The following is a 61,000-nucleotide window of genomic DNA, read 5'->3' as shown; positions in this document are numbered from 1 at the left end:
GCCTTCAACTTTCTGAAGGAAGTTTACAAAGAGGATGGAGAGAGGCTGTTCTCAGTAATGACAGAACAAGTCAGAGTGGGGGAGATCTAGGTTGGATATTAGGAAATGTATTTCACTAGGAGGGTCGTATAGAAGTACTGGAACAGGTTACCAAGGGAGGAGGTGGAAATCTCCATCTCTAGAGGTGTTTAAGTCTCAGCTTGACAAAGGCCTAGCTGGGTTTATTTAATTGGAATTGGTCCTGCCTTGGGCAGGGGGCTAGACTTGATGGCCTTGTGAGGTCTCTTCCAGCGCTATGATTCTAAGTCAGTTCAAACTGATTCTAACGGGCTCATTGTGTAGATACATGCTCTTATTGCAACATGCTCTTATTGCAAAAGAGCACAAGTTATTTTGAAACAAGTGTGCAGTGTAGCCATAACCTCCAGGTTTATCCTCCCTAGCTGGCCTGTACCAGCTGACAGGTTAGGAGTAAGGGATGTTTAGGCTTGGGCTACCTGGGCTCCAGGCCAATGCAAGTTGAAAGCTGCCAAGGTTCAGGCCTCAGCAGCCTGATTGCTAGGTAGACATCACTCCAAGGCATCCAGCATCACCACCACCCAAACACTTTAGGTCATTAGTTTGGAAATATTTTATTCACTGCCACAGTTCAAACAAGTTGCAAGTAAGGTGAAGTATGGTACATTATGGGCACAAAACCGTTCATAGCTTTAACAAAAGACAATAAGTGACCTTTATCTTGTGGAACTGAGCTAGTTCCCAGCAGCAAGTTGTAGTCAACTGCAGAAAGTTTCTTCATGCTCTCTCGTAGACTCTAGTGCAGACGACATACTTCATCGTACATTCCTAGAAGGTTCAAGAGAAGTCCACTGAAATTACAAGAGATTTCTATTGTCTTGCTCTAAAGGAAGTGGTTCTGCAAGTGCAATATGAAGGCAAGTGCAAAATGGACTGCAGTCTAATATAATTCCATGCCAAGTGTGGTAGTTTAGTTATCCACTGGTCTCATACCTTTTAGTTTACTGGTCTGAGCAGTGCTTAGAAGTGGCTACAACAGTTTCCATTGCTGTTCAAAGATACTAGTGAATACCCCTCATTTTATTATCAAAGCACTGAAACTCATATTTTGGATCATATGGACAAGCATGGGGATTTGGCTATCTGTAAAGATCAGTGTTCACTGATCAGACAGCAAGAATAGTCTCACTTACCACAATCATCTTCCCATCTACCACCTCTCTTTTTATTGTGGTCTCTTTGTTATCCCATTTCTGCACATGAATCATTGAGCCATTGTCCAAGGTTACAACACTCTGGAAAGACACAGGACAGCAAGCTGAAAGATTTACTCTTCCAGAGGAAGAGCAAGAGGGCAACTTAACTCCCAAGCACCATATCATGTTCAGCTGTGTCCTAATGAAAATTCCAGAGACATGGTACAGCCCTATCTGAAAACCATCAGATGGTCGTGCTTTCAAGTAGATTATCCTATCCCCTCCTTCAGCCCAAAGAGAAAGAAAAGCCACACATCACAAGCAGATCAGAAACACCAAGCATTGCCCCACTCTACTTACCTTAGTTTTCCTATTATCTGTTGTGGTTTCCTCAAACTCTTGGGCCAGCTTGAAGGAGATCTCTGCATTTTTAATGGGGCTCTCTGTTTTGATGGTTATTAAATCCTCCTCGGCACTTATGGTCACAGAAGTCTTTGCCAGGCTTCCCAGTTTCCTCATGGCAAAACCGACCCCTGAAGACAACATACAAGATACTATCTAAGCTTTTACTCTGATCAAAAAACAGAACTTCTGACTTTCCTTCTATCTGGCAAGAAGGAGAACACATAGAAGATGGCTTGGGAATAGACATTGCAATGATTAGGACAACATGCACAGAAATGCACCCTGTTTCTCCCTCCCCCATACACAAATATAGGTGTGCATTCTTCTCTCCCCTCCCCCCACACCCCTCATGTAGTCAGCAGGCTTAAAGACGCTTTAGCTGATCCTCTGAGATAAATTTTCATTTTGATAAAACATTTCCAGGCACCTTTATTAAAGATTGAGGATATTTTGGGGATTCAGAGGTTCCCTATCACCCATGTCAAATCAGACATGGAAGGAAAAGGCAGAGACAGAATCAGGGAGGCACACGTGATGTAGTGCTGGTAGCTATGCTGGGTAGTGGGCTGTGGGCGACTTCCACTGGCAGCTGTTTGTAGCACAGCTCAGCAGGACAGGGGATGAGTCACTAGGCAAAGGTCTCAACCTGTCTGACCAGTTGCCTCCCAGGGGCAGAGACAAAGAGAGGAGGGCAGGGTCTGGTCCCTAGCTGGGGGGCAGGGCTGGAGGAGAGTTTTGAGTTTGTCTGGAATCATGGAGGAAGTAGTCTAAGCAAGGGGGCCTGGGATTTAGGGGCCCAGTCCCCCCCATCTCAAGGGGGGCTGAGGCATCCTAGGCTTGCCCTGTAACCAGATTAAATCTATGCTGTTTTGTATCCTGGAGAAGAAATAAAACCCTTCTATTCTACCAGCTGGTGGAGTCTGTTCGTGCCACTATGGGGGTGCAGGAGGCAGGGGATCCCCAAGGTGATGTCACAACACAGTTATGGGATGCAGTGTTCCCTAGTAGGTCTAGCTCTAGGTCAGGACTCGAGACCTCAGTTCTTTTCTCAGCTTTTCCACTGGCCTGCTGAGTGACCTTCAGCAAGTCACTTAGCCCCATTTTAAAGATAGTGAAAGAGGTTAATGGCCCTGCTGTCCTTCGTAAAGGATTTAAAGACATGCCAGTGAATGTTACTATACAAGATCTCAGTGTTCGTTATAATAAAACAATAATTGGGCTACAAGTCTGATTTAATAGCAGGATTATGCAAGCCAGTTTGGGTTTTTGCCTCTTCTCACCTCACATTTAGAAGTGTATGCTTTATTTGGGACTCCCCAAATAAACCACTATATAAGTTAGCTCAGACACCTGTGTAATTGATCACCTGTTTAGCTTTGACATACCAGGTAATAGCTTTTACTCTAGAGTAACTCAGATCCTTCAAGAAGCCTTCCTAATTTGAAGGGTGGCTATATGAAATCAGTACCTTTTTACTTGATAGAAAGGCCACCACAGTATTTAGCCATAGCTGCATCCATTAGGGACAAAAAGAAGCTGTTACTTCTTTTGACTCCTGTTCACCCAATAGAAGCATAACAGACACTAGACAGGGAACTAGATTTCATGCAGGCCTCTTTACACAGTCCAACCAATTACACTACTACAAGCCCACTCAATGCAATAGGCTTACACAGCAGCTAGAAAAAGCATAATATGATCCATTACACTGCTGTGGTTGTAAAAAATAAAATAGTCTATTTGCTCTGAGAGCCTAAATTTGTGTTTAATATAAAGGAATTCTCTTAAATGTGGAGATATTGAAATACAGTGAGGAAACTCCTACGATACCTATTTTTCCCCTCTCCCCCACCCCCAGCAGGGCATTTTAAGGCTATAAATAACATCATTATTTTCAAGCTATTGATGGGAGTTAAATAACTATGTTATATACCTCAGTACTCTATCAGATCCCTAAATGGAATTTAAAAAAACCCAGTTGATTATGTTCCTTAAATATACTCATGAGATGCCTTGCATATAATATGTTCCAGGAAATGCATGTCAAGAATTAGTAATTCTACTGACAACAGTTAACTAGTCCCTCACGAACATTGTTATAAGGTTGTTGTAGTTTTTTTTTTAAAGTTGCAAAGGTAAACCCCAGGCCCATTACAGTTTACATGAAGAGGGGAAAAAAAGAAAAAAAATTATAAGATTCTTCATTTTAAAAAAAATGTATTGCTCACCTAGTTCTTTCATGTAGTCTTCAAATTTTTCACTAGAGACAAGTTTCCAAGTTCCTAAGAATTGATCACACATTCTGTAAGGATCCTCAGGAGACACCCAAACTTTCAGTAAGAAACCAACAAGCAATACAACATAAAGCCACCAACAGCTTGTTTTTAAAGATTTCCTGGACAGGTGATACTTGGGAATGGCCAATGGGAGAAAATTAAGGCAGACCCTAGTAATTACCAGTACTTCATGTGTATTGTTTCTTATAATAAAGTTAAATTCAAGATGCTTACAATAAAAACCACAAGGGAACAAAAGTTGCACAAACTTGGGCCCTACTTATGTAGATACATCTGTATGTGCTTAAGTATTCCCTTTGGCTTCAGTGTTTCTAAAGTTAAACACATATTTGAAGGATAATGATCATGGCTTTCACCTGACACTATAGGACATGGGTTCCCAAACTGGGGTGTGTGTGTGAAGAAATTCGGGGGGGGGGGGGATGACCCACCATCCCCCCCTCCATCAAGTTTTGCTGCCCTAGTCAGTTCCCCCCCTTTTTTTCCTCAACAAGTTTTGTTGCTATTTTTGGGGGGGGGGGGCATGAGGGTTTTTCAAAAATCAGAAAGGGGGCATGATGCCAAAAAGTTTGGGAACAACTGCTATAGGGGATAATTTGAAAATAAAAGAAATTGTCCTTCCATAACAAGAGTTACATCTATCTTAAAGGGACAGGGCCAACTATTTATCCTCTCATAAAGTACGTGGAATTTAAAACTGTGGATTATATTCCTTAATATCATATGGCATTTTAAAGAAACCAACAATCCCTCAGTTCTGAGTTGCCCGCCTCCCTTCTCTCCCAGCAACAGCTGAGCCAATGGACCTAGAAGATCAATCAGGACTGTCAGGAGCTCTGGGACATAGGAATGGGGGTTAGGACTTGCAGGTGGAATGATGAATTGGGAGGATTCTTAACTGATGCTAATATGGAGGGATGTGTGTGGTAATGGCAGAGCAGTCCCCTTCACTGAAGCTGGGAGTGGGGAGGAGGAGTTGATAAAAAGTTGAAGTAAATCACCTTTCCCATCCCCCATTTGATCACTGAACTGGTATGTGTGTGTGGAGGGGGTGAGTAAGATATTGGGGGAGCCAGGTTTGAGAGCAATCAGAACGTGCTCAGTTTAACGGGAAATAGTTGTTAGAAGATTGGAAGCTCCACCACAGGCACTAATCAAGCATAGTTCAGGCCTCACAGGCAAATCAGGAAGGGACTTCTTGAGTCTAACAAACTGACAGGTCTCTCTACAGCTGACTCCTCTCTAATTGGGGAAAGCTGATTCTTCTGTTTTTACTATGTTCCATTACTGGGGGGAGGAAACCCCTCAGTTGTAGTTAGACACTACCTTTGGAACTAGCATCCTTTACTGAGCAACTTTCCTTGTGTACTCTACCAGCTGTAATGATTTTAGATTTACCTTAAAAGAAATAAAAGGAAAATGATTGGTGTCTTTGCATTGCCTCTCTTGATTGGATGTTGCTGAGTATCACATGTTCAGGACTTCTTTAAAAGGAAGCTATTGCATGTTGTACCTCATAATAGCTTCTGGTTTTCTAGTGAGAATAGTTGCTTTGTAATATTAATTACACTCTTTATCATGTGTGAGCTATTTTTAGGAACCTGGAAACTTATTTCTAGTGAAAACTTTGACAACTATATGAAAGAATTAGGTAAGCAATATACTATGATGCAAGTAGGAAATATCTTTGTAGATAATACTAAGAATATTTTTAATTCTATTTATTTACTTTAATGTAGTGTCCTTGTTGATTCACTTTAGATTGCTGATACTTGTTTGGGGCTAATAAAACATAGCTCTTATTTACACTTTACAAATACTACTCTTCTAGCTAATGTTTAAGGTGTCTTTTGTCCCTATCTACTATATATGGGTGTTCTCAAGAACTTCTAAATGGTAAGAGCTAGGATCACCAAACTTTAGTGTGCAGCTTCCTCTTAACCTCATTTAAAGCAAGTCTGGGTTTGGATGTGCCTGGAATGGCATTGCTTCTTAGAACCCCATATAGGAAAAAAAAGTCAGTCACAAGGTAGGTGAAAGGGGTTGTGTGAGGGCATATGCTTGCCCCCTCTCACTTGGTCTAAGACTACTGCAGCCCCAAGCCTTCCACTCCCTATTCCTCGTTTAGGGAGGGGAGGACTGCAGTTTCCTACCCCCATTTATAAGGAAACATTGCTGATTATTCCCCCTTTGTCAGGGTGCAGGGGGAATATACATAGTTTGCTGTATTCCTTACACCCCATGGGGACCGCAGGTGACTGACAAACTTGGACATGCACCCCTTCCCTGGCTGTGCCCATGAGGTTCAGCAGCCATAGAGATGTGCTTCTCACCTGGCCCCTAGCTGCTGCAGTGGAAGAAGGCTGGGGCCATCCTCTCTCCCCAGTGCAGCCTGCATGCTTTGTCCCTTATCTCCAGCCCCACTCCAGAGCAATGATTTAAATGAAGCATGTAAACTTGTATTGTGTCTTTCAAAAAATTAAAACTGAGTTAAGGACTCAAGCAAATGCTGGGTAAATCTTCTAGTTTCTTAAGGGGAAAGACAGCTTAAATCTGCCTGGGGCTCTTATTTACTGATAATGCTTTGGTTATCAATACTTGGAACGAGTTGTTTATGGAACCAGTAGGGTAATGCTCATAATACTCAAGAGTTGAGGGCACTAATGTAAATATGCTAATGATTGATATCATGTATCTTTCTCTGTACAAATATCCCTGATAATTTTGGTTGGATTAGGATGTAATTTCAGAAGCTGGGGTTTGGCTCTATCAATGACTAGCACACTACAATCTAGTGACTATTTGCTCAATGTCCATTTTCAAAGCAACCATAAAAAAAAATTGGTCTTTCACCATATAGATTTGCTTGCTTTTTTTTCTGTGTTTCTGCTACTGTTAGCTGCCTCTCTAACCCTCCAGCTAGAGGGCACTCACCTTTTGGTGTGGTAGTTTCTAGTACATCAACAGACCTATTAACAAAGATCCAGCAACATCTCCTTCAGTTTTACATGTGCATCCAGAAGGTTGTTCACATTTGCTTTTCTTTTCAAGGAGTTGGTCTTGCGACTAGAAAACTTGGCAACCTGGCCAAGCCCAGTGTGATCTTCAGCATCAAGGATGATGTAATAACCATCAAAACAGAAAGCACCTTTAAAAACACTGAGATCTCTTTCAAGTTGGGGGAAGAGTTTCAGGAAACCACAGCAGATGGCAGGGAAACCAAGGTGATGTCCTGCAAAGGACACCTGGGTGCCCTTTCCTGCTTAATGACTGTCTTGATATGACGTTCTTCCCCTTCCTCATAAGTATTGGCTACCAAGGCTGGCTCTTCTGGCTCACTGTAGAGTTCAATGGGTACATGATTGCCCATTGAACTCTCAAACTAAATCCCACTCACCTTCTAAGGTATAAGCAGGCATTGCAACATCAAAAGCCTCCTTAACTTTTGCTGACAGAACTTAGTATTATGTGGATTTAATTAAAGCCACATAATAAGCAGCTGTTGTATGTCCATGTGACACCTGCTGACACAAGGAGTATCTACACTAGCAATTTCTGCATCATAGAGCAGTGCACTGTGAGCAGCTAGTCTACTGTGCAACTGGTCACAAGGTGCTTTTTGGGAAGGGTTTGTAATGCCTCATGGGGCAGGTATAGCATTACATGATTTGCCATCTGCTTGTCAACTAAAGGGGTGGTAGGGTGGGGTGACAGGTGGGGGTGGAGCCACAAGCCATGTGAACCCATCCCCGATCTGCTGAGGACAATCTCTACCCACACCCCAGGCTCTGCTTCTTCCCTCCCCACCCAACATGGCCTGGGGGACTAATGGGGTTGGGAGTCAGTGGTAGCAGTGGGGATCCAGCTCTGCTGTGTCCTACAGTGGCAGAGGGGGAAGCAGAGCAACATGGCCCTAGCTCAGTTATTTCCCAAGCCACATTTCTTTGTTTCTGCTGCAGCTTGGGTGGGGGGAGTGGTGCCCCCCACAGAGCAAGGTGGGAAAACACCAGGGTCCATTTGCTTCTCTTCTCTTGGCAGAGCACTGTAACCTTGGCCAATGGCTCTCTGAGTCAGGTGCAGCAGTGGGATGACAAACAGACCACCATAAAGAGAGAGCTGGTAGATGGAAAGATGGTTGTGGTGAGTTCAGTTCTTTTTATCCCCCTCACCACAGTACTTTTCCCCTCTTGAAATAAAGCACAAACAAAATGCCACTGACCAGTGATTTATAATGAACAGGTGAGGCATATACAATGTAGGGAAGCTTCACTTGAAATAAAACCATGATGGAAGAAACCCTGGAGACCAAAAATCAAGGTCTGTATCGTGGGTGCTGAGGTTCATTGAACCAAACTGTAACCTGTATTTAACAGGAAACCACTTCAAGCCAAGGGTGTATTCTCAGCACCCCTAGGCTGCATCAGACAGCTGGCGGAAGATGTGGCGCCTGCTATTCAAGTGCACTGGGCAGAGAAGTAGACCTATTTAGTGATCAGTAAGGAGTTGTTGGAGGCAAGAAATACTTGGATTCTTTTTCTGCTTACAGAAATATTATAGTGATGAACTCAAACTTTTGGACTCAGACCAATGACAAACCACCTACTTGAACAAAAACTTCTGGTGTGATAGTTCAAGAGTTTCAATTGCTTCTTTTTACTCTAGGAATGCACGATGAACAATATCACTTGCACTAGAGTCTATGAAAGAGCTTGAGGAATTCTCGTTGCCACACCGAGTCAGAGTTTGCTGCTGAGATCCTGTCCAGAGACAATAGCTGCCCTACACTACTGACTGCCTGTGCAAGAATCTTGGTTCATCTTGAGAAATGTATTAAAGCAGTTGTGTAACTTCAGCTATCGATAACTGGCTAGTAAATCACTTCTGAACACATAGTGGAATTGTGTACTCTTAGTTGACTGTTATTGGAACAAATTACCGTTTTCTAACAGTGATGGTGAGATTGGTTTGGGTGTGGCTTTTGTTTTAATGTATAACATTGCTAGAGGTGTGGGTGGAAATCAACAGCCTTAAGCTCTGCTTTAGTTTCCTGAATTATCTGCTACAGGGGTCAAAAGGAATTTTCTTCCCTCATGATGCACAACTCCCCCTGTGTAGTCTGGAGAGGGTTTTGTATTTCTTCTGACACATCTGTCCCCAGTAGTCTGAGCCATCCTGGAATAATGGATGGGGAGAACCTGGGCTCTTTCTGCTTAGCTAGCCCATTCTGGGGGTTCTAGCTGAACACTCTGAGCTTATAAAGGAATTTCCCCTGACCAAACAGGGAATAGCCTTGGGAGGAGAGAAGGTCACACCTGTAGGCAGCAGATGAAGGCAAGTCACCCACTTACTTGGGTCTATCTCACTTAACAATTTCTGGAGTGTGGGGGTCTTGATCTCTGGTTAGTATTTTACATTTTTTCTCAGTCTGTGGCACATCACAGCCCCATGGTGACTAGACTGTTATAGTTTCAGCTGACTTAGGTGGAATGTATATATGATAGATCCACTACATCATCTGGTCTGTCTAGCCTTAAACTTTGATTCCAGTGTAATTCTCCTCCTTTCTCTCCCCCCCCCCCCTTCTTCCCTGGGTTACTTAAGAGCAGGTCATACTCACCTGTATAGCTGAGAGCCTCATGGCTTTTTTACACACAAGGAGATCCGGAGTAACCCGGTGGTGGGGATTAGTTGGGGATTCACTATCCTGCAGTCCCTTGCTCCTAAAAAAATATGCAGTAGTGATGCCTCCACTGGCTGTCCCTGTACACACTTATTCCTGAAGGCTCCCAAGGCACACCATAACTTTTCCAGAACTAACTCCAAGACAACAGTTTTATAAAAAAATAAGCTATATAACTGCTTAAATAACACCTTTACTTAACAATTTTTTAAAAAGCAGGTTTAATAGATACATTTTCTTTCTGTGTACTTCTCATTTGGCATTTGTACTGCCACCATTTATCCCACCCCAGTGTGTGCACTCCTCTAGAGTGAGTTGGACACTTGCTGGCAGGAGCATGCTGGAAGGCCTGTAGCTGGAGTGGAGACAGCACAGTGCAGGTTCTGTGTGTTAGTCCAAGCTGAGCCGCCAGCTGCAAAATCCCTCTGCCACTGGAACAAGCCCCATCAAATGCAAGCAGATCTGGTTCCCTGGGTAGATCATACTGGCTCTCATTGCGCACACAGTCAGTTTCTTTTGTACCCCATCTGTAGGGGTCAATTGCAGAACTCCAGATATGTGAAGTACGGGGTGGTGAGGCCTGCTTCTCCCCACTTTCCCTACTACTAATGAGCCAGAAGCAGGCCTGTGGGAACATATGCCACTGTAGGAAGAACAAATTGTAGATAAAGGTGGGAACATACCAGTCTTGTTTATCTAAATGTACAGATCATGTAAACAAAGTCAAAGGACAAGCAGTACAACTGATCCATACTGTAACAAGCAATGAGTAACCCCCAGATACTTCCAAGCTGCAGAATAAGGCAGACACATTGTATTTAAAGCTGCACCAGACCACAACAATTTGGACCTCTCCGATGGGCTTTCGGTACTGGCTCCTTGGAAGCTGAGAATCTTCCACTTCATCCACAGCCAAAACTGGGTTCCCTAGCTAGCAGGAAAAGCAGCAATTCTTACATCCCCTTCTATCATGTTGTTGTTTTAGTTAAGGGGCACAGCTGATAGCTGTCAGGAAATAAACAGCTTGTGTTTGACAGATACGTGTGTAGCATGTTTTTGTACTTTGATAACCCAGTGTTGGACCTGAGCCTTACTCTTGCTGGCAACCCCATCCCAGGCAACACTTTTCCAAACAGCCCAGTTATCTCCTGTGCAGGTTTATGTAAGCTCTTCACGGGCACAGTCAGGATCTCTCCCCTCCAAGGACAATCAACAGCAGCTCCCAAAGCAGCCTGCTAGATTAACCCTCAGCAGTAACAGGTTCTAGCTGCAACACAACAGCTCCTGGCCTAGAGAAGGCTCCACACTAGGGCTATGTCTACACTCGCGGCTTCTTGCACAAGTAATATGCAAATGAGGCTAAGCGTGGAATATCGCCAAACCTCATTTGCATACCTAACGAGCCACCATTTTTTTTCAGAAGAGGCTCTTGCGCAAGAAGGAGCATCTACACTGCCCCTTCTTGCGCAAGAAAAACCCTCTTGCTCAATGCCGTTACACCTAATACTTTTCAGGAAGAACAGCATTGTGCAAGAGGGTTTTTCGTGTGCAAGAGGGGGCAGTGTAGACGCGCCTTCTTGAGCAAGAGCCTCTTCTGAAAAAAATGGTGGCTCATTAGGTATGCAAATGAGGCTTGGCGATATTCCACGCTTAGCCTCATTTGCATATTATTCATGCAAGAAGCCGTGAACGTAGACATAGCCCAACAGTCTGGCTCCTCTCTCCAAAAATAGAACCAAGCCTAACTCTCTGTCTGCATAATCTGGAAGAGGCACTGTTCCCCTCTTTTCCCAAGGGCTCAAGGGCGTTGTAGTCTCTAGGGCTAGATTGCAGCACAAAGGATCCTCCCAGTAAAAATCAGAGGCCCCTTTAATAAGGGGACTACACTAGTAATGGGATATACTCTAGCTAAAGCAATGACACTTGCTTCCTCAGTAATTGCCATCGTTATCAAAAAACTGTCTGGTAGCTCTTAAATAGATCGCTTTCCCACCCTAGAAGTGGAGAAGCCCCTCCAAATTAAGTTTCACAGTATGTTTACTGTGCAAACAGCCACCTGTTTTACTCCAAACAGTATTGGACCACTGACATTTAATGTTGTAATTGTGCAAATCGTTCACCAGAGTTGCATCTAAAGTGCTAGCCAGAAAGCAAATATAACTCTGCTTCAGTAAGCAAGTACATGTACAAATTCCAACTGTTCACAGCTCTGCTTTGGTCTAACCGAAAGTGAACTAGAGCAGCAAGGGAAAAGTTTCCAAAATGCTAGGGAAAATAGAACTGTACATGAGCATTTACATCTGAACTGGCTATGATTGTTTCTCTTGTTCTTTTGTCTTGAGTTAATCATATTGATGGCCTGACCTTAAGTTTTAAGGTCCTGAGCCATTACACTTAACAGCAAAATACATGGATCATAGGAGTTTGTTAGGGGTGTTCCTCTGGTGTTCATCTCTCCCCTGCCAGCAGAGCATTCCACGATGGTGATCAGACAAGTTGCAGGTTATGGCTTACTTTCCCAGCTTTCAGAAGAGTGGCCAGAAATACAATCCTCAAGTGAATACAGAACACAAACTCTAGGCTTCAGTTCCCTGCTTCTCCAGTTTTCTTTACATCTCAGCCATTTGGAATCACCCTAACACATTAATGCTTATACTTTTTTTTTTCAAGACCTGTATCTAGTAGCTTTCTGACAGCAAGTGGCGGCCTTCCTCCTTTCTTAAATGATTTTTTCTGGGTGCCTTTTGTATGTAAAAATGGTTGTATGATTTCATTTACACCAACTTGGTTTCTGAGCCTGACATATCCCTTACCAGTATATGAGTACTACATTTCTTAAAATCACAGAATGAAACAGAAAATCACATCCTGCTGTCCCACCCCATAATGTCGTGTAGTTTGTGATCGGTTAGGTTAAATTTCTCAAGTGTGCATATGGAAATCAGGAAACATTGCAGGGGAGTGGTCAGCTTGTGTGTTCTAGAACAGCGAGCGTACAACTCACGATGCACTAGGACTGCTGGATTATCTCAGCCACATGGTAGGATCTTTATGGGAATCCCCACCTTGATTTCCTGCCCAGAGGCTGCAGGTCTGTAACTCTCCCAAAAGACAGATTTCCTCCCAGCTGTGGGGGAGGGATGCGGCTGCCAATGAAGTTCAAGTCTGGGTGAGAGCTCTATGGGCTGGATCATCCAAATCAGCAGATTTATCTTGGGAGGGAGATAGCTGGAATCCTGTAAGCCTTCAGACAGAACAGCTGATCTTCTCCCAGTAGCCTCATTAGCCCAGCTCAGTCTCGTGCTGGATTTTACCTGTTGCAGGTACAGCCACCAATCCTGCACTAAGTCAGCCATAAAAACTGAAAACAGTTTTTTTTTTTAAATAAAATAAGAACCAAAAGCTTCTTCATACCCACTAGCTCTCTCTACCAGGGCCAAAAATACAGGCAGCAAGCATGATACCAGCATGAAATCCCGGCCCCATTGAAGTCAATGCATTTTTCTACTGATGTTGCTCCAGGTCTCAGAAGCAACACCATAATTCAGCCCTACATACTATCTGCCTCCTCCATTGGACCTTCTGGGTTAAGAACTTCAAAGACACTAGCTCCCTTTTAACATGGCTACAATAGCAGCAGCAGCTTTCTGTCTCCAGTTCCAAAGACATCCATGCCGGTGTGCTTTTTGTCTCCATTTGTAGCAGTCAAGGGGTTTGTCTGATCCTATCATTCTGCCCTGCCTGGCGTGCCTCCTGCTGTAGATATTGTCACCAGTTGGAAGAGCAATGTGTACTTGCAAATAAATTAAATGTTGTTTCAGGTACAATATATCCCCAGGTTGCCCAGCTTCATTTGTACTTTTAAAGCCACATGTCCTGGGTTTTTTTCCTCTCCCATTACTGTGTGAGAGAGGACTGCAAACAACAAATGGGACTGACAGTGCATAAAGTATTGTCCAATAAACAACAAATAGAGAAAAATATTTGTTTAACCTCTTCCATTTATAAGAATCTTAGTGGCATTTGTCACTGTAGTTAGTAAAATAATCTCAGACACAGTGTAGTTTTTAAGTTAATGCCCTGTTTTTTCAAATGCCTTTTTTGTTATGTTAATACAAGAAAGACACTCTGACATCCATTTTTATGCTTGTAGGTGTGCTGTAGTCTTCTGTGTTAACTTTGGTGTCCATTTAAAACTACTGTTGCTCTCAGGTAAGAAGTTCTTCCGTTGGTGAAAAGAACTGAAGCTATGAAAAATGCTGGTATGGTTGAACTTTAAGATGCATTAAAATGGCAAGATCCTGTGAGGACAATTCATTCAAGTTTAAAGTGTTGCTACCACCTTTGAGTAGGTTTTATGTTGAAAGAATTAGACATGAAATGGATCCTCTGATATAATTTGTTCTTGAAATAAATTCCCCAAAAACACTTGAGTTCCCATTGGTCTTCTACAGCGAATCACATGTTCAGGTCAGCTTCATAAAGAAGCTAATCTAAACTAAGCTCTCCATTTTATTTTCCTCCCTCTTATTGAGAGTTGCTGATTTTTCCCTGCAGCACATTGTCTAACAAGCTCTACAGCATGTGTGAGCTGTTTGTGGGAATCTGGAAACTTGTCTCCAGTGAAAAATTTGAGGACTATATGAAGGAGCTGGGTGAGGGGAAAAAAATATTATGTGGGATTTGAGGATGTCCCACTCCTCAGCAGGGAAAATATAGCTAACTGCATATTATGTCCTTCCTAAACTTTCTTTTGTTGTTTTTATGGACTCTTGATTGTACAGTTCCTTAGTACTCAATAAGGGGAAAATGAGGGGGTATCCAAGTTTAAATTTACCTTAAAAATAGGAACTGTGGCTCTGGATAACTAGAAATGTATGTTCTGAGCTCTTTATATGACATTCTGGCATTATGTCTTTTTAGACAGGTGATTAGGCTTGAAAGGGAAGGAGTTGCTGCTATAACATTGTAGGTGTTTGTTTGTTTGTTCCATGGTGTGTGGGGGAGGAGAGTCTTATTTAATATTGGATGGCTATTTTTTGTCTCAATAATAGGCATGTGGCAGGGCAGGTTTTGGCAGCTAGAATATACCTTATAAAACAATGTAAGCCAAAAAGACTGAAGCTAAATCTCTTCTAGTGTACATCCAGGGGGCAATCACTGGTGGTGTCTCAGATTCTCTGGTGTAAGAGTCCAAAATCTGGGTGTTGGTATTGGAGAGAGAAATTCTACCAATAGCTTAATATTCCTGGCATTAGAGTGAGTGTGTGTGTGTGAGAGAGAGAGCAATGGGCAGGTAACAGCTGAGCTACAATTTACACTCCTTTAGGGCTCTAGTCTAGTCTAAAACTTGTATGGCTTTAGGGTTTAGTGATTGGGTTAAATGTCTATTTTGTGACTACTGCTTTGCTGAGAGAATTGTAGTATCAGAATGTGCCTTTAATCTGAAAATGCAATGCTCTGACCTTCTTACACAAGCTCATTCTAGATTCCATGTGGGACTGGATTTGTTGGCTATTTAGGGAACTATGTTACCACTAAAATTATTAACATTTGGTGTGCATATGTAATTTCTACAATCCTGCCAGCTGTATAAGTAAAAGGTCTAAGTAGCCTGGTTGTCAGGAGGCTAGAAAGATTCAGACTTGGAGAAGCATTGAACCTGAATTCTCAACAGGTCTCAAATGTTGGCCCTCTCTGGGTGGGACACTTCCTAGGAATGTGTTGCTTTCTGACAATGAATATAAGTGTCTTGTGTCTCTGTAGGTGTGGGTTTAGCTACCAGGAAACTGGGCAGCCTGGCCAAACCCACTGTGACAATTAGCATTGATGGTGATGTGATAACCATTGCAACCAAGAGTACTTTCAAAAGTACTGAGGTGTCCTTCAAGCTGGGGGAGGAGTTTGAGGAAACCACAGCAGATGACAGGAAAACCAAAGTGAGTACTAAAGCAGCATTCATCCTCCATTCCCATTATTCCCGTGAGGAGAAACAAATAGATGTATCCTATTGAAACAAAGGATTGAAGGAATGTGATACTTGGTTTTGGATTCATTCATTTTTAACTATCAGTGCCTGCTGCTGGATAACGTGATGGAGCTGTCAACTTCACTAGTATGTGTTTTACATTAACATAAACACAAACAGCTGAGCTGAAAAATTTGCAGGATTTCTCTAGTGTTAAACTTCAAGCAGACTGTTCCCCTAGCTCTTGGATTCTGGTCAATTACTCTCTTTGCAGAGCATTGTCACCTTGGAAGAAGGCTCACTAAGTCAGGTGCAGAAGTGGGATGGTAAACAGACCACAATAAGGAGAAAACTAGCAGATGGGAAAATGATTGTGGTAAGTGAGATCACATGGCTCCTAGCTAGTGGTATTAACCATGTCTTAATGGAATTGCATCAAACATGATTCAAGCAAACTCAGGACTTCTACCATGCCACTTTTGTATTCCTTCTGACCGCAAGGACTATGATTTCAGTGTGCAACTGCTTTCTACCTGCTTCTAATCTGTGCCAGTTGGTAGTGAGAAGGGAGGCTCAGTGCCATAATCAGAAGAACTAGCTGGTGACTGGTTGGTTGCACACACGGCAGCGCTGTCCAAACTGCTGCTGTAACCAGAAAAACTGTTTTGAATTGCATAGTCAAAATGCACCTATGCTCAAGTGGAGGTGGGGGTAAGATGGAAGCAAATGAGAACTACCTAATGTTGAGACTTTGGTTGAATGAGGTATTTTTTTTGGGGGGGGAGCAAGGAGGGGAAGAAACAAGCCTGAGATGAGGCAGTGATAAGCTCCATTGTCCACTTACAATAATGGACAAACTGTCCTTCCCTCTTCTACTTAAATTGAAGGGAAGGCCAAGAACCTGGATCCATATTTTGGGAATTACTGAAGTACTATTACTACAGTCCTGAGGGGGGAGATAAGACTGACTCTTCATCAGTCTGAATCCTGCTGTAACAGCTTGTGAGTGTCAAAAAATTATTTTTTTTTTAACAGGAATACACCATGAACAACATCACTTGCACTAGAGTCTATGAGAGAGCATGAGGAAATTCTGTGACCAGGAGTGCCTCTAACTTGGGCTGAGAATGAGTTCAGCAGATTAAGGAAAGAACTAAACTTCCCCTTGCTGCTTTTTTTTTTTTTCTTTGAGAAAAGGCTTAATGGATGCAGAATCCTGATTCAAAACACTAAAGTAACCTGAAATGTGGTTGCTAAATAAAACCTTCTAAAATAATTAAGTGTCTCTGACTAAATGTTAGTATGCAGAGTATCCTCAAGTGACTGCAATCTGTGACATTTGTTACTATGCAATAGAATTCTATATTCTCTTCCCCCCCCCCCCTTTTTTTTGTGGCTAGCGAATCTGCACTTAAGCCACATGGCTTATAATTCATATTTCTTTGAGGTGTAGCACTCAGACTGATAGGAGACACAAGCCACTTGTTGGGCAAAGACAGCCAGAGCCTCAAGCCCTTCACAGCAGCCATGATGTCACCATCTCCTTTCCAAGCTGTAAAGCCCCAGTCTTACGAATCTGTGCTTATACTGCAGCTGTTCCACTGTTTCCATGATACCTAGTCAATCCAGCTGCCAGCCCTGGGCAGGGGGACGGGGAGGGAAGTATACTAAGCCTGTATCAGCCACCCTGCCACTGTCACAGGGAGTGACATTGCCTTCCCCTCCCCCAACCTTGAGAGAGAGGCTGCAGCTGCCCCGCCCCCCAGGTACTCCTCCCACTATACACCTCCAATCCACACATGTACTCCTCTTAATACCCCTCTGCCATGCATGCACCCCTCAAATACTTCCTTCCAATATACACATCCCTCCAGTTGCTCCCCTAAACCCCTTCTCTGTCAGTGTCTCTTTTTTGGGAGCCTGAAATATGGTAACTCTATTCAAATATGAAATGGCAGAAATACTAACTGGGGTATGTAACCTATAAATTTAAATCAGCCTCTGGATAGTTAATGCAATGCTCATTTTTTAGGTTGACTTGACAATTACAGTCCCTTAAAGTTTGTTTAGATCCACTAATCCTAGCTCTCAGTGTTCTGTGTTAGCTTATTTACCCCCAAATGTAAGCAGTGGAAGTGTTAGTAACACTGCCAGACAATATTGACTTCCCAGGGTCTGGAAAATTCTCTCATTCAGAAATGGTCAGGTCCCAAGGATGCCAGATTAGAAAGGTTCAACCTGTACATCTTCACACAATGTACAGTCAACATGTGGAACTCACTGCTACTGCATGTTATGATGATTGAACGTATAACTGGGTTCAAAAAAGAATAAGCTAAGTTCATCTATTAGTCAAGTGGTCAGGAATGTAACCACATACTGAAGGTGTTCCTAAATCTCTGACTGCCAGCAACTAGGACTAGATCAGAGGGGATGGATCACTTGATACTTTGACCCTGTTATTTTCATTCTACCTGAAGCACCTGGCCATTGCCTTTCAGAAGATAAGCTACTTAGTTGGACCATCAGTCTAGTCTAATATGTCTCTTCTTATATTGTTCCCTCAGCTGCTCTAGTTGTAATGATAGTGTCTAAGGTACCATACATCTTCCATAAACTCTGAAATGAGTCTGCATTACCCTGTAATTAGAACACTTTTCCAAGGCTCAAATACAATTATTTTCAAATGATGGAAATATTTTAAAGAAGAGGCAATTGGCAAGTACATAATTGCTGTTAGGCTCAGTGGTTCTGGCATTAGATTCTTCTAGTGAGGCAAATGTAGCATCATGAGCTATCAACCTTTTTGAGAAAATGCAATAACTCAAGAGCATCTGGAGTCCAGCAAATAGACAGTAACAACTTACTGCATGTTTTTTATTAAGTACCTGCAACAGTTAAATTTATAGTACTGCAATTTCTAATAAAGCAGGGTACTGAGAGTGTTTCTTCAGGCTTTCTCATAGATCCTAGTGCAGGTGATATCATTCATGGTGCACTCCTAGAAAACAAAAGAGGAGATCACCGAAACAGTCGTACTTTCTCACAGCAAAATTGTAAAAAGACCATCCCATTTTAAAAACAAATAGGGAGAAGAAAAATCATCTCACCTATTTTGTTTTTGCAAAGAAAAATGTGCCACTAAAGTACATTATAAGATTATTGGTATTAGTGTTTCCCCCATTCACATTTTCTTTCAATTTACAGAAAAAAAAATCAAAATATATATTGAAGACTGATATTAGTGTGAATGCAACCATCTTTTGAAGTTTATTTCTGTCTTACTTATATGACCCCATCACCACAGTATCTGAACACCTCATAATTGTAAATGAATTTATCCTTGCAACATCCATCTAAGTAAGGCCAGATTCACTCTTCTGGGGACTCTGAGCTATTAGATATTGTGAGGCCCCTTGGGTTCTAGGATGGGACAAAAAAGGAGGAGTTCAGAGTGTGTGGGTGTGGGGGGGCTGTAAGTTGAGACGGGGGCTGGATGTGGGAGGAGATGAGGGCTCTGACTGGGGGGCTGGAGGCTCTGCAAGGGAGCTGGGATGAGGTGTTAGGGATGCAGGAGGGGGCTCCAGATTGGAGCCAAGAAGTATGGAGTGCAGAAGGAGGTTCAGAGTAGGAGCTGGGAGTGCAAGGTGTGGGAAGCAGTTAGGGTGCAGGAGGGGGACGAGGTGGGGGTGTATGGTCTGAGCAGGAGTTGGGGCTTAGAATTGGGGCAGGGAGTTGGGGGGGCAGGGTGCTTACCTGGGGCAGCTTCCCTTTTGTGGTGCAGGCCCCAGGGAGAGGAAGGGGCAGGTGGCTCTGTGTGCTGTCCTGTGCTCACTCACAGGCATCACCTTCCACAGCTCCAATTGGCTGTGATACCCAGCCAACGGGAGCTGCGGTAGTAGAGCCTGCGATCAAAGGAAGCACACAGACAAAGCTTTCCAGCACTTACAACTCCAGCCCAGGCAGGGGAAACAGCAGTGTTCAGAGGTGTGTACTGCTTCCCCTCCCCCTGCTAGGCAGGGCTGAAACACAGGGGATTTAATGGCTGTAGTCTGGGCCCCACAAAAAGATGTGCACTTTTGGCAGCCTGGAGATCTTTTTTGTGGGGTCCTGCTTAGCCCAGGGCCCTGGTCTGCAGCCTCTGAGGCCCCTTTCTTATGCTGGCCCTGCTTCTAAGATATGGAGGTATTATTATCAATCTCAGTTTTACAGACAGGGAACTGAAGCACAGAGGCTACGTCTACACTGGCCCCTTTTCCGGAAGGGGCATGTAAATTTCACTAGTCGTCGTAGGGAAATCCGCGGGGGATTTCTACTTCGAAGTAGGAATAAGAGCCTCCGGAAAAGGGCACTTTTTCCGGAGGATAGGGGCCAGTCTAGACGCTCTTTTCCGGCTTTTTTAAAAGCCGGAAAAAAGCGGCGGACATTTTTATTTAAATGCCGTGGGGGATATTTAAATCCCCCGCGGATTTCCCTACGACGACTAGTGAAATTTACATGCCCCTTCCGGAAAAGGGGCCAGTGTAGACATAGCCAGAGAGTCTAAGTCTCAAAGATACTTAGATCCCTAATTCTCATTGAAATCAACAGATATTAGGTCTCTAAGTAGCTTTTAGGATCTGGATCTAAAAGTAACTTGCCAAAAATTATAAAGGAGGTGTGTGCTGGAGTAGAGATTTGAATACACATCTTCTGGGCTCTACACTAAGCACCTGGTCAACTTTCCTCTTCTCTCATATTCCATAATATTAACTTAATTCAAGCTTTTTTCTAATATTCTCTTTCTGCCCCAGGCCACTAAGCACATTTCTAACATACGCCACATTTATTTCAGAACAAAATTGAATGTATAATTAAACGATAACTGCTTAGATGGTCTTTATATTTGCATTACTGGGTGATCACATAACTAGAATGAATTCACTCACCACCACCATCTTCCCATCCACCAATTGTCTCTTTATTACGGTCTCTTTGCCATCCCAGTTCTGGACCTGATTTAATGTCCCATTTTCTAAGGTCACAATGCTCTGAAGAAATGAAAGGAGGTAAAAGATGAGTATCCTGCCCAGATTATTATTTTTTTCAGAGCAGAGGCATACAGCTCCCAGTCAGTAGGAGGTCTCAGTTTTGCTAGTTGCTGTACAAACATATATTAAAAGACAGCTCCTGTCCAGAAGAGTTGATGGTCCTGATGACTAAACAAGTGATTCACTCAGCACACAGAGGTGGTTTCTGTTTTACACAGCTGTTCATCATGTAGGTGTCTGGAGATCTTTTGTGTAAAATACATGGGCAATGATAAGTATTAGCCCTATTTAACATTGTTATTCATATTTTTGGAAATACATATATAAAATCACTTCTGATAACATTTGTGGATGAAACAGATTGCTGGAATGGTAATTAATGAGGACAAAACAATATGGATTGGTTAGTAAACTGGGCCCATTCAAACAAAAGGCATTTTATTACAGCCAAATAGAAAGTGGTAGACCTAGAAGAAGAAATGCAGATGTTAGCTACAGAATAGAGGCTAGTGTACTGCATGTGAAGCCACTACTTTATGTGTACTTCATGGAATCTGGCTCCCCCCGTTTTATATAAAAGCTCTATCTAAGTTGCACTGAGTTTCCCACGTGTATTATTTAATTATCCACTCTGGTAATTAGAAGATGTGTTTTCACCATGTGGAAAAGAACTGTTATGCCCGTTGCAGCAGATTGGGAGCACTGTGAAGGAAAGCTTTAATCCGCACCTTTGTTTTCCGGTCATCTGGTGTGGTTTCATCAAACGCCTCCCCAAGCTTGAAGGAGATCTCATTATTTTTAAAGGCACTCTTGGTTTTGATGGTTACCATATCACCGTCAGCACTGATGGTCATGCTGGGTTTTGCTAGCCTGCCCAGTTTCCTGGTGGCTAAGCCCACTCCTGTAAACAAGAGAATTCAGATCTCTTAATTGCTACCAGGAAAAAGAAATATTATGGATTTCAGCGTCTCAGGAAGGAGAACAGTGATAGCGGTGGGAATGGCCAAACATCCTCAGATGCTTACATAGATCTTAATATTTCCAGTTATTAGCAATTTCCTACTGAGGAATGGGCTCAATTTATTGCTCACTGAAGTCAATGGGCTTTAAATCAGGACAATAGACATTAAGCAAGAAAAACTGCCATGATCACAATGAAGAACTTTAATGCATGCAGGAGGTCAGGCTAGATCATCACAATCTCCCTTCTGGCCTTAGCATCTATGAGTCTCTGAATCTGTGATTTAACTCTGTGTAGTCAGTCAGAAAAAATACCCACCTAGTAAACTGAGGCATGCATATTCATACAAAATAGACAAAATAATATAGACATCTTCCTCATTCCCCACACCATACTTTTAATTAGATATTATGTAACTGAATAGTCGTGTAACTGCATGAAATCTTAGCACTCCTGGCCCCACTCTCAGGGAGTCCCATGCCACCCAATGCTGCTGCCCTCTCCTTGCTGTGGACAGGGCCAGCTGCTGCAGACAGCTTCTGTCTGCGGCACGCGCAGAACTCCGTAGACAGGGGCTGCTGCCGTGGTCCAGCCTCTGTCTGCGGTGAACCTGGACCACTGTGAACAGAGGTTGCTTTGCATCAGCCTTTCCTGCCCCTCCTCCCTCTGCACTGCTGCCTCTGATAGAGGTAGCAGCTCAGGGAAGAGGGCAGGTGGCACTGTGGAGCTGTGGGAAATGGCTTTTAAGCCAGCTCATCCTAGCACCAGCTACTGCCTGCTCCCACTCGCTGCCTCAGTAGGAGGCAGAAAGGGGTGGGGCAGGAAGGTCCACAGAGCTGGCACACAAGGGGGGAGCCTGCTTGAAAGCAGGCTCCCTGTGTGTATTGTCTCCAGCCTGACCCCTCACCCTCTGTGCTGCTTCCTCTATCAGAAGCAGCAGTGCGGGGCAGAGAGAGGCAGATCTGGTGCTCGTGGGGAGCCTGCTTAAAGCCAGCTCCTCATGGGCACTGGCTCCTGCGCTCCCCCGCCCATTGCCTCTGATACCGAGGCAGCGTGTGTGTGTGGGGGGGGGAGAGTGTGTGTAATTGACAAGATTAACTAATAAATCCAGGTTTATCTGTTAATCATGTAGTCAACTTCACGTTGACATTCCTACTTTTAATATCTACCTCATAAAGTTTGCTATAAGGTTCCCAGAAAAAGTTTGAAATATACCTGGGTACCTTGCACTTCAGAATGCACTTCATGAGGCAAGATTAAAGGTATGGCTTACATACTCAATCTCCTCTGTGTGACCTGATCATGGTAAGGACTTGTTTATTCATTGCTTGCAGTCTTACCTTTGTTGGATAAAGCACTACAGTGACTGACCAATGAATGGAAAGTTGAACACAAAAGAGGCTTTGTGTTTTGGGGGAATAATTATTAGTTAAACCCTTTGTTCCCACAAAGCACAAAGACAAACTGATCCCTTCAGAGTTTATGCCTCAAAAAGCCTGCATCAAAGAAGGATTCCGCACCAAAACAAGGTGAAATAATTTATTAGGGAAGATCTGGTGAGCTTTTGAGACATCCCTAGAAAAAATGTTAATGGATAGACAGGAGTGGTGTTTATAGGATTGTTCAAATCTGGGTTATATTGTGCCTAAACCACTACATTTTGGGGGAGGGCTTGCCTTACAATTGCAAGTTTTATGAAGTTAGATGCAGAGAAAGAGCCGTGTCTCAGAATGGTGTAAGCAGCGTGAGAGGCAGACTGTAGAAACAAGTCAGCAATTGTCAGTTGGTACTAGTGAATCAGTGATGTCATTGTCATGGTACTGTCATATCTGCGGTTTGAGATTTGTTTGGTAGTTCTATTAAGGAAAACCCAATATTAAGTCATTGCAAAAATGATGCTAATTTAAATTGATTGGCTCTATTCAGCAACTTAAGAACATGTATCGTCATTTCTCCTCTTATTTGCAGTGGCTTCTTCCAATTCTTGGCTTAGTTGAAGGGGGTCTTAGTGTTTTAACAGAGTTTTACACGTATTGCATTTGGCTCCATTGCTCAGTATCCTGAACTAAATTTTATACCATGAAAGCATACATTTAGTCATTAAACTGCGATAACTGCCAAAAAATGCCCCCCACTTCTTTTTACGTTATTTCAGGAAAGGAATCGGGGAGTGGGAATTGTCTTTAACACAACAACCTCACCCTAGCATATTTTCAAACAATATACTAATTAAGTTAGTTTATAAATACCATGGGCTTTTTTCAAGTATAGAAAATTATCTGGGCAATTCCCAGGCATTGAAGGATCAATACTTGCAGTGTCATTTGGAGTCCACTACAATGGTGAATATCTTAAACAAAAAGCAGTTCTACCACTTACCATAGCTTATTCTACGGTTTCATAGTGGTCACTTCATTGTCCTTGTAAGTGACAAGAAAGCAAGAGAGCCCCAGATTATTTCTACTTAAAAACAATGTACATTGAAGAGAGAACGGACATTTCAAATTAAAAGAAAAAGTATTCAAACCCTATACTATTTCTCACCTAATTCTTTCATGTATGCATCAAAGTTTTCACATGAGGTTGATTTCCAGGTACCCAGGAGATGATCAACCATTTTGTCCAATTTAATGGAGCACTGCCTCTGAAAGGAGAAAAAAACAACTGCTTTAATGGCCTGATCCAAAGCCCAGTGAAGTCAATGGGAATCTTTCCAATAGCCTCTGTGAGTTTTGGATTAGCCCCTAAGCATGTGGTGTGTAATGCACAGCCACAGGGAGTAATATCTTGTTTCCATATGCCCTGAATATCTGCTGTCCAGGGCAGAACAGTGTCTTCAGAAACCTCCATTACTAACCCTTCACATTTATCCCAGCATTTCCTTGCAAAGACAATCAACACCATATAATGAACTATTAAAACCTAATAGGGAAAAGCAGCCTGGCTGAGAACTAATAAACGCAGCAGCCAGAACAAAAGGGAACAACGATTCTGCAGTAGGAATGGATCTCCTTCCTTCTTCCCCACTTCCCTCCAAAGGACATAAAATTTCACAATGAAATACAGATATGTTTTGTTTGATTGGTTACTAGAAGATTTACTTGATGTTGCTCGGGTCCTTCAGGACAGGGGGCTAGGAGTGTGTGTGTGGGAGTTCAGGAATCAGGGCAGGGAGCTCAGGGCAGGGGATGGCAGTGCAGGAGTCAGGAAGGAGGTTGGGAGGTGTGTGTGGGGGGGGTCAGGGCAGGGAGAGGAAGGCGCAGCAGCCAGGGCAGGGGGTAGGAGGCTCAGGGTAGGGAGTTTGGAGGGGTGGGGAGGCTCAGGGGCAGGGATGGAGGTATAAGAGTCAGGGCAAGGGCTGGAGGGCTCAGGGAAGGAGGTGGGGACCAGCCCAAGGTGGCACGGACCGCACAGCCTGGCTAGTGATGTTGCTCCCTGGGGCTGGCCTGGGGTGGCAGGGGCCATGCTGTCTGGCTGGTAGCTGCTCTCCAGGGCACACCAGGCCAGCAGGTATCGCACTGACCGGCTGGTGGCTACTCTGTAGCTGTGTGGGGCTGTGCTTGCTTGCAGCCCCCTGTGGTCATTCTGGAGTATAGCTGTCCTTGCTATCACAGCCCTCCCTTTCCAGTTCATGACAAAAAAAAAATCATATTCCACCCACTTACCATTGTCCTGATGTACCCGCCACCAGGCGGATTTGAACCTGGGAGCTCAGGATAGGAGCCTCTACCCTTTGAGCTAAAAGCCAGCTGGCTCTCAGCATATGCTATAGCAGTCTCTTGTTCTTAGCTGTTGCTGTGGTCTAGGTGCGACTGCATGAGACAGTGAACCACTCTTGGTATGTGGGTTACACTAACACAACCAAACTGTGACTTTGTTTTACCTTATGACTAGCAGACTTACCTGCTGGGTCCTTTAGGGCAGAGCCTTGGAGATGTGTGGGGGGGGGGCAGGGGTGTGTTCTCTCCTCACCCCAGCATTCTCCCTCCCATCCATGGCCTGTTCTCCTCTTCCCCCAGGTCACCTCCCTAGCCCACCTGGGCCCTGTTCTCTTTCCCTCCAGGTTATCCTCCCAGTGCCGGTTCTCTCCCCCACAGGCCATCTGCCCAGCCTGCCTGGGGCTTGTTCCCTCCCCCGCAGACTATAGCCTGCCAGGGCCTGTACTCCCCCAGGCCACCTCCCCAGCTCTCTCTCCCCTCCCTGGCAACTCCCGCAGCCTGCCTAAGGGCTTGCTTTCTCCCCCCCCCTGCAGTGACATCCCTCGCCCGTCTGGGGCCTGATCCTCCCCCCACATGTTACCCTCTCAGGGCCTGTTCTCTCCCCCCACAAGTAACCTCCCTGACCACCTGGGGCCTGTTTTCTACACCCCCCGCCACCTATCCAGCCTGCCCAGGACCTGTTCTCTTTCCCCAAGCCCACCCAGAGCCAGTTCCCCCCCCCCCCCCCCCGGGCCTATTATTTCCCTCCGGCCACCCTCCCTGTCTTCCCAGGGCCAGTTCTCCGCTCCCTCCCCTCCCTCCGTCCACCTGGGGCCAATTCTCCCCCCAGGCCATCCCCTCAGCCTGCCTGGGGCCTGGTCTCTCTCCCCTCCCCCAGCCTCTTCCAATCACCCAGGGCCTGTTCTCTCTCCCGGGCACTCTGGCCAAGGGCTGGAAGGTGGGCTGGGGGGCTACTTACGTGGTGTGCTCACAAGCAAGATGGCAGAGCCTCAGCCCTGCTGGCCACTCCTTTGGTGGTGCAGCTGCCCCTACTGGGCACTCTGCAGGGTAGCACTCTCCTGTGGCCTCGCTGCCTCCAGTGGCCTCTCTCATACCACCTCCCTCTGAAACAGCAGCCCCTCCCTTTGCATGTTATGGAAAACTGTCCCTTTCCTGGGGCTTCTGATTCTCCTGGCACATCCAATCCCTGACCTTGCTATACATTAGGAGAAGAGGAAGCTGCATACCAAATTTGGTGGTCCTACCTCTTTCCTAGCTCTTACCATTTAAGCGAGTTTGAACAAATAGACTCATAGACAGACAGATTCTAATACAGGCAGTCCCCGGGTTACGTACAAGATAGGGACTGTAGGTTTGTTCTTAAGTTGAATCTGTATGTAAGTCGGAACTGGCGTCCAGATTCAGCCGCTGCTGAAACTGACCACCAGTTCTGACTTACATACAGATTCAACTGTCCCCAAGTCAGCCGCTGCTGAAACTGATCAGCGGCTGATTCCAGGAAGCCTGGGGCAGAACAACTCTGCCTCGGGCTTCCTGTAGTCAGCGCTGGTCAGTTTAAGCAGCGGCTGACTTGGGGACGCCTGGGGCAGAGCAGCTGGGGTGCTGCTGGGTTGCTCCAGTAGCACCGCTCCTCGGCGCTACTGGACCAACCCAGCAGCACCCCAGCTGCTCTGCCCCAGGCGTCCTGATTCAGCCACTGCTGAAACTGACCAGCAGCGGCTGAAACAGGACCTGGGGCAGAGCAGCTGGGGTGCTGCCGGGTTGGTCCAGTAGTGCCCAGAGCGGCGCTGCAGGACCAATCGGCAGCGCCCCAGCTGCTCTGCCCCAGGGTCCAAAACAAAAGCCTGGTCTGCTGGGGGGGGGCACACTAGCTGCGCCCCCCCCCCCCCCCAGCAGACCAGGGACACGGGGAGCAGAGCCGCAGCGGCAGCGGGGTGCCGTGCCTCTGAGGCTTTGCTCTGGCAAAGCCTCAGAGGCGCGGGACCCCGCCACTGCTGCGGCTTCAGTCCCGGTGCCTGTGGTCTGCTGGGGACGGTCCCCAGCAGACCACAGGCACCGGGAATGAAGCCGCAGCAGCGGCGGTTCCCCGCGCTTCTGAGGCTTTGCTCTGGCAAAGCCTCAGAAGCGCGGGAACCCGCCCGGTGCCCCTGGTCTGCTGGAGATGGTCTCCAGCAGACCAGGGGCACCGGAGCAGCTTACGAACGGGGCTTTCTCGCCCCGGAGCTCGCAGGTAGCAATCCGCCACCTCGACCTCCGGGGCGAGAAAGCCCCGTTCGTAAGTGCGGATCCGATGTAAATCGGATCCGCGTAAGTCGGGGACTGCCTGTAGATAGATAGATAAAAGGAAGCTGCATACAATATTTGGTGATTCTAGCTCTTATCATTTAGGGGGATTTCTTGTACAAACAGGATCACAGACAGACAGAGATGAACAAACTCCCCAACTATATAGTAGATTTGTATGTTGCTTGGGGGGGTGGGGATTGGATATATTGAAGTCTATTCTTAGCAGAGGTGAGTGTTCCACCGCTCCTTTTCCTAGGGCTAAATGTAATTTAGAGCAGACCCAGGACTGTTCTAACTAAGAGTGGCTCGAACAGTTACCTGGGTGGCCCAAGGAAGACCTTGGGGAGAAGGCCTTGGAGAGGGGGAGAATGTAAGAGGGTCTTGGCAAAGGGTCACCATGTTTGTCAGTTCAGATGTGATATTTTAAGTCTTTAAGTTTGAGATGTGATGCAGAAGAGAGAAAGCAGGGGTAGAAATCAGTGGTGGGAGAGAAGAGAAGTTGTGTTTTTGAGGTATTGAGTTCAAGCTGATGGCATTCAGGAAAAAAAGTGTCTGATGAGAGAGTGAACAGAGGATGAAAGCTTTGAGGAGAGAAAGAAGATTGGCAGAGATGGTAGCCGAAGCCCAACTCCTCAAAGGTATTTAGATACCTAACTCCCATTGATGTAGATCCTGAATACCTTTGAAGATCTAGGCCTGAAGCCCCCAAAACAGATGAGGTAATATGATGTAGATGGGGAAGAGGATGGAGGTCTCAGTGCTGTGGGTCACTGGCAGAGCATGAGAGGGAAAGGACATGGACCCAGCATGGGAGATACTGAATGAGGAATCTGAGGGTATGTCTACACAGCAATTAAACACCTGCAGCTAGCCTGCATCAAATGACTCAGGCTTACAGGGCTTGGGCTGTGGGACTTTAAAACTGCTAGGTAGACTGGGCTGGGGCCCAAGCTTTGGGATCCTCACACTGCGCCAACAGCAGTTTTTAGCCCTGCAGCCTAGGCCCTATGAGCTCAACTCAGCCATGCCATAGGCCTTTTATTCTAGCATAAACATACCCTCAGGCTACATCTACACTGCAGTCTTTTTGCGCAAGAACAAATGTTCTTGCGCAAAAACGTGCAGAGCGTCTACATTGCACGCGTGTTCTTGTGCATGTAAATTTACAGTACAGTGTCGGAAAAGAGGGCTTCTTGCGCAAGACCTCTGATGCTCTGAATGAGGCATAAGTCCTCTTGCACAAGTGCTCTTGCGCAAGAAGGCAGTGTGGACAGGCAGCAGGGGTTTCTTGCTTAAGAAACCCCTGTGGCTAAAATGGCCATCAGAGCTTTCTTGCGCAAGAAAGCATCCACACTGCCACGATGCTCTTGCGCAAAAACACATGGCAGTGTGGACGCGCTCTTGTGCCAGAACTTTTGCACAGAAACTCTTTTGTAAAACAGTTCATGCACAAGAAGCCTGCAGCGTAGATGTAGCCTGAGCAGCCAGTTTGAGAGGCCGGAGCAGTCACAAAAGCCTAAGGAAGAGTCAGAGCTAAAATGTATCTATCCTGTTCCCATTGTCTTCTCTCTCTGCAGATTTGCACGGTTCCTGGAATGCTGCTGCTGCTAAGGGTTGAAATATGAGCTTAAATTAAATAACACAACAGGACCTACCTTTTGCTGATGTGATTTTATTTGGGATTCTGAGCCTGCTTCTCTTTCCCTGCGGGCATCCAAGGGACAGGACCCAGGGAACCTGACTACAACTCCACTGACCAACAGGTGAGAGCGTGCAGGCTCACATCCCCTGCAGCTGGCAGTTGGCACTGGCAACTGTCAAAGAGCCGTTAGTCAGCAGTAGTAGGATGGGATTGGCAAGAAGTTGGTATGCTCCAACCAATCACTGCACTCTAAGTCACAATGCTTCTTTAACGTCACCCTTTTGCCTGGCTGATGAAAAGGTGAGTGAATCAAGTTTGTGAATGAGATTCATGAAAACAGACTGAAGGGAAAATAAATTTGCCAATACGGTTACCCACTGCCCCTTTTGTATTGTTTTCTTTGGCCTAAATTATTGCTCACTATGTATTAAGAAAAAGCGACTCCTTTATTCTTTACTATGATCATGACACACATGACATTTTGGCCCATTTTTCTCTCTCTAAGTCCACTGAAACAATATATAATATCAGAGTACCTGAAACTCTACCCCACCACCTCCAACATATGACACATCTAACCAACGCCAATGCAGAAAGTGGATGTACCCACAGTGCTAGCAATGAACCACTGGACATTCTAAAGCTGGACAATAATGACCATGTTTTGGGGTCATTCCAGCGTAGCGGTAGAATGCTAAAGACATCTGGATGGTTCTTTTTTTGTATTGCTATCAAGATATTTATTCACCCTTCCTCTCTGCTACCACTGAAACTTTATCACTCACTATATGCAATGTTGAATTTGCAGACTAGTTTATAATCACAGAGGTTGTTATTATAGTTCTATTTTCTTTCAAATTACCTTTAAGTTTTACTCGAACACACAGAACACATCAGGTGTAACACCTTGAGTACACTGGCGTTACAGCAAGGATAAATTTGGTCCATCATCTCTGAGACCTAGGAGTATGTGTTAATTTTGTAGTAGAAGAGCTGCAGGGTGGGTGGTCCACTGTTCAGCAATCAATGTCAGTATACCAACATATTTCTCATGCTTTTGTGGTGTCTTGGGGTTGTAAGAACTGTTATAACAAGGTTGTTACCCCATAACTCTTTGTGAGGTGACATAGGAATGTAGGGCTTGTTGAAGCTTAACCCATATGCCCTCTATCTTAGTAGAGATAGTATTTGCCAGTTATGTAAGCTAAAATTTTATACTTAATTGTGGCACAATCTGCAGTGCCTTTAAAGTTCTCTAATCTTCTTTTCACTAAATCCTTTTCCTAAACAATTACTTAAAAAAAGAAAATGGTACAGGGTAGAGCAGGATTAAAATAATGATTGCATGAACCAGCTGGGTTTGAAGAACATGAAGATATTTCACAGATATAAAAATCACTAAGGCTCAGATGCATTTCTGCTGACCAGGATTAGAGAATAAAAATGGCCCACATTGGAAAAATCTGCAAATATTTTTTCTAGGGCTTCCCTCCCCCATCAATAAGATACACATAAGAAAAGATTTAATTTTAGGGAGACCTGGTAAAACTATTCAAGACTGCTCTGAACCAGAATAGATTTTAAAATAAATCTAATCAAGAGGGTGTGTGGGTAAGTCACCATATACATATTTAAAATGTTTCATCTAATATTTATTATAGATTAAAAATGACAGTCTGAGACACTGGGGAAATATTCTAAGGAGGTAAGTACCATTAGGAGGAAAGGGCTTGTAGGCTTAAGAGCTTACTCATGGTCAATGGAGAATTTAAAAGTGAAAAACAATTAGGGCTGTGATTAATAGAAAATACAATGTTTTAAAAATCCATTTAGTGGAGCCTGAAATCTGTCAAAAGGTTGGGTAAAAGACATGGTACTAATCATGGGAGTTGCAAATGTATAGCAAGAAATACAGAAAATCACAGTATCACATTATTTTGTGCGATATATCCTTTATTTAAAAAAAAAAACTAAGTTTTTCCAGGTGTCTCTCCCATTCTTGACAGGACAGTGTGTACATTCATGAAAGATCCTGATAAACTGTAAGCTGCCTAGAGCAGTAAGGATAATGAAATATTATGCTTAAGAAATATCTCAACTACTGCTGCAATTTGCAGTGTTTCTGACTCACAATTTTATTACAAAACTCACAATATCTGGTGGTGTTCAGCTCATATGAACCTTTCAGCCTTACATTTCTATGATCCAGAAACGCTGGAAAATTGGCATCCTAAAGGTTTGAAAACAAGCAGGGAAATGAAAGAACCCCAAATACATTACTTATGAAAAATCTCTTCATTTTAATGTCAGTTTCATGGGGTCTTGCTCATGATTTCTGTCTGCATGCTTGAGAGCAGCAATACTGAGCCAATTAAAGCAGAATATAATTCTGGGAGTTCCCACTACATAAAAATGGCTATTGTTTAAGTTTGAAGACCATCATCTTAGTTATCTCCAGTGATTGAATCTGATCATCCACTTCTGAAGTATGGAGCCTCTGCAGTTTGAAATGGCAAATGTATTTGTTCCTCTGGCCTACTGAACATCTCCCCAGTTAATTCCAACTTCTCAGAAGCCTTAAAAGTCTCTATAAATCAGTCATTCTTTGCCATTAACTCCTCTAACAACAACAACATTGCAAACCTTGAAATTCACAATACAAGCCATTCATGAAGATGAATGATGTAGTTGAACAGATACTAGAAAATTGCATCACTCACCTTTAAGTGGACTATCTCCCTGATTTCTCTGTCTAAGGGCAGATGGCTGTACACACCCTGTGGGCTAATCTCCTTCCTTGCACATATGCTAGGCCCTGGGCACTGCCGTTCAGAACCAACCCATGGCTTTCTCTTGGCACTTGTAGAAATGGCTCCCCCTACTGCTGAGCATTACTGACCTCCACTCCCTGTATAGAGTGGGCACACACACAAACATCTGGGGGAGCTCCTTAAAAATGTTGCCTGGGCTGGTTAAGCTTGACTGTCTGGTTCTCAATGAGAAACCAAAATTTGGAGTCCTGTTCCCCAGGTTTATGCTTCTCTACTGTATTTATTAAGGGGAGAGGAATTCTTAGATAATTAAAGGCTATGAAAAGACCATGGCAAGACTTTCAGGGACACAAAGAACTTCCATCAGATATTCACTTGCTTCCAGCAGATGCTCATGCTGCCTACCTGGTATGCTGGGGATGTACTAGTTCTGTGTGATGAATCATGGTATATCCAATCCCAAACATTCAAAAAGCATGTATGAGGCCCCACAAACTCATGAGATTGACTTAAAATCATGATTTATATCTATATATGTATCTATGCATATAGATATAGTGATTCTCTTCCACTTATCCATAAAGATCCATGCCCTATCTCTGTCAGCTTGCACTGTGTCTCTGTGTGTAGTTTTATTTATATTTTGTACATTGGTTAGAACTGTATCATGACTGTTTCTGTCAAAACAAATAACCTCTTTCCTGCTGAAAACAAGTGCACTTTTGTTACTTAATATTTACCTTCTGGTTTTTGAGCTATTAGATTCACCCGTTCTGCATTTTCAAATTGTCCTCAGCATTCATGAGGGCTAGGCACTTATTTTTCTTCTCAAACAGAAGGTTGTAATCCCAATAGTCCAGAGGCTGTTGCTTCAACAAAATCTCCAAACATCATAAGATACATGATAAAATTGTGAGAGTTGGCAACACTGGAATCATGTCTAAGTGCTGCTCTTGCAAATGATACCTCAAATATACCTTTTATCGTGCTGTATTTTTCAATGAGCACCTCTCTCATAAAAACATTCCTTTGTGTTCTGAGGTCAGCTCTTAAAAGAACTCTGCCAAACATTGTTCCACAAGCAGGGCTGTCAGCTTTTTTGCCAAATGACAATCATTTTACAGTTCAAACAAACATACAAAAATAAATAAAATCACAAAGGAAGACATAAAGCAAGGTTACAGGGAAAATCATTGTGGAAAAGTGCAAGAATTAAATTGCTTATGTTAAGGTATGACGTTAAAAGCACAGTGGGGTGAGAGCTGGAGTGAGTCCATTTTGAAATTTCAGTTCCATATTTGCTTCATGATAGGGGGTTTCCAACCTTTTTCCCTTTGCAGTCCTCTAAATAATTTCAAATGGAGGTACAGCCCCCTTTGAAAATCTTAGCCAAAGCTGATGGACCTCTAGGAGTCCATGGACCACAGGTAGAAAACCTCTCTTCTATGAGACTCTTAAAGTGAAGCAATTTAATCAGGGAAACTCCCATTAACATGCAGCAGCACTTGCATATAATCAGGTAATGCTACCAACAATTTACCATATTCAGTGCAACCCATGTATAACAGTCAGTTTCCACACAAGAATAATAGATTTTAAATAATTGTAATAAGGGATCGTTATGATCGTCTAGTCTGACCTCCATAAAACAGACTGTAAGATTTTTCTCAATTTTTGCATCAAACCCAGAACTTATAATGTAGCCAAAGCATATCTTTTAGAACAACATCCAATGTTGATTTATATACTTCAAATGATGATGAATATACCACATGCCTAGCTATGTTGTTCAAATGGGTAATTTGTTAAATATGTACATTTTATTTCTAGTTTGAATTTGTCTAGCTTCAATTTCCAGCCACGGGACCTCATGATGTCTTTTTCTGTTGAATTAAAGAGTCACCTGCTATCAGAAATCTCTTCCCCATGGAGGTATTTGTAGACCATGATGTAGGCTTTATTTTAAATCAAATGAACTGGATTTTGTGGTATATTATAGTGAGTCTAGTTCCTATTGTTTCAGTTTAAAGATAAAGAGGATGCAGATTTGGAGGCTCTGGGGACACTTAAAGAATGGTTGATTACATAAGATATGACTTCACTATGACAACGATAAAATGAACTAATTGGCTACAGTGATATCACGGGGGTGCTGCATGGGGACCACAGCACCCAAATGGTTGCTTGCGCTGCTTGCTCCCCTGTGGCGGCCCGGCTGAGCAGCACAGAAGTCAGCAAAGCATCATGGCAGGAGGCGAAGGATGTGACTCAGGCAACAGCGCCGCCCAGAGGCAACAGCCAGCATTTCAGCGTTACAGAGTCACAGACATTGGGCTACTATATATATGATAAATGCATACATATTGTAAGCACATCACAATGGGTAGGTCTACACAGCAAAGTTATTTTGGAATAAGGCTGTTATTCCAAAATAACTATGCGAGCATCTACACAGCAATTCCATTCTTTCTAAATAATTTTGAAATAACAAACGGCTTATTCTGAGTTCTGTAAACCTCATTCTACAAAGAATAACGTCTACTCTGAAATAGCTATTTTGAAATAAGGCATGTGTAGATGCTCCACTTCTGCTATTTCGAAATAGACCCTCACCAGGGCCATTCTAAGTTATTCCTCTTGGAGCTCTAAATCAAGATAGCACGTCTATATTAGGGAAGCCTGCCTCAGACTAATTTTGAGGCTTCCCTGCAGTATAGATGTGCTATTTTGAAATAAGCTATTTCAGAATAACTATGCCGGAATAGCTTATTCTGACATAACTGTGCAGGGTAGATGTACCCAATGAGGGCAATGAAGCACAGCACACTTCTTCTGCTGGTGCTGTCACTCATGCTCCTCAGGGTTAGAGGCATGAAACTTATTCAGCATATAGGGCCTATAATGTCTGGAGAATAGACTATGGGGGAATCTTGTGATTAATAAATATATAAAGGGGGAGAACAAATATTTGCGTGTAGATTGTTTTTGAACTAAAAAGCAACATAATTACTTCATGACCTGAATGCATATTTTAACATATATTTGGATACAAACTACATTTTAGATTATGAATATTAGACCATTTACCCAGTTTATGGTAAATCTCACTCATACAAGGCCTCATCCAAAGACCCGTGAAGTCAATGGGAGTTTTTCTTTTGACTTTAGTGGGCTGTAGATTAGACTCACACATAGAATTATACTAATCACTAAATGCAGGATCGGGGAGGAATTTTCCTCTAGATGATATTGGCAAAAGCTCTTGTAATTATTGCTTTGACCTGGAGCTTTGAGCAGATACCATCCAAAGAGATCAATTGGATATATATAATCTAATTCTTTCTCTGTAATTGTAGAGGCTGGTGGCTGGTAGACCTTGGTCCTGATAATCTTTTTTTTTTTTTTTTATGCACGTAGGCCATCTATTAGTTAACACCTCATAAAAATAATGTTGAACTTGGTATTCCCCATCATGCAAACTCAATAATGTTATTTCTAACCCACAGATATATATGTACTGTACAAGAAAATGTGAATAAATATGGATGCAGGCAATATGACCACAGTGTCAAAATTCATTTTTAATTCATCCCAAGTCATAATTACAAATCTTGAATTTAATAGCAAAGAGCTCCAGAGGGTTCTACATACAAATTGCTCTAAAAATCTGGGCACGTGCCTCAGGTTTTTCTAAACCTCACTCAACACAGGATTTAGGACCTGATCTTTAATAGCACTTATATCCTTTGCTTAGATTTTTAAAATTCACCAATACAGTTTGAGAGAGGATTATACTACAGCTATAGACTTCTATAGGGTATTTTGAAATTTGTTCTACTTTTTTTCCCCTTACACAAAAGTCCATGTAGTTCTCTGTTATTTCTTACTTTCCTCACACTGAGGAACTACAGCACTGAGGTGCACCCTCAGGGTGGCAGAATAAGGAAAACCTCTGTGGAGTGATCTCAAGAGGTTGCATTGAATAATAGGGAATAAGATGCCATGGACCTACTTTCTGATGATGCTGTTAGCTACTTTCAAGGCTTGTGCATTGGCATACCTACTATGTTCTAGGGATGTAAGTGACTAGTTGACTATCTGATAAGCATATGCTTATTGGATAGTCCACTAGTGAGTGCACTAGTCACTTCCCCTCCCCGCCCCCACACTGCCTCTAGCAGAGAGACACAGCAATGGGGCCGGGGGGAGGAGCCAGTACTTGGGGAAGCCGGCTTAAAAGCCAGTTCCCCCTCAGCACCATCTCTGCAGGGGGGCAGGAGAGGCAGAGGCGTAGCAGGGACTAGGCGCAAGCCAGGAATCAGATGACCCCCTTTTAAATGTATAAAGTGTTGCCAGGTTCTTAATATGTTTAAAAGATTCAAACGTAGCTGGGGAGGACCAGGTGTGAGCTGGGAATCAGCTGTCCTGGCTCGCGCCCGGTCCTCCCCGCAGCACTTTAGTCTTTTAAATGTATTAAGACCCTGATGGCTCTTAATACATTAGAAAGCACAAGCATAGTGGGTGGACCAGGCCTGAGCCAAGACAGCTGATTCCTAGCTCACACTTGGTCCTCCTTGCTGTGCTTGAACCTTTTAAATGTATTAAGATCCTGATGGCACTTAATACTTTTAAAAGGCAGAGCCACAGTTGGGTTAGCTTGCCTAACCCTGCTGCAGCTCTGCAGTTTCTCCCCCTTATCAACTAATCAACTAATCGATGGAAATTCCATCGACTAGTTCATTAGCTAATTAAAGGCCAATTAACATCCCTATTCAGTTCCGAACAGATGGTAGAATTTTCAACCTCTGAAGACTTCAGGCTCGCAGCCAAAGAGTTCACCACAACTATCTGTGACCTCCTGTTTGCTGATGACTATGCATTGTTGGCTCATTCAGTGGATGATGTGCAGGAGCTTTTTCATCATTTTGCTACTTCTGCTCATGGTTTTGGACTCATTTTGAGCCTCAAGAAGACAGAGGTTATGTCTCAGTCAGTTCAGAAAGAGCCCAGTGCTTCAGTGATCACTGCTGCTGATACTGTCCTTAAAGCTGTTGATAAGTTTTGCTCCCTTCAGAATGTACTGTCCTCCAGCATAAATGTTGCTGACAAAGTATCTGCTCGACTAGCCAAAGCCAGCACTGCCTTCAGAAGATTGACCAAGTGCTTACGGAATGACCATGGTGTTAAACTTCATATGAAGGTAACAGTTTATCAACCAGTTGTCCTGAATATCCTGTTGTATGGCTCAGAGTCACGGACCATATATCACTGCCACATTTTGAAACTCGATCAATTGCATATGTACTGCCTCACGAAGATTGCCCGTGTTAATTGGTGGAACAGAATTCCTAACATGGAGCTGTGTGGTGTCCCGGGTATGGAAGTAATGCTTATTAAACAGTTTTGTTGCATTGGTCTTGTTATGAGGATGGATGACACACGTATACTAAAGTAGGGATGTAAAATCCCACTTAAAATATTAACTAGTTAAACTATATGTTTAACTGGTTAACTGGTCCACTTTGTCACAGGTTGCTGTGTGGCCAGACAGCCCGCCTCCATCACATCCATCTTATTTGCCTCTCTGAAGCATACAGGGCAGAGAAGGAGCAGTAAAATCAGCATAGTCTATGCTGGCTCATCTGATCCTGAGAAGCTGAAAAAAACACAGATATGTGGAGAAAGAGAGCGATTAAGGCAATCAGCATAGCCATTAAGCTTTGATCTGCTTTGATGAGAGATCAGGATATGCGAGAGTGCCCGGCTGGCACCTATGTTGATTCGAACACACACAGTCCCTGGAAGAGGAATTTCCCACTGAGAAAAGAATCCCCAGTAATTCCAATTTAGTTATCTCTCTTACAAGTGTAAATTAAGTTCACAACTCCCTTGTAAGAACTGGTCTCACAAAAGACAGACCAGCCCCATTTGGCATGACAGACAAGAAAGAGAAATACGTGACCCAATGAGTATATAAGATAGGTCCAGCACACACTCACTTTGAGTGTCATTCTACCCTCTACCTGCTGGTCGGGTTAGGTGTTTGACCTCCCGAGGTTCTATGGGGACACCCACCTCGTATTTTCGTCTTTCCTAGGAATTGAGGGACCGGCCCTGGCCTGACATGCTGGAGACGAGAGGCACAGAAGGGGGTAAAAATTGTACCTGGATGTGGTCCTCTGTCTTAAGTGTACACATAGAAAGAGTAAGCTGTTACTTGGTACCATTATTTCTATTTTTCTATCTTTATCTTCTTTGTAACCATTTTTAAGATCTATATTTTGCTAGTAGTTAAGAAATAGAGCAATAGCCATTGCAACCATATGATTTATAAGCTTCCTCAAATAAACCTGTAACTGTTTAAGTTTTAACCTGACTCCTTCAGTTGCTGTAACAGAACCAAGCACAATTTAAAAGAACTTCAGTCGGTCTTAAGAGACAGATATAGGAAACCCTGACCGTCGGCTGACACGCTGGCTGGGCTGAAGTAGCCCCTGCCTGTGGTGCAGGCAGGGGGCTGGTCTGGCTGGGCCAGACAGGGCCCATAGCACTGAGTTGTGGGTGGGGGGAGCTGCACATGGCGCAGTACTGTGGGACCTGCTAGGTTGGAGTCCTCTGCCCACGTCGCACCAAGCCAAGCAGGGCCTGCCACACTTTTTTGCACCACAGGCAGGGGACCCAGCCCAACAGGAGCAGTTCAGGCCCGGCCTGGCTAGAGCAAACCCTGCCCACAGCACACCACAGTTGGGGGAGGGGAGCTGCTCTGGCTGGGCTAGGTGCTGGTTAACCGGTTACCCTGGCAAGCATGGCGGTACGGCAATGCTTATTGGGTAACTAGTTAGCCCTTTACCTCCCCATACTAAGGATGGTCTTCTATGGTCATCTTGTTCGTGGGAAACACGCTCTTGCTGGTCAGTATAAGCATTATAAAGATATCATAAAGGCCTATGTGAAGTTGTGTGTCATATCTCCTGGTGACCTGGAAATCATAGTTCATGACACATTGCTCTGATGGCAAACTATTGTACAGTATTGTAATGTTTTGAGAGTCAATGCATCCAGACATTACAAGAAAAGCATAGGATCTGAAAAGCGTGTACAACCTCCACAGATGGCGGATTTTTATATGGCATCTGTAATTGGATTTGCAAATTGGTAATTGGCCATTGGCTTAGCCAATTGACTTAGTCGCTCACCAACAGCGTCATGGATGAGATCCGTCAATCGACAGCTCACTCCATACACACACGCTTCTTATTTCTCTGTTTGTTTACACCAGAGAGAGCAGCATGAAACCTCCTCATCGCAGGGGTTTGGTAAGCCTAGTAATGCCCCCAACAGGAAATAGCTATGTGCATTGTTCAGATGAATATTTCTTTGGTTGAAATGTATTATTTTTAATGGGGACGTCTTTTTACTCATCTTATTGTCACAAAGCAGGAAGCACACTGAGTGCACTGTGAAATATTTGGTCTGAATGTGGAGAGAGAAAAGTGCATCTGCGAGAACATCTGTAAGGCTGAGATCAGGATGGTTGAGTTTATTACAAACGTAGAGGTGAACTGTGCAGCAGCTACAAAGAAGACATGCAGCAGCACTAAGAGTTTTAATAGCTCCTAGGTGGTTCTAAAGAGAATGTATTTGACAGATCAGATTGCAATCTGTGAAAACCCATGGATGCCCATCTCCATCTGGTGGAGGGTTGAGGCTCCGAGGACATGGCCCAACCTCCATTGCTCCCCCGGCCTGCAGCTGGTTGGAGGCGTGGGGGGGGGGGCGAGACTCCAGGTACCAGCCTTGACATACAGCTGGACCCCCCGAGCCTGCAGCCTATCCAGGGTAAGGTGAAGGGCCAGGAGCAAGCCCCTGCTTCTAGTGGCCCCTGCCCAGCCCTAAAACATATCCGGGGGGAGCCAGGGGCTGGCCCGGGCCTCCAATGTCACCTCTGGTGGCCTCCCCCACCAGCCCTGCAGCCTGTCTGGGGTGGGGCAAGGCTCCAGGGGCTGTCCTTGGCCTCCAGCAGAGGCCCCAGCCTGTAGCTGGGCAGGGGGTATGAGGCTCTGGGGGTCCACACCAGCTTGTAGTTGCTCCCCCCTAGGCTGCAGCCTGTCCTCCAAAGGGGCGTCTCATAGGGAGAACTGGGCTGTGCTTCCTGGACCCTGATGTGGTCCCACAGGGACCCCAGATAGGAGCATGGGGGACAGAGTGCCAGTGGAGGGCCCACACTCATCCAGCACTCTGATACATGAGAAGCACTTACTCTATCTGGTGGTCAGCAACATGCAGAGCCCCATCCACAGCTGGGCACTCTGCTATTGGTGTGGTTGCCTCTATGGCCGTGGTCCCCGCCATGGCACCCGCGGGGGCATTTCCATGCGCCCGCCAGGTGCTCAGGGCTGGCCTGGCACCGGGCGCATGGCGGGGGGCGCGGCGCTGGCGGGGGGAGCGCCGGCCCTGGGCGCGCGGCGCTGGGCGGGGGGAGCGCCGGCCCCGGGCGCACGGCGCTGGGCGGGGGGAGCGCCGGCCCCGGGCGCACGGCGCTGGGCGGGGGGAGCGCCGGCCCTGGGCGCGCGGCGCATGGCGGGGGGAGCGCCGGCCCCGGGCATGCAGCTATGGGGGGGGCCACCCCCAGGGCGCAAGTGTCCCTGCCCCATGGCGGGCAAACGGCCATGCCCCCTGGCGGGCAAATGGCCACGCCCCCTGGCGCCCGACAACCTCGAAAAGGTTGGGGACCACTGCTCTATGGTGACTCTGCAGAATAGCTCTTCCCGCACCCAGTGCCCCTAGTTGCCACTCTGCAGTATCATGTTCCTCATCTCTGCTTCCTCCCTTTCCATTCCAGGCACGTCAGTTTTTCTGGCACAAATAAACCCTGATCTTGCTTAAGTCTGGGTAAAAGGAATCTGCATAATAAATGTGGTGACCCTAGCTCTTACCATTTAGGAGGAGTTCCTGAACAAATGGACTCACAGACAGATAGTCAGACAGAAGTACTTACATACACACAAACTCTCTAAAATATATAGAGAGACTATAAAAAAAGCCCAGAGATATTGTCCAGAGTGGCAACAGGGTCCAGTGGACAGGACCCTGGCCTGGGATTTAGCAGACCAAGGTTTTGTTTTTATGTCCGAGGACAAGTAACCAGACCTTATCCAAGCCCTAGGGCAGGTAACCTTACTTTCCTCTTTCTCCTCCCACCTTTGGATTGTTATGTTTACTTAGATTGTGAACTCTTTGGGGCAAAGTCTATTTCTCAGAATAGACAGCTAAGAATAAAACATCTTATATCTGTGTCTGTTGTACAGATAGACACATAGACTTTAAGGTCAGAAGGGGCCATCATGATCTTACCTGAACTCCTGCATATCACAGAACGTCACCCATCCATTCCTGTAACAGACCTTTAACCTCTGGCTGAATTACTGAAGTCCTCAGATTACATGAAGTCCTTCAAGCTGCAGAGTATCCACCATTTACTCTAGTTTAAGCTCCCAAGTGACTCCTGCCCCTGAGAAACATGAAAACTGACCCTCTTATCACAAATATGGTGATAATGATAAACTCCTTTAGGCAGGAACTGTCTCTGCATTTGTATCTTGGACACCACTGAGCAAACTATCAGTACTTAATATGTTAAATCATATCAGGCTTGATGATGGAAAATACAGGGCCATAGTGCTCCGCCTCTTGAATTTAAATTGGAGTGTAAACATTTCTAAGCAAGGTGATTGCTACTGACTGTGTTATTGTATCTTTCTTTCCAGTACTTAGATGGCCATCCTCACAGCAGGAAAAAGGCCCTTTCCACACACATCCAGCTTCCCATAAGTATAAAAACAAATAGAAGGAAGAAGATAAATGCTGTATTTGGGCCCCTAACTGTACTACTAGGCAAAGAACCATGTTCTTAAATCTGTCAGAAAAAAAAATTAATTGTTCCATAGAATTAGGCAATAGAAAGAGAATCACTGTCAGGAAGATTAAAGGGAACTGGGAGAGTCAGATTTCCACTTCCATGGATTCACTGTTTGACCAGAGTGAATATGAAGTATTATATTTAATCTTAGATACCTGATTTCAGTGGCAGTTAGGAGCCTAAATACCATTGAAGATGTAAGCCTATGACTCTGGGATGGCTGGACACATGGGAGTAGTCCTTCTAAAGCCTTATGAATGCAACATGACAAGTCATTTTAGTGGCAATTTGTTCACATAAGCAAGGATCATTACTCATGGGAATAATGGCTGTAGAATTAGACCCCGAACTGGTGACATTGTGCAGCTTCAGCCTTATCCTATAATATATATCCAGATCCCACATATAGGCAGCTATGTTCTTAAACCAGTCAGTATTTCCTCTTCACGGCCAGAACATGTATTCTGACCACACTGAATGAAGCTGGAAGTTTTCTGTAGATTACACAAATATTGGAAAAATGTGCAATGTGCTTGGAATTCTGATAAAGGAAATGTGTACATTGAAATAAACCAATCAGTTCAGTGAAAGGCTGAAAACAGCCCTAGCAGTTATAACAAAGTAACTTTCCAAGTCAGTGACTGTTGTCTACATTTCTCTGCCTCAGCTGAAAATATCATTGCCAGTGCTGAACAATTTATCATTTCCAGGATGGCTTTATGCAGTCCCTGTATCCAGGACTAACGTCCATTTGTCATGGGGCTTTTAGATTAGCTTCCCGGTACAGCCCTGTTGCCCAGACATAAACGTCTCTATTCAAGCTGAAAGTGAAGTGTGAGACTATAAATGATAAAATACTTCAGTACTGCATTGTAACTAAGATGCAGACCCCATTGTGCTAGGTGATGTATGCATACACACATACAATGCAACAGTTTCTACAAACTATTAAGAGAAGAAGGAGCTAGAATAGGAGAAAGCAAGTGTTATGCCCATTTTTTACAATTGGGGAACTGAGACAGAGAGATTCAATGCTTTGCCCACAGGCTTGCCGATGGAGGAAAGGGAGCATGGTATAAGTGCTCAGCTGGAGCCATTGGCTTTTTAAATCACTGCCAGAACCTTAGGTGGCATGCGCCTGGTGGTGCTGAAGGGTTAGCTCTGGAAGGCTAGGCCCTAGCTCCACCCTTCTGCCGGAGTTCCCACCCCTTGCTCATGGCTAAACAGGAAATCTGTAGCAGAACTGAGAATTAAACCTAGGTCTTCTAAAATCCAGTCCACTGCCTTAACGCAACATTCCCATTTCTCTATAGTAATATAGCGTGGGCATGCTGTGCAATTTAAAAACAGATTATTCTGTATATTTGCGCATATGATACTTTCTAATTAAAATGACCTTGTATTGTTAGCCTTCAGAATTTTTATCTAATCTTATTAGTTTACTACAGACTTTTCCACAGGAAAAGCTGACATTATTAGATATGCCAAACATAATGCAAATAATCATTTCTATTGTTTGAAATGCTAATGTTGTTTGTGAACTCATCTGTTACTCTATCTTGTTTTTTCCCCTAGCAATCCTACCTAATGGTGATTGTAATTATTGCTCAACACTTTCGTATATAGATTAAGGAAAATAACATTGCTTTCCAATACCACAAACCACTGCAGAGATGTATTACATTCTGAATCTTAGTTGAGGCATTACTCAATCTCCAAAGCTTGCTAATTTCAGAGCTAGCATTTGTGGTGGTGGAAGTATAAGAAGCAGTCAATGGCTTTTGTGCAAAATAAAATGCAGTAAAATGGAGGGATCTTTCAGCTGCAAAAGCTTCTAAGAACATAATTCCTATTACTGCATGAGACAAAGGAGGATTCAACAAACCCATTTATTAAAATAATGTTTGTCACATGTAATGAGGCCTGAAAGCTCAGTTCTACCTATCCAGAATTTCCATTTGGATGTAGAGCAGAGAGCCCTGATTTAACATGGCAATGAAGCATATGCTTAATTTTAAGAATCTGAGTCCCACAGAGTACTCTATGAAGTCATGTGATGATTCATGCTTAAAGTTAAAGCATTAAAAATACGGACCATTCACAAGCAGCTTTCCTAATCCAAGTAAAAAGAACATGTAATGAATGGGAGGGGTATTACCCTTTTCTGAACATCCCAGCCATTCAGTTAACTAAATTGCCTGTAAGGGTTAAAACCCAAAACAGTGGGTCCTTAAGAGTCTCCAGAAAATGTTGGCAAGAAGTCAGAAAAGTCAATGAAAGCAGAGTGTTTTTGAACGGAAAAAAAAAAACAAACCCCAGAGCCCAGAACCATCCTGCTGCAATCTTTTGTGTGATCAGAACAAAGGCTGGGAGAGAGGAGTTAAGCCAGGAACCCTTAAGGCATAGAATTTTCAGCCATATCCCTGCCTAGGGAAGGTCTAAACCTTGGAACAACAGAGATGTAAATAGAACAGGGAATGTTTAGACAAACAATCAGGTTATTTTTTTTATTTTGAGGTTTATTGAACTCCTCTGTGCTGAGCCCATGTACCCCTCCTCCATAAATTGTAACTTTTAAATGGATCCCAGCGAAGCAATTCTCTGTTTTTTTAATCTGGCTTTTTTCAATTGCTCTGTAACACCTACCAACCAAATATACTTTACCAAGTATGTCTTCTTTGTTTTGTTAATAAAATCACCCTTTAAAGGCTATGATCTAATTTTTGTGTCCTAGAAGGCAGAAGGTTCTGTATACACATACCTGAGCCTGAAATGTCAGCTATTAAGAAATGAGAGGTTGTTTTTTTAAGCTCTCTCCTGAGGGAGAGTTAAAGAGCTTAGGGGTAACCTTCAGGAAGAAAGTCCCAAATGCATCTTCCTGGGTTCTCAAAGGGATTTGGGAGGGGACAGCATACCACTTGAGATCAGGGAATCTGGGACCGTGGGCAGTTTTTAAGCAGTATCCTTTAGTGGCAGGGTATTTTAAGGTCTTTTGTGGGCTGCAACCTTCTGCACTCAAAGTACCAGAATGGGGAAAAACCTTGACAGAACAAAAGAAAAGTATTTTACACTATGAGCTTTATTAACGGAACCTCTTGTTATTCAAAACTCAGTCACATGCTCTGACACTGTCCTGAGTTCTTCACTCAAATCTGAAGCACAGTAAAAAGCAGTGGTTGGCTGGTCAGCATACAGCTGCTCCCAGAGCCTGGGACAGGGGCTTTTGCGTAATTTCTGGAATCTTACCCTCAAAACTCAGTGAAGAAAAAAATGGTGGATTAATGAATGAAATCTGCCTCTGTCTCCATGCTTTTAATCTCTGGAACACTATAAAGAACTAATATGCAAAGCTCATTAGTCACCCTCTAAAATCAAAATCCCAATTAGCAGGCAGAGATGAGCAAATAATAAAACGAGGTGCCTTCTTTTGCTCTCAGTGAAGTCAATGACACCATGCTCACTGACTTCAGTGCCTAACTGGCCCATTTAAAGCTGATCCTAGGAAATTAAAGTTATAGACTGGGCTGGCCTTACCATGAGGCAAACTGAGGCAGCTGCCTCAGGTGCCAGACTGTGGGGGGCGGGAGGTGCCATTATGACCTGAAGGCTCTGTCTACACTGGCGGGTTCTTGTTCAAGAACGGCCATTCTTCTGCAGAGCATCCACACTGCCCTCCTGCTCTTGCGCAAGAAGATTTACAGTAAAGCATGGTAAGAGAGGCCTTCTTGCGCAAGAGGGCAGTGTGGTCGAGCGGCAGGGGTTTCTTGCACAAGAAAGGCCTATGGCTAAAATGGCCATCAGAGCTTTCTTGTGCAAGAGAGCGTCCACACTGCCATGGATGCTTTTGTGCAAAAGCACATGGCAGTGTAGATGTGTTCTTGTGCAAGAACCCGCCAGTGTGGACATAGCCAGAATGTAGAAAATTATGTCTGCTGCTGGTGTATATATATTCTCTCTGCTCTAGATGAAGAACGTGGGGTAGGTAGCAGAGCACTACCATGAGAGTAGAACAGGAAGAAGGCAGAATTGAGATCTTTCAAAGTTTTGGCCCAAGTGAGGGAGTATGGAGGCGTCATTTAAGCTCCCCGCCTCAGGTGCCAAAATGTTGTGGGCCAGCCCTGATTATAGACTTGTCAGGTTAACATGCCTGAGCTCATCAGTTAACCCTCACAGTTACATGCAGCCCTCCCCCTTCCTCATGCTAACTGCCTCTTTATCAGAGACTCTGATATAGAAGCTGTAGTGTGTGGGGGATAGGCGGGAGTTGGTACACGTAGCAGCTCCTGTCGACCTTACTGCCACCCTGCCTGCTACCTCGGCTGAAAATTTCAGCAGTTACACATTTAAAAAAAATATATGCATTTTAACATCTTTAAAAAAAACCCTTCTATAACATTTCTCCAACTGAAACTAAGTTTTGACGTGCAATCCATTTCAGTAATTAGCCTGGGTACATTTAGGAGGAGGCTGTTAAAAGAGGATTGGCCGATAAAAGTTTGATGTTATACAATGCTGTTTCAAAGCAGCGTAGATCAATAGATGCTATAGAAATCTGTACAGTAGATTTACACCCCAGCTTTCCATGAATTAAGTGTTTTTCAGAGACAAGTCTATAGTAGCTACAATGGGGGAACCTAAAACAAATAACTTATTCTGCAAACTGTGTGTACAGATAATGCTCAACGTGCACCAATGAGTGGCAGTGTAGGTAACTCTGCTTTACTTAATACAGTTGCTTGTTTGTATAAGTGGAAAGAAGAAAATCTGTCTTGGCAGGCTGGCTGCTACTAGCTAATCAAGGAGATCTGTTTCCTGAACTTTCACTTAAGTGTGAAGAGAATAGCCTTCCACTGAGTGTTTTACAAAGCTTCAGAGGGGTAGCCCTGTTAGTCTGTAACTGTAAAAACTTAAAAATTTACTAAGGACATACTTTTGGTATAATGTAGTGAAATGAGTCCCTCTAGTGGATAAAGGATGCTGAAGAGTGCACATTGATTAAATGATTTTGGGCAGTTGCTCATTTCGTGTTCCATGCCTCATTCTGAACTGCTACACAATACACTTGTAAAAAAGCATACCCGTAAAATAGCACAAAATCTTAAAATCACTCACAGTACTTGCAAGCTGACATTCAAATCCTTTTCAGACAGTCTACACAATCTTCAATATCATCATCATAAAAAGAGTGAAAACTGATAAATTACTTCAATTATGTTCCTGTCTGGAATGTATTCCCTACTTGTTCCCAAGTCTACAAGTGAACAACACTAAAAAACTGTGGGAAACAGTTCTGCATTGGCCAGGAAATAATGGCCAAATAGGTCTTTTCCATCTCTGCGTACCCTATTTCCTTACAATCAAAGTCAAATGCCAAATGGATTGAAATGAACTAAGTTTCCAGATCCTCAGTTGCTAGAAATTGGCACATCTCCATTGATATTAACTAAGCTATGTTGAATCCCCTCTTAGCTGGGCCCCCCAAGCATTTCTTTACTCTTGGCTCCACAGAAGGGAGCCAGAAAGTCTTGGGAGTCATGGCTGAACTGCAGACCCGGGATCATGAGAACATAAGAACGGCTGTACTGGATCAGACCAAAGGTCCATCTAGCCCAGTAGCCTGTCTGCTGACAGTGGCCAGTGCCAGGTGCCCCAGAGGGGGTGGACTGAAGACAGTGATCAAGTGATTTGTCTCGTGCCATCCATCTCCAGCCTCTGACAAACAGAGGCCAGGGACACCATTTCTATCCTCTGGCTAATAGCCTTTTATGGACCTAACCTCCATGAAATTATCTAGCTTCTCTTTAAACTCTGTTATAGTCCTACCCTTCACAGCATCCTCTGGCAAGGAGTTCCATAGGTTGACTATGCGCTGTGTGAAGAAGAACTTTCTTTTATTAGTTTTAAACCTGCTGCCCATTCATTTCATTTGGTGTCCTCTAGTTCTTCTATTATGAATGAATAACTTTTCTTTATTCACCCTCTCCACACCACTCATGATTTTATAGACCTCTATCGTATCCCCCCCACCCTCCGTCTCCTCTTTTCTAAACTGAAAAGTCCCAGTCGCTTTAACCTCTCTTCATATGGGACCGTTCCAAACCCCTAATCATTTTAGTTGCCCTTTTCTGAACCCTTTCCAAGGCCAAAATATCTTTTTTGAGGTGAGGAGACCACATCTGTACACAGTATTCAAGATGTGGGCAGTAAGATATTCTGTGTCTTATTTTCTATCCCTTTCCTAATAATTCCTAACATCCTATTTGCCTTTTTGACTGCCGCTGCACTCTGTGTGGAAATTTTTAGAGAACTATCCATGATAACTCCAAGATCTCTTTCCTGATTTGTCGTAGCCAAATTAGCCGTTATCATACTGTACATACAGTTGGGGTTATTTTTTTCCAATGTGCATTACTTTACACTTATCCACATTAAATTTCATTTGCCATTTTGTTGCCCAATCACTCAGTTTGGTGAGATCTTTTTGAAGTTCTTCACAGTCAGTTTCTGTCCTGACTATCTTAAACAGTTTAGTATGGCAAACTTTACCACCTCACTGCTTACCCCTTTCTCCAGATCATTTATGAATAAGTTGGACAGGATTGGTCCCAGAACTGACCCTTGAGGGACACCACTAGTTACCCCTCTCCATTCTGAAAATGTACTATTTATTCCTACCCTTTGTTTCCTGTCTTTTAACTAGTTCTCAATACATGAAAGGATTCCCTCTTATCCCATGACAATGTAATTTACACAAAAGCCTTTGGTCAGGGACCTTGTCATCTGGGATGTTCAAGATCTGGGATGTTCAAGCTCCCATTTTACCAGCAGGGAGCCCAAGAGCCATGAGAGTCCACAGGGCCATAGTAAGGAAACTTTGTATGGTCCAGAGTCCGCAACCCCATAACAATTCACATGACAGGCTTCCACAGAGCTATAGATCCTTGAAACCCAAGAGTCCCTGGCCTTGGGACTGGTGTTCAGGTGGGTTGCTGAGGAGCCAGGTGGGTTGCTGAGGAGCCAGGTGGGCAAGCAGGCAAGAAATGAGACAAGCAAATTTCAAACCCTGTCTGTGTTTGGCCTATCAGCTATGAAAGCTTTTGCTTTTGATGAATCAGCCTTTTTGGCTGAAAACCAGCCTGTAGTAGAATTTTCTACCAGTCCTACTGGCAATCTGCTGAACAAAGAAGTGCTGGATTTTGATTAGAACTAGGCTGCAGTTTCTGGAGGTGTCAAATGACTTTCTTTGTTGATAATTACATAGTAATACACTTTACACACTGAGGCACAGAAAGAAATTAACACCCTTGTTATGGACTCTACTACTTACTCATTTCCCACAGTGTTTATCTACTGTGATGAAAAGAATAGCTGAGGGAGAGGGGTGTGTGCTGGCCCGCGTAGGGAATGAGGGCCTAGGTGAGGATGGCTGGCCATAGTGGGAGCAAGAGGCCTAGCTGATTAGATAGACAAATATAGCTAAGTACAGGGTTGCCAGATGGTTTCAACAAAAATACCGGACACACTTGACATTACATCACAATCTACATGACATCTTATTTAAAAAATACCAGACTTTTATATTTTCTCAATTTGTTTCCTGAACAAAAGCTCAAATACTGGACTGTTCGGTTCAAACCCGGACACTTGGCAACCCCAGCTAAGTAGAAAACTTACTTTCTTTTCTAAGTGATATTTATAGGATCAAATGACAATGTTTTTTTTCAGTTTCAAATAGGTAAATGGCTTTTGATGGGCAACATTACATTAATATTTGATTGGCCTCCAACAAAAAGACATATTAAGAGCTAAGTAGCTCCAGAATGAGGGCTTTCAACCTCACTTTCTCTCTCTCCCTGATAATTTGTCATTAACAATCATATTTATACATGTTTAGCCAACTGAGGTGCATAGGTAAAAGGCTATACAATCTGGCCATTTTGTGCCAATATATTACTAATGGCCAGAGAGTAAATATTGAAACAGGAACCTCTAACACTATTAAGAACTGCTATCTTCTAAATGTGTTTTCCTATATGAGAATTCAGAATGCTGCTTGTAATTACATGCACAATGAAGCAGAAGTAAAGGGAAGTTTTATTACTTTCACCTTTTCGGTAATGAGGCAAATCCAACAAAAATTTCTTTGTCCTCCACCCACCAGAGGCTAATGCAGAATCCTAGTAATCAGGGTCTATTACTTATTATTTACAGTTTCCCAAGGCTGGTAAAACCTTCTGCATCTGATGAAGTGGGCTCCAGCCAGGGACAACAGGTGAGGGAGCATACAGGGGGCCACTGGACATGAGACACCCTCTCCCAGACTGGGGAAGAGTTGGGACAACCCTTCTCCACTCCTGGCCCATCAATCCTTGCTCCAGCTCTGTCCCCGCCCTGCCTCTTTGCCCTGCTCCAAGTGATGCGGACTGGGGGGACTAGCAAGGCTGGGGAGGCTGGCAGTGGCAGCAGGGGTCTTCTCCTCTCTCCCCACTCTCCAGCAGTGGCAGGGCAAGCAGATCAACGTGGCTCCGGCCACATCATTCTACTTCCTGGCAGAGAATGCAAGGGCAGTCCTACCCCTCACCCGACTGACGCAGCCAGAGGAACAGAGCAAGCTGCGGCCGGGTTGCTTCACTTCCCCTATCAGTGCAGGAGGACAGACTCCTGCTGCGGGCACCAGGCCCTCCCCTAGTTCTCCTGGCTGCTGGCCGGCCCCTTGCCCTTCCCACCTCTGGCATTTGAAGGGGCATTTGTCCTCTTGTATTCCCCCATGCATTGCCCTTGGCTTCAGCCCATAAAAGCTTAAGCCTACATAAAGTTGTGAATCTGTAAGATGCCACAGGACACCTCATTATTCTTAAAGATTGGAGAAATTTCTAGCCATAGTCCGCTGGACCGCGCATGTGCGGTGTGCATCTCATGCTGTTCATGCTGTTTCTGTGAGCACAGTCCAGCTCCCGCCAGTTCCTCCTGACTGTATTTGGCTGTGGACGGAGTGAACGTTCTCTCCTCAGAATCCTGTCAGGACTGAGAGAGAAGTTGTTTGTTAGTTAGTTACTTAATTGTAGTTATATACACACACACACACACACACACACACACACACACACACGTTAGTTACCGTTCTAGTTTTCTTTTGTTCATGTTGTTAAAAAAAAAGTCTTTGTATAGTTAGTGTTCTTCAGACAACATATAAGTTGTTAAAACTTAACCAAAAAAAAAGGGGGGGGGGGAGAAAAGAAAGATCAAGACGACGAAGATATGCCAGGATTACCCAGATTTAAAAAGTGCGGAACATGCCATGAGCCAATGCCTGCCTCAGACAGGCACGCTCTTTGTATATGCTGCCTAGGCGAGGGGCACATCCTCCCAAAATGTCCCCATTGCTCCAAGCTCACAGCGTGAGCTAGACAGAACAAGGAGATGTGACTTAAAATGATTTTATTTGACAAAGCATTACAGCCGCAAGGGACTGACTCCTCTCACTCAACTGGACCAACTGAGACCAGCTGGTGCCAGCCAACGCTGCCTAAACAAACAAAGAGGAGACCTCTCCCTCTCACTCCTTGCCCTCGACGCATGTAAGCACCGGGGACAAGCCAGACACCTCGGGCTCGCTTCCTACATGTGGAAGTGAAAAGCCCAAACAGAGCCGCAGCACATCGGCACCATACCCCCAGTCCTTAAAATATGTGTCTCTGAAATTGTCTTCGGCACCAGCTCGAGTTGGCACCGGCATCAATCAACACTGATAGCGGCATTGGCGCCGACAATCACCTCGGTGCCGACAATCACCTTGATGTTGACGGCACCGACACCTTCGGCACGGGTGCCAATGCCCCACCCAACACCGGCACTGCCACCACAGTCGGTACCTCAGCACAGCTCACTTGCGGCACCCAGGGATGTTTCTACCCCAGGCTCATCGTCACTTGAGCAATCCCTAGCGCAGGTGAAGATTCGCCAAAAGCCTTGTAAGCTACCAATGCCCTCTCCGAGCCCAGATCAGATGCATTTCTCCCTGGAACTGCCTTCACCATCTCTGACTCACTCAATTTCATCAAGTCATTCACCGACACGCCATACCACAAGGCAATCTCATTATTCACCTTATGCCTCACCACATTTCCACCACCGACACCGACGCTCACCAGCGCTGTCCATGTGCTCAAGGGGACGGTCACAATTGCCCGGATCCCCTACATTGTCTAGCTATTCAGGACACTATGGGACCCATAGGAGCAGATATCACTCCAGGTCCCCTTGTAGCTCATGCTATTATAATCAATCACTCTAGTCACTACTGCTACTATAGACGGCATTCACGCTCACCGTGACAAGATACCTTGCCATCACTGTCCCCTCGCCACTCTCAACCGTCATGTACCAGACCTCATTCACCTGCTCTGTCTTCAACAAGACCGCCTACCCCAACTGGAATTAAACCAACACATCACATAGACCCACAACAACACCACTTTCCTGACCAGGGAGAACCGCAGCAATGTTCACCCACTGACCACTCCTCATCCTCACTGGATGACGCAGTTTTTCCCCGGTGACGCGTCGCTGATAACCTATGTCAATTTCAAGAGTTATTTAAGAGGGTAAATGACAGTCAAAAAGCTCATCTTTCTGAGATACCACAAAAACAACATAATTGTCTCAGAAATTTACAGCCATCGCAACAATCCAAAGTGGCACTACTAATTGACAAAGCTATTTTAGAAATACCAGACGACGTATGGCAAATGCCAGCATCAAATCCTGCTACTAACAAAAATGCAGACAAGAAGTACTTTGTCCCCACAAAGTGTATGGAATTTTTTTTTATGCATCCACAACCTTGTTTTGGATACAGCGCAACAGAGGGCAAAAGCTTCTTAACCTAAACCAAATACCTCAGACAAGGACACTAAACGACTGGACCTTTTTGGTCAAAAAGTCTATTCTTTGGCAACATTAACCCTACGAATGGCGAACTATGCCGCACTATTGGCCAACCACAACTTCAACAATTACTCAAAATTAGTCCAACTCATAGAAAACCTCCCAGAAAATAAATGGGATGTCCTTAAGACGGTTGTACAAGAAGGCTATACAGCTTCCAGGACAGCCCTACACATAGCCTTGAACACAGCAGACACTGCAGCGTGACTACTGCCACCTCAGTAGTCATGCGTAGGACATCATGGCTACAACAGGCAGCGGTGCCCAAGGACCTCCTGTCCAAGGTAGAAGACCTTCCCTTTGACAGCAGAGTCTTTTCTCGGAAAGGACAGACCAAGTTCTCCACTCGGGCAAAGACTTGAGAACCACACTGAGAACTTTAGGTATGTACACCCCGCTTTTCCGTCAGAAGAGGTACACACTCTACCAGAGACAGAGACCGTTTTCATATCCAATGTCCCAGTACAGACAGCAGCAACAGACAATGCCAACAAAAAAGATGACCTAAATCCAAGGCGCCTAGCCAACAAAACAACAGACAGTAAGTTTGATGTTCCAGTCGAGGGATAGTGAACCATACTGCTGACAACCATCGTCATGCAATAAATATACTATTCCATCACTGTCTCAGGCCATTCCACCGCCGATGGGCCCATATTACCACACTACCTTCTCCCTCCCCTCCTACCCCGTCCTTCTTCAGGGACCCATCTCACGAGCCTCTGTTAAGACAGGAAGCATTTCGCCTTCTCACGATCAGAGCAATAGAGAACGTTCTAGACGAGTTCAGAGGCAAAGGCTATTAATCCTGCTATTTCTTGACTCAGAAAAAGTCGGGATGTTGGAGGCCCATCCTAGATCTTGGAGGTTTAAATTGGTATCTTTGCAAACAACGATTCAAGATGGTGGCCCTAGCAATGATCATACCATCACTCCACATCGGAGACTGGTTCACATCCCTTGACTTACAAGACGCTTATTTTCATGTGGCCATTCATCCAGCCCACAGATGATTTCTACATTTCCAAATTGGAACAGACCATTTCCAATACAAGGTCCTGCCTTTCAGTCTCTCGTCAGCACCCAGGGTCTTCTCGAAGACACTAGCGGTAGTCATGGCATACCTGCGACAACTGGGAATCATGATATTCCCCTACCTTGACGACTGCCTGATCAGAGCACCCTCAGTCACCGAAGTGCTTCATGCCACCAACACCATAAGATCTGTATTCAAGGCGCTTGGGCTTATACTCAGCGTCCCAAAGTCGTCAATGGTACCACAACAATCAGTAGAGTTCATCGGCGTGTGCCTTAACTCAACCAAAGCACGTTCGTTCCTACACATGAACAGATTCCAGACAATCCACGACCTGGTACAAGTACTTTCCACCAGCCCCAGAACACCTATACTCAATTGCCTGCAGCTTACGGGTCATATAGCATCCACAACTTATGTCATAGCACACGCAAGACTTCATTTCTGTTGTCTTCAGCATTGGATAACTACGATATATATTCCAGACGCCCACGATGTCCACAGGAGAATTACGATACCATCTCACATAAGAAAATCGTTGATTTGTTGGACTGTGCCCGACAATCTAAAGGACAGGATCCCCTTTCATTGCCTCCAACCAATAATGCAACTCACCACCGATGCATCACTTCCTGTAAATGGGTGCCCCAACCTAGATCAGCAAGCTCAAGACCTTAGGTTCCCCCAAGAATTGCTGCTGCATATCAACCTCCTTGAGATAGGGGCGGTCTTCAACGCATGTTGGTACTTCCTCCCCCTGATCCGCGGTCGAGTCATTTGAGTCCTCACCAACAATATGACCACAGTATATTATGTAAACAGATGGAGGAGCTCGTTCTTGATCACTTTGTGCCGAAGCGGTACGTTTATGGAACTGGTGCAGCCATCACAAGATCACGCTCATCGCAGTGTACCTCCCTGGGGATCAGAACTCCACAGCCGATGCACTAAGTAGACATTTCTCCACAAATTACGAATGGGAATTACATCCAGAAGCACTCTATACCATATTCCATCGCTGGGGGTTTCCATCAGTAGACCTCTTCGCCACAAGCTCCAACATGAAGTACCCTCAATATTGCTCAAGGGCCGGAGTCAGACAGAACTCCATGGGGGACACCTTCCTATGCGATTGGAGTCACCATCTTCTATATGCCTTCCCACCCACTCCCCTAATTCCCAGACCTTTGGAGAAAATAGCAGTCGAAGGAGCCACAGTAATTCTAATAGCCCCCTTCTGGCCACGACAGATGTGGTTGCCTTACCTGACTCACATGTCGATCCACTCTCCATACCATCTTCCCAGATGCCACGACTTGCTGACACAGAACCATGGGAGACTACAGCAACCTCAACTTGACCATCTTGCTCTCACGGCCTGGTACCTAGTTGGTTCCAACAAACAGAAATGATCTGATCTCAAGCTGTCACACACATTCTGTTGCATAGCAGAAAATCTGGTACACAAAATACTTACCTTCGTAAGTGGAGGCGCTTCTCTTCATGGTGCTCTGCCACAAACATAGACCCATACTCGGCATCTATTCACCAAATTTTGGACTACCTTTTATATCTTAAAAATGCAGGCCTTACCATAAAGGTGCATATAGCGGCAATCACTGCTTTCTGACATTCAATTGATGGCTACTCTGTATTTTCCCATCCAATGACAGAGAGATATATGAAAGGGTTAGCTAACCTGTTCCCACACTACAGACAGCCCGCGGATCCCTGGAACCTGGAGCTAGTTTTGAATACCCTAACACAACTCCTCTTCGAGCCTCTCGCGATGTGTGATCTACACACCTTAACAATGAAAGTCATTTTTCTGTTGGCGATAAGCTCAGTACAAAGGGCCGGGGAACTGTCTGCTCTTTCAGCATTACCGCTCTACACGATATTTACCTCTCAAGGACTAATACTATGTCCTCATCCTGCCTTTCTACCGAAAGTTAATTCAGAATTCCACATAAACAAACCAATTGTTTTTCCCATATCCTATCCCAAACCCCACTCCTCACCACAACAGGCACGTCTCCAAACTTTGGATGTCTGTCGAGCGTTGGCATTTTCCATCGATAGAACAAGATGCTTTTGTAAATTGCAGAGCCTGCTAGTGTCCACAGCGGAGCATTCGAGGGGCCACCCCTTATTGACGCAATGTGTTTCTTCAATCATCGTCTCTTGTATAAAACGATGTTACGCCTTACAAAATAAGCCTCTTCCACACACGCTAAAGGCTCACTCCATGCAAGCGATGTCAACATCGACTGCTTTCCTCAAAGGAGTCCCTTTACAAGACATTTGCAGGGCAGCTACATGGTCCTCCAGCTTTACTTTCTCTAAGCATTACGCCATGACTAATCTCCCTATATCTGATACAGTGGTTGCCTCAGCTGTCTTTTCCTCTGCTACAGCATGATAACTCCGAATCCTGCCTCCATTACAAGAGCTACTGCTGTAAATTCACCTACAATGGAGCACCCACAGGACACTGCTTGAAGAAGAAGAAGTTACTCACCTTGTTCAGTAATGATAGTTCTTCAAGATGCGTGTCCCTGGGTGCTCTATGACTCACCCTCCTCCCCTCTTTGGAGTATCTTGTCTCTTATGTCTTTCAGACTGGAGAGGTTCAGGAAGAACTGGTGGGAGCTGGACCGCGGTCACAGAAACAGCGCAAACAGCACAAGACACGCACTGTGCATGCGCAGTCCGGTGGACTACAGCTAGAAAGTTCTCCAATCTGTGGTGTAGGGACAAGCCTGACACCTACACCGGAGCACCCATGGGACACACATCTCGAAGAACCATCGTTACTGCACAAGGTGAGTAACTTTTTACAGACTTGAAAGTTGCCATTCTCAAGCAAAAAAGCATTAAAAAAACCAGGCTGTAATGTAAAACTGCTGCGCTGGAATTCATATGCAAATTTGACACCATCAGAAAGGATCTGAAAAGGAACTGTCTCCCTCAGTACAATCAATAATTTTCTGCTTCAGATATTCAAATCATCATATCTACAACCTCCCTGATTGAATTAGCTCTGATGAAACACTCCCATCTCTGTATCCCTATTATCCATTCTTTTTCTTTCATTTCATGCACCTGATGAAGTGAGTTGCAGCTCATGAAAACTTAAGCCATAATAAAATTGTTAGTCTTTAAGGTCCTACTGGATGCCGTGTTATTTTACCGTAAGTGAGAAAGATAAGGTAGGGAGGTAATATTTTTATTGGACTCTGTGTTAGCAAAAGGGCAAAGTTTCAAGCTCCCCATAAGCTCTTCTTCAATTTTGGGTTCAGAAATGCTCTTATTTTCATGCATCACCACTCTGAGGACAGCAGAAATAGGAAAAACCTGTCTTTCAAAAGGTACCCTGCTACAGTATATAGTGTTTTCTAGTTCCATGTGCCATCTAGTGTTCAGGCAGGCACACTGAAACACACAATACAGGACTATGTAGCACTTAGTCCTGTATTTTGTTTCAGCTATACCAGACTAACACGGCTACATTTCTATCACTATGAAACACACAATATCTGTCTATACTCAAGTCTTCTTACTATACATTTCTAAAAATATATCTGTCTGTAAATCTGTACTCCTCTTAAATGGTAAAAGCCAAATTTGGTATGCAGCTTTCTTTTACCATAATTTAAAGCACGGTAATAGTTTGGTTATACCAAGAAAATGGGATGTGCCTGGAATTTGATAGTTTCTCAGAAAGTGGAAAGGGAGGAGGTTGGTAGGAGGAAGTTACACTGTACAATGACCATGGGGGGGGGGGGGGGGATGAGCAGCAAGGGACCAGAGATGGGGACCAGGACAGCTATAACCCCATTAGGCTGGCAGAGGAGGAGAAAGGGACAGTTATCTACTATATAATTCAGTTTGTTTATTTGTAGGTCTGTCTGTGTCCCCCAGCCAGGGGACATACACCACTATCCCAGCTGTGCAGCAGCCATGGACAGGTTCTTCTCACCTGGTCCCAACCTGCTGCAGTGAGAGAAATCTGGGGTAGTCCTCTCTCCCTGAGGAAGCCTGCCTGCTGAACCCACCCTCATCCTCAGCCCCATATCAGACCAATGATTTAAATGAAGAAAAACAAAATGTATTTGAGTTAAGGTCCCGAGAAATGCCAGGTAAATCTTCTAGTACTGTATATAAAGAGCATGATCTAAAACTATAAAGATTTTCCTTTTTTCCCCCCAGATACAAATCATTATATGTATGACCCAATCCAGAAAACATGTTCATCATAGGAAGTCATAAAACTACGCAGCCTGGTGGGAAAGAACCAGCCTACCATCCAAGGGAAAATAGGGATGGGTTATTTAACAGAGAGTTTGTAAATAGCTCTAAGCCACCCTCCTCCAACAGGCAGCACTTTATTTTCTGAAAACTTCTCCTGCTTAGTCACATGAGTGAAGAATGGCTCTCACTGAGCCAGACAAGCAACAATATTAAAGGAAAAAACCTCATCCCATCTCATAATAAAGGGTTTGCTCCTACTCTCAGTGTTGCTGTTGTATTTTGGTTTTCCCTCCCTCCTCCCCAACTATGGGAGAAAAAGGCTTGTTCCCCTACCCAGCATCACATTTAGCATGGGAAATTCTACCATGTAAAAGATGCTTCATTTGTTCTGCTATTCTTCGTATGGAATTGTTACCCAATAAAAAGCATTGGCTGTACCACATCTTTAAACTTATTTCAGTCAAAATTATTTTTATTATGCTTAACTGATCAACTGTGAAGAAACCCACCCCAGTAAGATGTTAATATTTGCATAAAGGGGTAGTCATGCAGTCTTAATTGACAGACTGTGGTGGCAACTGGGACTTTTGGACTGAGGAGGAAACAGAAGGGTATTCCTTCCAACTAAGAAAGTCATACTTTTGATAGCTGCAAAGAGGCAGTTGCTATCTCTTGTAAATCTCCTATATATTTTAGAAAGTTTCTCTGTCTGTTCAAAAACTTTTCCCAAACAGTAAGAGTTAGGACCACCAAATTTGGTAGGCAGCTTCCTCTTATTATAATTTAAAGCACAATATGTTTGGTTGTGCCAGGGAAATGGGATGTGCCTGGAATGGGATTGCTTTTCTGTTTGGTTTTATACCAAACAGAAAGACAGAATCATCGGGCAGGTGAAAGGAACAGGCTAGGTGTGTGCCTCTACTCCCCAATTCTGGACCTGCCCCAGCCCCTACCCTCCCATCTCCCTACTGGGACATTGCTAGTTGTTCCCTTTTGTCACTGTCAGGCAGTGAGGACAAAGTGCACTGGCTGGGAAGTGAAGGGGCAGATGAGCTGTGCACTTTGCTCTCACTCCCAGACAGGAAAAAGAGCAAACAGTCCTGGTATGAATCTCAATGGGGGGCTTTGGACCCTCTCCACGCAGCCCCCTGCCCTAAGTCCCTCCTCACCCCCCATTCTTACTTCTGCACCCCCACACCTACTACTGAATCTCTAACCCCCAACATCTTCAGTCCCTCCCTTGAGCTCCTTTTCACCAGTGTTCTCTCTGAGTGCTTGGGTGGCCACTTAGGAGAGATTTAAATGCCACAGCCAGCAGCATGTGTTTACATTGATGGTGCATATCCGTATATGCCTCAGTACACAAAAAAATGTCTACTCACCAACTGTTGTTCTTCAAGATGTGTTATAACTATTCCAGTCAGGTGCATGCATGGTTGCCAGAATTTTTTTCCCTATCTGGTACCTTTTAGGTCAGCAGCGGTGCCTCCTGGAGTGGCACCAGTGTGATGCCCTATATATGACTCTAACCATCCCTCAGTTATTTCTTGCCAGCTACTCCGACAGGGTATGTCTACACTACAAAGTTAATTCGAACTAACAGCCGTTAGTTCAAATTAACTTTGATAGGCGCTACACATGCAAACCGCTAGTTCGAACTTAATTCGAACTAGCGGAACGCTTAATTCGAACTAGGTAAACGCCTAGTTCGAATTAACTAGTTCGAATTAAGGGTTGTGTAGCCATTTAATTCGAACTAGTGGGAGGCTAGTCCTTCCCAGCTTGCCCTGGTGGCCACTCTGGGCACCACCAGGAAAACTCTTCTGCCCCCCTCCTGGCCCCGGGAGCCTTAAAGCGGCACCGTCTGGCTACGGTGCCCGTGCCAGATGCAAGCCTGCCAGCACCCAGCCAGCAGACCCTGCACCTGGCACAGCACGAGCCAGCCACCCGCTGCCACCCAGCCCTCTGCCTCTTCCTGGGACCAGGCTGGCGGCTCCCGGGAGCCTGCCCGGGGCCGCAAGAGGCGGGCGCCCGCCTGGTCTAGTGCGGACATCGTGGACCTCATCCATGACCTCCGCATTAGACACAGGAAAGTGGCCGTCTAGGGCAGGATAGTTTCCAGTCTGGCCACCCAGGAGCAGGTTTGCATGAAAATCAAGGTGGTCCACTGAGACGCCCGACCCCGAGCCCTGAGTCAGAACAAAGGTCCCATACTGGGTCAGACCAAAGGTCCATCTAGCCCAGTAGCCTGTCTGCCAACAGCGGCCAACACTAGATACCCTGGAGGGGATGGGCCAAAGACAATGACCAAGCCATTTGTCTCGTGCCATCCATCTCTAGCATTCCACAAACAGAGGCCAGGGACACCATTTCTACCCCCTGGCTAATAGCACTCCATAGACCCAACCTCCATGACTATCTCACTTCTCTTTAAACTCTGTTCTAGTTCTAGCCTTCACAGCCTCCTGCAGCAAGGAGTTCCACAGGTTGACTATTTGCTTTGTGAAGAAGAACTTTCTGTTATTAGTTTGAAGCCTGCTACCCATTCATTTCATTTGGTGTCCTCTAGTCCTCCTATTATGGGAACTAATGAAGAACTTTTCTTTATGCACCCTCTCCACACCACTCATGCTTTTATAGACCTCTATCATATCCCCCCTCCGTCTCCTCTTTTCTAAGCTGAAAAGTCCCAGTCTCTTTAGCCTCTCTTCATATGGGACCTGTTCCAAACCCCTGATCATTTTAGTTGCCCTCCCCTCTCCCACCTCCTTTTCCCAGTCTCCCCGAGTTTTGTTCAATAAAGAGAGTTTCTATTTTTGAACACACGTGTCTTTTATTTTGTACATCAGGAAGGGGGGCTAGGGAGGGGTA

At 44.5% G+C, this 61,000-nt stretch overlaps 4 protein-coding genes across 7 annotated transcripts; 2 read left to right on the top strand and 2 right to left on the bottom strand.

Moving 5' to 3' along the window:
• Positions 1–613: 613 nt before the first annotated feature.
• LOC102448043 (myelin P2 protein-like) lies at positions 614–4,006 on the bottom strand. Its single transcript, XM_006135286.4, has 4 exons — positions 3,848–4,006; positions 1,575–1,747; positions 1,212–1,313; positions 614–846 (listed from the first exon to the last, which is right to left on the bottom strand). The coding sequence occupies exons 1-4, from the start codon at positions 3,918–3,920 to the stop codon at positions 796–798; spliced, it is 399 nt and encodes a 132-aa protein (XP_006135348.2). The 5' UTR covers positions 3,921–4,006; the 3' UTR covers positions 614–795.
• Positions 4,007–5,410: 1,404 nt separating this feature from the next.
• LOC102448291 (myelin P2 protein-like) lies at positions 5,411–8,814 on the top strand. Its single transcript, XM_006135287.3, has 4 exons — positions 5,411–5,567; positions 6,968–7,140; positions 7,955–8,056; positions 8,579–8,814. Exons 1-4 carry the CDS (start codon positions 5,495–5,497, stop codon positions 8,627–8,629), a joined length of 399 nt encoding a protein of 132 aa, XP_006135349.1. The 5' UTR covers positions 5,411–5,494; the 3' UTR covers positions 8,630–8,814.
• Positions 8,815–14,095: 5,281 nt separating this feature from the next.
• Positions 14,096–16,840, top strand: LOC102449801 (fatty acid-binding protein, adipocyte-like). 2 transcript variants are annotated; one of them, XM_014579628.3, is made up of 4 exons: positions 14,096–14,251; positions 15,363–15,535; positions 15,839–15,940; positions 16,600–16,840. In XM_014579628.3, exons 1-4 carry the CDS (start codon positions 14,179–14,181, stop codon positions 16,648–16,650), a joined length of 399 nt encoding a protein of 132 aa, XP_014435114.1. In that variant the 5' UTR covers positions 14,096–14,178; the 3' UTR covers positions 16,651–16,840. The 2 variants fall into 2 exon arrangements, with proteins under 2 accessions (XP_014435114.1, XP_075776582.1); XM_075920467.1 differs by having other exon boundaries at positions 14,102–14,182.
• Positions 16,841–18,404: 1,564 nt separating this feature from the next.
• Positions 18,405–31,978, bottom strand: LOC102450052 (myelin P2 protein-like). Of its 3 annotated transcripts, none has more exons than XM_014579621.3 (5): positions 31,923–31,978; positions 24,100–24,199; positions 21,323–21,495; positions 20,493–20,594; positions 18,405–18,565 (listed from the first exon to the last, which is right to left on the bottom strand). In XM_014579621.3, the coding sequence occupies exons 2-5, from the start codon at positions 24,170–24,172 to the stop codon at positions 18,515–18,517; spliced, it is 399 nt and encodes a 132-aa protein (XP_014435107.2). In that variant the 5' UTR covers positions 24,173–24,199; positions 31,923–31,978; the 3' UTR covers positions 18,405–18,514. The 3 variants fall into 3 exon arrangements, with proteins under 3 accessions (XP_014435107.2, XP_025046634.2, XP_025046632.2); XM_025190849.2 differs by lacking the exon at positions 31,923–31,978 and adding an exon at positions 29,216–29,376; XM_025190847.2 differs by lacking the exon at positions 31,923–31,978 and adding an exon at positions 26,233–26,335.
• Between the last annotated feature and the right edge of the window lie 29,022 nt (positions 31,979–61,000).

The sequence above is a fragment of the Pelodiscus sinensis genome, chromosome 2 (assembly GCF_049634645.1).
Source record: "Pelodiscus sinensis isolate JC-2024 chromosome 2, ASM4963464v1, whole genome shotgun sequence".
NCBI lineage: Eukaryota > Metazoa > Chordata > Testudines > Trionychidae > Pelodiscus > Pelodiscus sinensis.
Note: the sequence above shows the minus strand (reverse complement) of the source record. Positions and strands in the feature narration are given on the sequence as shown.

Coding starts and splice junctions, on each gene's coding strand:
- LOC102450052 (XM_014579621.3), bottom strand. CDS start 24,172: ATGGTTGATCATCTCCTGGGTACCTGGAAATCAACCTCATGTGAAAAC. Junction 21,496..24,099: donor TGCATACATGAAAGAATTAG/GTGAGAAATAGT, acceptor TCTTGTTTACAG/GAGTGGGCTTAGCCACCAGG. Junction 18,566..20,492: donor TGGATGGGAAGATGGTGGTG/GTGAGTGAATTC, acceptor TTTGTTTTCTAG/GAGTGCACCATGAATGATAT.
- LOC102449801 (XM_014579628.3), top strand. CDS start 14,179: ATGTGTGAGCTGTTTGTGGGAATCTGGAAACTTGTCTCCAGTGAAAAA. Junction 14,252..15,362: donor GGACTATATGAAGGAGCTGG/GTGAGGGGAAAA, acceptor GTGTCTCTGTAG/GTGTGGGTTTAGCTACCAGG. Junction 15,941..16,599: donor CAGATGGGAAAATGATTGTG/GTAAGTGAGATC, acceptor TTTTTTTAACAG/GAATACACCATGAACAACAT.
- LOC102448291 (XM_006135287.3), top strand. CDS start 5,495: ATGTGTGAGCTATTTTTAGGAACCTGGAAACTTATTTCTAGTGAAAAC. Junction 5,568..6,967: donor CAACTATATGAAAGAATTAG/GTAAGCAATATA, acceptor TTTCTTTTCAAG/GAGTTGGTCTTGCGACTAGA. Junction 8,057..8,578: donor TAGATGGAAAGATGGTTGTG/GTGAGTTCAGTT, acceptor TTTTTACTCTAG/GAATGCACGATGAACAATAT.
- LOC102448043 (XM_006135286.4), bottom strand. CDS start 3,920: ATGTGTGATCAATTCTTAGGAACTTGGAAACTTGTCTCTAGTGAAAAA. Junction 1,748..3,847: donor AGACTACATGAAAGAACTAG/GTGAGCAATACA, acceptor TGTTGTCTTCAG/GGGTCGGTTTTGCCATGAGG. Junction 847..1,211: donor TAGATGGGAAGATGATTGTG/GTAAGTGAGACT, acceptor TGAACCTTCTAG/GAATGTACGATGAAGTATGT.